This window comes from Microcaecilia unicolor, chromosome 2 (assembly GCF_901765095.1).
Source record: "Microcaecilia unicolor chromosome 2, aMicUni1.1, whole genome shotgun sequence".
NCBI lineage: Eukaryota > Metazoa > Chordata > Amphibia > Gymnophiona > Siphonopidae > Microcaecilia > Microcaecilia unicolor.
Genome location: NC_044032.1, coordinates 277,758,552 through 277,830,640, shown reverse-complemented (window position 1 = coordinate 277,830,640; position 72,089 = coordinate 277,758,552).

Genomic DNA, 72,089 nt, shown 5'->3' with positions numbered 1-72,089 from the left:
AGTTTTTAGTGATTTCCAGAAGTTTAGGTAGTTGTACATCGTCTGCAAGGCTTTAGGTAACGCGTTCCACAGTTGTGTGCTTATATAGGAAAAACTAGATGCGTAAGTTGATTTATATTTAAGTCCTTTGCAACTTGGGTTATGTAATTAGCAATTTTTAATAATGACTCGATACAATACAGACCCCTGTTTTGGTGACAGGGCCTGAGTCAGGAGTCTGTAAATGTGAGTAGACAAAAAACCTAGACAACAATAAGATCTATAACACCTGATACACAACTGGTGAATGGTGTTCTACATAAGTTTGTAAGAAACTGCAAATACTGCAGCACATCTGGAAATGCATCAATTTATACACCTGCCAAACACATCCTTTATTCTCTCGGCCATCTCCACTCTTATCCTGTTTTAATTTCTTTTCATTTGGGTGGAATTCATCAACCAGCTTTAGGGATTTAAGTCATATTATTTTCGTTAATGTGACTAAAACGGACCTAACACTGTCTGGCTTAAATTACTACAGAGATATATAAGTTGCTACAGGTTAAATAGTAATGAGATGCAAAACATGCAAATGCATATTTTATATCTCATTACTATGTATATACCCTAATGCGACTTGCGGTGATACATTGCAAGTTGCGTTAGGGCCAAAAAATGACAATAAAATAACCACAGCTTTTTACTGAGATTATTTCATTGTTTTGGAGCATTGGGTTGCAAAGTGGTGGTCCAATGATCCCAGGCTGACTAAGCAGTGGACCCCTACATCCAGGCACCCCTGCCTGATGTTCCCCCAGGTCAAGTCCCAAACCACAAAATCCAAGCCTCCTACTTCCCCCTCCCCCCACTTCCACTCCTAAGATAGATATTCCCCCCATCTAAGGGCTACCACTGGTGGTCAGGGGGGGGGGGGGGGAGGCTAATTGAACAGAAGCAAATCCCAGTTCCTCCTGCCCAATCTGGCACCAGCTGAAAAATTGTGCACCTAGTGGTAGTCTCACATGGCTACCACTCTGGGTAATATTTATGTATACACGTTTTAAAACATGCTGCAGTAAGTAACCTTTTGGTGTAGAGAATGGGCATAAATGTACTATCCAGCTAGCACATTGACAGTTGTGTACATTAACTAGTTAGTGTGTCCATAGTGCAGGAGCCTTACCATGTCAATTTTTCAGGTTACTCCCGCCAATGTGAACATTAGCGCACAACCTGGGTGTGCTGGAAATAGGCTTAGCCTGCAGGAAAGTCCCACATTAGCATATTCTAAGCCTATATCCTACCGCCCTTTAGTAGACTTACCCCTTTGTTCCTTTGTTTGTGTGTATTTTACATATTTTTGGTTTTAGATTTTACTCCAATGTAAATGCTAGCTAACAAGGCAATGCCAAGTTTCACTGTTTATTTTAATTTCTTAGGGGGTCTTTTACAAAAGCATGCTAAATGCTAAGATGCCCATAGGAATATAATGGGTATGTTAGCATTTAGCACATGATAATTTTTAGTATGCCTTTATAAAAAGAGCCTTTAATTAATTGACTTTATTTCTATATTTTGGGGTTGGTTTTAATTTTTCCTATGGGGGGGAGTGGTAGGTATATCTTTATGTAAATAAAGCATAGAAACAGGTCAGAGCATAACAAAGATCAAGTGGTATACAATTTTTGAGATATTTTTTTGGTGAAGAAAAAGAGGGAGCATTAGTTATTAGTGAGTCTCAGCAACAGCTATCTAGGATTTACCACCTATGTCCACAGCACTGAAAACCATTTACAGAGGGATGTTATCTGTATAAAAACAATTTTAGTCTTAGAAAGAATTAATTAGACACCATTCACAATCTCAACAGTTGCATGGGAAATAGCAATGCTCTTAACACATTTTCAATTCTTTTCACATTTCTGTGACAAAAATGATTAGTTTTAATACCCTGAAAGGTATGTTATGTTATATACTGAGAAAGAGGTAATAACATCAGTAAATATTTTAACTGAGATGATCTTTGAAATGGAAAAGTTAGGAACTTGACACACTTCCATTTCATTTCCATGCTACAACAAAAGCCATTTAGGTCAATCGATTTCTCCCTCTATATAAAATTATTACATACCTCCAAATTGGACTAAGAGGCAGACTGAACAAGAATCTTGCAGTGCTACATTATCTACTAGAACAGTGGTTCTCAAAACAGTGCTGAGAGACGTCCAGCCAGTCGGGTTTTCAGGAACTCCCTAATAAATATGCATGAGAGAAATGTGCAACTAATGGAGGCAATAGATACAAGTCTATTTCATGAATATTTATTGTGAATATTGCAAAATCCTGACTGAAGAACCATTAGGATAGGTTTGGGAACCACTACACTAGAATTCTAGTATATTGATAAAGAGAATTTGAATTTTTAAAAAGCAACTCCACTCATCCCTTTTACAAAGCCATGTTAGTGGCTACTGTGTGGTAATTTATTTTTGTTACATTTGTACTCTGTGCTTTCCTACTCATGGCAGGCTCAATGTGGCTTACATGGGGCAATGGAGGGTTAAGTGACTTGGCCAGAGTCACAAGGAGCTGCCTATGCTTGAGGTGGGAATTGAACTCAGTTTCTCAGGACCAAAGTCCACCACCCTAACCACTAAGCCACTGCTCCAATCCCATTCACTTTGAATGGGCTGTGTGGGTATTATAGCACTGGCAGCTGCTAGCATGGCTTTGTAAAAAGGGAAGGGAGTAAATTAACTAGTTTCCATAGTGTAAAACCCTTTCCCCCATAGTTTTAAACACAGACAAGAAAATAAGATGATACCTTTCTTAGTGGACTAATTTAATAATTTTTTTTTTCATATATGAGCTGATATCTGGAGTGAAGTCACTAAGGAAATCTACTGTAGTGGCTTTTAATTTTCAAAAGAGCAGCTATGACAAAATGAGGAAAATGGTTAAAAAGAAGCTGAAAGGTTCAGCCACAAAGGTTAGGACTCTGAATCAGGCTAGGATGTTGTTTAAAAATAACTGTGCAAGCCCAGACTAGATGTATTCCACGTATTAACAAAGGTGGAAAAAAGAGCAAACGACAGCCAGCGTGCTTAAAAGGTGAGGTGAAAGAGGCTATTAGAGCCAAAAGAACATCCTTTAAAAAATGGAAAAATGAACCAAATGAAGTCAATAAGAAGCAACATAAGCACTGCCAAGTCAGATGCAAAGCACTGATAAAGAAGGCTAAAAGAATATGAAGAAAAACTTGCCGAGATGATGAAAACTCATAGTAACACTTTTTTCAGGTATATTAGAAGCAGGAAGCCTGCATACATCTTTTTACCAAAATCTTCTATATACGCGATTACATTGTTTTAAAGATGTATGTGTTCTTATGTTTATTTCTATTTAATTATTATATTGTTTTATTATTTCTTAATGTTTTTATTCTCCCTGCTGTTCCATCCAGCCCATCCAGCCCGCCTAACCCAGCTTCTTCCTACTGCTCCAGTCCGCCTGATCCAGCCTCTCCCTGCTTGTTCCAACTACCTGCTCTAGCTTGTCCCAGTCCGTCGGATCCAGCTTCTCCCCGCTTGTTCCAGTCATCTGCTCCAGCTTGTTCCAGCCTGCCTGATCCAGCTCATCCAGCCTCTCCCTGCTTATTCCAGCTACCTGCTCCAGCTTGCCGCAGTCCGTCAGATCCAGTTTCTCCCTGCTTGTTCCAGCCATCTGCTCCAGCTTGTTCCAGCCCGCCTGATCCAGCTCGTCCAGCTCGTCCCAGTCCATCTGCAGTCCATCTGCACCAGCTTGTTCCAGTCCGCCTGATCCAGCTCCTCCCTGTCTGTGCCAGCCATCTGCTCCAGCTTCTTCCAGCCCGCCTGATCCAGCTTATTCCAACCCGCCTGCTCAGTTTCTCCGTTTGCTCCAGTCCTTCTGCTTCAGCTGTGCCAGCCCGCCTGATCCAGCTTGTTCCAGTCCACCCAATCCAGCCTCTACATGCCTGTTCCAGCTACCTGCTCCAGCATGTCCCAGTCCGTCAGATCCAGGTTATCCCTGCCTGTTCCAGTCATCTGCTCTAGCTTGTTCCAGCCCACCTGATCCAGCTCACCCAGCCTCTCCCTGCTTGTTCCAGCTACCTGCTCCAGCCTGCCGCAGTCCGTTGGATCCAGCTTCTCCCAGCTTCTCCCTGCTCGTTCCAGTCCATCTGCACTAGCTTGTTCCTGCCTGATCAGCTTCTCCCTGCTTGCTCCAATCCCTCCGCTCCAGCTGTTGCAGCCCGCCTGATCCAGCTTGTTCCAGCCCGCCTGATCCAGCTTCTCCCTGCTCGTTCCTGTCCATCTGCACCAGCTTGTTCCAGCCCACCTGCTAGCTTGTCAGCCATTGACTTACCTGCCTGCCTGCTAACCTCCATTCACAGGACAAATCCCTCCTCTCAGTACCCTTCTCCACCACCGCCAACTCCAGGCTCTGCTCATTCTGCCTCGCCTCACCCTATGCTTGGAACAACCTTCCTGAGCCCTTAAGCCAAGCCCCCTCCCTGCCCATCTTCAAGTTTTTGCTTAAAGCCCACCTCTTCAATGCTGCGTTTGGCACCTAACTCTTACCGCTCAGAAAATCCAGACTGCCCCAACTTGACTGCCCGTATCGGACTGACTGTTCACTTGTCTTTTAGATTGTTAGCTCTTTGAGCAGGGACTGTCCCTCTATGTTAAATTGTACAGCGCTGAGTAACACTAGTAGCGCTTTAGAAATGTCAAGTAGTAGTAGTAGTAATTTATGTGGATCACAAGTGAATCTGGTTTGTTTGGTTCCCTTATGTGAAAACCATACCATCTTTATGCATGCATTTTGTATATATATTTTGTATATATATTTTTTTGCCTTCTTCTATGCGATTATTTAATTATGTATGTGCTTCCTTATCAACTATATTTATGATTAAGCTACTTTCTTATATCTTGTGTTCTTTTAATATATATTTGTTACCTATATTTTTTACCTCTATTTCTATCATTTAATCTTGTATTTTTTTGTCATCTGTGTTAATTGTGATGTATGCATTTTATTAACAGACCCCTTAGGCAGGCGTTGTGTACGCCGAAACACGGCCCGTGTCAGGTCAATTACCAATAAAGGACTCCCGCTGTCCCAGTCTTGAAGGCCCAGTTGTGCTTTTTTCTGTTTGCTTATATATATATATATATATATATATATATATATATATATATATATATATATATATCCCTGGTGGTCCAGCGGTGGTCAATGGGGGGCAGGAGGTCATGGTAGCCATTTTACCAAGGTGCCACAAGGGGCAGGAGTGAGGAAGCTGTGCTTCTGCTCACAAAGACCCCACTAGACCACAGGGATGTAGGTAAACCCAGGGCTCTTTTACCATTGGAGAGAAGCGGGGGATGGGGGTTCTTGCAGGGGTGTGGAAGGAGGGAAAAAAGGGACATTGGAGTTGGAGGGGGCTCAGGGGCTTTTTTTAAAGTTATATTCAAACCCTGCACCCACATAGCTAAGCAGCCTTATTTAGGACAGCTCTTGAGCTGTCCTAAATAAAGCCGCTTAGCTATGCGGGTGTTGGCACTGAATATTGCCGGCACCCGCATAAACTGAGGCTTCTCCCCAGTGCTGCTCCCAGTGCCACCTTGACCTGCCCACTTTTTGGGAGGGCATTCTAAAAGAATATTCAATGGCATTGTCTGGTTAAGTGCGCTGAATATCACTGTTAGGTGCTGAGGAGCTATTTAAGTAGGCAGGAGAAGAGGCTCCTACCCGCTTAAATTGTTTTGAATTTCGGCCTCACAGTGCTTTTAAAATGGCTAACTTTGTGCCACAATTGGAGTGACAGCTGACATCATATCTCCTCAGAAATGTTAACTTCTAAGGAGCTTATTATACCAAATATATAGATATAAACTCTTGCTAAACTTTTGTAACAAAAGCATTTATTTGGAGCATTCTATTTACCATATAAACTACTATGCAAGATCATAACTGAATTACTTGGAATTGCATTACACACACAAAAAGAAAACAGAGTAGCCCTTCCCCCACCCCCACCCAGACCACCTTACAATTTCTTGTGGTCTAGGGGTATAGTCAGAGCAGGAGAGATCCCCAGTCACTGTTGCCTATGTCAGCTCTACTCTCAAAATGGCTGCCGTGACCTCTTGCAGCAGTCTCTTTTGAGAGCAGAACCAGCATGGGCCAGAGCACCTGGGAATCACTCCTGCACTGACTACACCCCTAGACTACCAGAGATTGTATGATAGGCCCGAGGAGGGCACCTACAAGTGGACAGGGGAAAGGCAGCTCCTATTCAGAGGGGGGTGGGGGAGGGAGAGAAACAAATTGGACAAAGCACACATTTTCAGCTTCCACTGAAAACACATGGTCAGTTTTGGCCAAAACTGAAACCATGGCCACAGCCTTTTGGCCAAAACCAAAACCAGGCAGAAAAAGGATTATGGGCCAATTTTGGCACCATAACCAAAACTGAAATTCAGTTGGCCTCTACATCAGAGTCTTTGGCCAGTAAAGCAAGCAAATTTACTGTTCAGTAGCGCAATGGCACATGAACTATGACCTTGTCTCACCAGATCCTGAATTCACCCCAACATCTCCAGTACTACCAGCCCTCTATAAATCCCCTTCCCAATCTGACTCATATTAATAAGAAGAATCAGAGGAGGCTGTGGAATCAGACTCTCACACCTGATATAGGTCAAGACCATTAACCCCCTCAACTTCTTCCCCAAATCTATCCTCTTCACCACCTTATGAAGGTTCTTAAAAAAAATAAAAAAAACATTTTGTTTCACAACCATTTGTGCCAGGTTAGATCTCTGTACTCACATTCACTCCTCACCCTTCTGTTACTCACATTGCATTTCATGCCCACAGCTATCTGTCCTACATTTTCTATCTCAGACTCACTCAGCCATAAAATATTTGCTGTCAGTAGCACCCGAAATGTCTTCAGACACTGATTGCTGTGGAAGCACTGCAGAACCCCGCAACTCCATGTCTTTGAGGCTGCTGCCCTTTACCACAATTGTTTTTTCCACAGAAGCCTTTCCACTTTCCATCTCAACTTGATTTCTTTGAGAGTCCTGGGAACTTGACCAGCCCTAGCCCTTAATAGAGACCCCAGCACACAAAGAACCAGGCAGAAGTTCTCAAACTGAGCTGGCTGTCCTAATGTCTATTTGTCCACCTCCCTAGTGTGCACCTCATCCATGCCCCTCCCCCCTTTGCCCCTTTCACTTCAATGCCATATCATTTCTCCCTACCCCCCCCCCCCAAAACCATCTTCATGAACAGAAAAATTAACTCTAAAACACTCCAAATAGTATGTACTCCCTGACAACAATACCCCTAAAATCCCTGTTACCTCAAAATAAGTAAATGCTACTGTATGTGCAGAACAGATCATACAGGTTCACACAACCACCATATGAAAAATGTCAGTACCAATAAAGATGTCACGCCTGTGGGGCAGCACTTTATAAAACCAGAACACTGTACCAGTGACTTCATGGTAAGAATCTTAAAAGAGAACTTTAAAACAATACAGGAACATAAGACCTTTGAAGTCAGAATGATTAAATATTTTGACACCCACCAGACAGGACTTAACAAAGACCTGAGTTTTCTAGCCCATTATAAACCATAAAATTGTACTGCTTTGTCACCCTCCTGTCTCCATGCATATCTCCCTGTCCCTCTTCCTGTCTCTCACCTATTCACCCCCATCCTGTTAGACTGTCACTGAAATGCTTTGATGTTTCACTTATATATACTGTCATCTACCAACATTTGCTTATTTCCAATCTGATGAAGAAGGGCAACTTTCGAAAGCTAATCAAGAAATGTATTATGTCCAATAAAAAAAGGTATCGTCTTATTTTCTTTTCCATGTTTTATTTTGTTTTATTTCTATTGATTACCTTTAAAAGTGGACTAACATGGCTACCACACCTCTCTACACAACCACCTGAAACCAGCTAGAATTAGGACCCTGGGACCACAAGAATGATCCAAACCTCATTCCAAAGAGAGCACTACCACTGACTGCCCTATGTGAGAAGTCCAGCTACAGATGTAGAACTGGCAAATCTCTCTGTCTCAAGCCAAACAGAAGAGCCCCGCCCTCCTCACAGCACTCAGCATCCCATTGCTTGAGAGCCCATAAAGAAAAGAAACCAAGTCAAAGCTGGCTCACTTCTGAGGATGCAGTTGAAGCTGATGCTTCCTATGGAAAAACAAACAAACAAACAAACCACCATAGCCAAGGCACAAAAAAATGGAGGGTCCATTTCAGCATTTCAGAGTTGTGTGGGTGCAGGACGGACCTTGCATCGCTCCCTTTTATGACTTATCCGGTATGCTGTTTTTTTGCACAACCCTTTGAAGATATATGCTTCCACACCTTCTAGACATTTTATACAGTGATATTAATCTTCCTCAACAGTAAAAGAATATTATATAGCCCCTGACGCAGCCCTGCTGGGCGAAACATGGCCTGTGTCGGGCTGATTCTGAATATTTTTGTTATTTAATAAATTGATATTTCTCTCGTATCGATCTGCTCTTTTGTGTTTACAAAAAAAATGGAGTACAGACCCGAAAAAATTCCAGAAAGGCCACGCCAAGGCAGGAGAAAATACCACACAGTCCTTCTAATTGCAATCGCCTCACAGCCCTGGATCCCGAATCAAACTCTCCAAGCCCACAACAATCTCTCTACAAGAACTCTTCACAACACAAACCCTGATTTGTGCATTGTCCACAGCCCACACACCAATAAGAACATAAGAATAGCCGTACTGGGTTCATCTAGCTCAGTATCTTACTTCACTTCCAACAGTGGCTAAGCCAGGTCACAAATTCCTGGCAGAAACCCAAATAGTATCAACATTCCATGCTACCAATCTCAGAACAAGCAGTGGCTTCCTCTATGTTTATCTCATCTACTGTCTATTCTCTGTCTCTGCCCAGCCCCTTCCACCCCTCACCTGCCTCATGAAATAAAAAATGGTAAAAAAAAAGAAAATAAAGGGGGGGGGGGGGGGAGACAATCAGCTATGCTGTGTTATAGCACTCTCTCATTATTGAGACGGCACCAACTATATTGCTTTATATGCATTTCTGATTACCTTACATTTTTATTAAGGACAGGGATCCTCAATGGTTAAAGAATCTATAGGAGACTTAAGATAGTATATTGACAATTTGTTTGATCATGATATATTATAATTCACATATATTGTGCACGTGGTATTCCAATCAATATAAAAGAGCATATGAAGCATTCTTGACATGTTTATAATTAATATAGTTTATTACAACTGAAAGCCTGATAATATGGCTCATCTTTAGTTTGAAATGTGTATTATATTCTCCACTGGCCTGTGTTAATTATTAAATTATATGACTGCAGTCTGCAAATTACAATGAATTTGAAGATTATTCTGCATCATTAGAGAAGCTCTGTTTCAGCTTTCCATTAAGTTTGAATTGTTTCATTATCACAGTGTCATTTTTTCTCTCTAAGTATAGCCCATATTACTTAGTGGCTTCAGTCAATACCATTTAAAAACATCAGGTTACTATTTATAAAATTAATATGAGTTTCTTGCTTTAGAAGTCTGAATGCAAAATATCTCAGACATTGTGGAGAACAAAATATGAAGAAAGACTCCATTAGTTGATTGTGTCACATCCATAATATAATTCTTATAAAGCAAAGACGAAAAAGATGGAAAAAGGTGGTTGATTAGTCAGTTCAACTCCCCCTCCCTGAATTAAACAACAGCAATACAATATTTTACAACAGCAATGCTATATTATTATTAAATATAATCATAGCTTACCAAGAAGCACCATTGCATAACACAGTTATTCTATATAGGAAAATTATCACAGTAAAAAGTACAGGTCCATCCCCTCCCCCTACCTGTTACACTTGTGGTGGTAAATGGGAGCCCTCCAAACCGCCCCCAAAACCCACTGTACCCATATGTAGGTGCCCCACTTCAGCCGTAAGGGCTATGGTAATGGTGTAGAGTTGTGGGCAGTGGGTTGGGGGGGGATTTGAGGGGTTCAGCACCCAAGGGATGGGAGCTATGGACTTGGGAGGTATTTAACTTTTTTTTTAAATTGTTACAAATGCCTCCTAGGGTGCCCGGTTGGTGTCCTGGCATGTGAGGGGGACCAGTGCACTACGAATCCTGGACCCTCCCACGACCCAATGCCTTGGATTTGTTCATTTTTGAGCTGGGTGCCTTCGGTTTCCATTATCACTGAAAAACGAAACCGCCCAGTCCAAATCCCCACAAATCCAATGCATTTGCCGGGCACAAACTGTATTATCGAAAAAAAAAGATGGGCGCCCATTTTTTTCGAAAATATGGTCTGCCCTTATATACGGTAAAATCCAGTTTCAGAAAGCCAGTATTTATTTATTTTTGTTACATTTGTACCCCGTGCTTTCCCACTCATGGCAGGCTCAATGCGGCTTACATGGGGCAATGGTTGGTTAAGTGACTTGCCCAGAGCCAGAAGGAGCTGCCTGTGCCTGAATCAAACTCAGTTCCTCATGACCAAAGTCCACCACCCTAACCACTAGGCCACTCCTAAATACTCAAACCCATCTAAAGAGGCATGGTTTGAGGTTCATAAATGTGCATGTGCATTTCCCACTTCATACAGGGGAGATTTACAGCTGTTCGCTTCCACATACAGATTTGTCTAAAGTGCTTCTTTGAGCAAGCCCTGTACAGGAGGGAATAAGGGGCCCTTTTACCAAACTGAAGTAAAAAGTAGCCTTAGGGAATCCTTACATGGGTCATTCCCGTGTGCTAAGGCCATGTTTTCCGCAGTGGTAAAATGGCTGATTTTAATATATTTCTTGTATTAATGGCCACGTGCTAATTTTCCCATTAGCACGTGGCCATTTGCGCTTGAGCCCCTACCACCATCTATTTTGTAGGCATTAAGGACTAATGCGCTAACCACATGCTAATCAGTTAGTGCACAATAGGGCTGCAAAGATGGGGGGGGGGGGGGCAAGATTCCCCAGGCCTGGCCTCTCAGGCAGGCCCGGTGCTAGGGTCTGTCTCTCTCCTGTTCTGCGTTGGGACCTAGCTGATTGCATTAACACCATAACCCAGGTCTCAGCCCACAGGAGCAGTGAGAGTGGAAGATTGAGGGTGGAGAAGACACAAAAAGGTAAGGGGCGTGGGGCGGCAGCTGCCCGAGCGGGGGTGGGGCAGCCCAAGTGGTGGGGTGGGGCAGGGCAGTGGCAGCAGCCCTGCCCTGCCCTGGGCCCAGCAACGTAGTTGTGCTAACCAATTAACACGGAGCATGCCCATTCTCAGCCACCAGACCCACTCCCAGTGATAAATAAATTTTATTTTATAATGCATGGGTAGCGCTCACCCCAATCATGAAATTTTCATGAGACACCTGAACGCACCCCATGGTAAGACACTTTTAGCTGATAGTCACCTTTCTATCACTTCGCTCAGCTCGCTGTTTTTTTCTCTTCTTTATGAAGTTGTTGTAACACCTGGTATGGCGATGCCATAACAGGTCTTTGTAAGCCACATTGAGCCTGCAAATAGGTGGGAAAATGTGGGATACAAATGCAATAAATAATAAAATAACATGTATTAGTGCTTATCAAGCTTAAAGGATCCCTAAAAGAGTATACTCCTTTAATCTGATGCTGCAAATGAAAAATTAATAAGGTCAATACAAGACAAATATTTAAGAGCTGGTTTATGCCTATATTAAAACCAAATTGGGCTTGTAAAATGGGGGCCTGAGAGCACGATTGCAGATATGTGATGATTTCTTTGTCTTGAGTATGCTTTTCTTTGTCAAGTACACTGCCTTCCTAGCTTTAGATTGACATTTTATTTAACAACATAAATGAATTTCTAGAATGCTACTGCGACTGCTCTACAATGTCCAAGAAAGTTCTATCTATAAACCTTTTTGTCTCCCTAATATGCTACAGATCAATCACTCTGGACTTGAAACAACATTTATTCTTTCAAAACCAAGAACCGCCTGTACCTCACATACAAATATATTATCTTCCCACAGAGTAAATCAGTGGTTTTCAATATTTCTTGACTATTGTACTCATGTAAAGAATTTAAAATGTCTGGTGTTGAGTACTCCTAGGTTTGAAAAAGTCAACCTCGCCATTATTTAAAACTATTTAACCGACCAGGAATGGCTCCTGGCCGATTAAATAGCCTTAATCCAGCTAAGCGCTAATATTCAAGGTGAAATAGCCAGCTATCTTGGCTGAATATTACTGCTTAACAGCTAGCCTAGTCACCAGCTATGTCGTGTGACATAGAGGGGCATAATCGAACGTCGCCGGCAATCTATTTTGACGGCGGCGCAACAGCTGGCCGGAACCGTATTATCAAAAAAGATGGCAGGCCATCTTTTTTTTCAATAATACGGTTTAGCCCGGCCAAATGCCAGAGTTTGACGGGTTTGAGATCGCTGGTTTTGTTTTTCAGCGATAATGGAAAAAAAGCCGGCAAAATCCAAGGCATTTGGTCGTGGGAGGAGCCAGCATTTGTAGTGCACAGGACACCAACCGGGCACCCTAGGGAGCACATCTAAAAATGTTCAAAAAATACACAAATAGCTCCCAGGTGCATAGCTCTCTTACCTTGGGTGCTGAGCCCCACAAATCCCCCCCAAACCCACTGCCCACAACTCTACACCATTACCATAGCCCTTATGGGTGAAGGGGGGCACCTACATGTAGATACAGTGGGTTTTGGGGGGGGTTTGGAGGGCTCAACACTTAGCACCACAAGTGTAACAGGTAGGGGGGGGGATGGACCTGGGTCTGCCTGCCTGACGTGCACTGCACCCATTAAAAACTGCTCCAGGGACTTGCATACTGCTGTCAGGGAGCTGGGTATGACATTTGAGGCTGGCATACAGGCTGGTAAAAAATGGTTTTTATTTTTATTTTTTTAGTGTGGGAGGGGGTTGGTGATACCTGGGGGACTATGGGGAGGTCATCCCCCATTCCCTCCGGTGGTCATCTGGTCAGTTGGGGCACCTTTTTGAGGCTTGGTCGTGAAAAAAAAAGGACCAAGTAAACCAGGCGAAATACTGCTTAACGATGCTTTTTTTTTCCATTATCCGCGAAAGCTGGCCATCTGGTAGCCATGCCCATGCCCGCCCATGTCCCGCCCTCGCTACGCCACCGACACGCCCCCTTGAACTTTCGCTGGCACGGCGACGGGAAAGCAGCGATGGTGTCAAAAAAGCCGCTTTCGATTATACCGATTTCGCCGCTTTTGAGAGATCGCCGGCCATCTCCTGATTTATGTTGGAAGATGGCCAGCGATCACTTTCAAAAATAAGCCTGATAGCTGGTTAGCACCAAGATTCATTAGCTGACCATCTACGTTTAGTGGCCAGATAGACCCATGTAAATAGCAGGTCTATCTTTGGCCACTATAACTTAGCCAGTTAGCCAATATCGGCATAATTGGCTATGTTTTTAGTGTCCAAAAGCCCCAGATATTTAATGCCAGTTGCCGGATACGGCCCTGGGCATTGAATTTCTGGGTTCGCCACTGACCGCAGAAGTTAATCGAGCTCCCTCCCACAGTCTCAATATCAGCCCCAACATTTATAGGAAGTACTATTCTTATGTTTATCTTTTTCTCTGCTTTGATTGGAAGGATATTTTTCTCTCAGTCTCTTCTCTGTTTTCTTTGTATCTGTTTTCTATATTTGTTTTCTGCTTTTCCTTCCCATTTCTCTTATATGTTTGATTCTTCTTTTCTTCATCAATTTCTTCCTCTCCCATTTCTGATATTGTTCTAAGGCCTCGCCATCATTTTTCTCAAAGCAATGCTTTCCATTTTTACCAGTGTTTTTACTTTCTTTCTCTTTTTTTCTTCTCTTTCCCATATTCTACCCTTCATCTTTCTATTTTCTACTCCTCTACTTCCATGTTTTTTTCCCTATTGACTCCTCTCATCCCTTCATCTGTTTGTTAGCTCCCACTGGCACTATTCTCATGTATTCCTTTCCTTCTCTGTATTCCTCTTCCAGAATGTTCCCAGTGCTTTCTAGCCCTCCATTTTCCTTCCTTTCTATACCTTCCAGCACACTGACCCCTAATTCCATAAATGTGCCCACAATTTAACACTATTAGCATACTAAAGTTTCATGTGCAGGTTATAGAATATTGTCAGTTGCATGTGTTACTTAATTGTGAAATTAGCAGCTAATTGGCATTTAGTAACCAATAGTCATCTATAATTAGTGTTACTTGGTGCTAATTAGCATTAATTTGCAGCTACACATGTAACTGTTCTTATGGTGTGGTTCTAGTCTGGATACCCAATATGAGTATCCTTGGCTCTTGTATCTTGGAGTCCGAGGTCTATATGAAGGAATAAGACACAACAATACCAAATGTACTTACAAATTAGCTAAGATCTTAGGGAGGTCAGTATCACAGCTGCAAAGCCTAGCAGTCTTGCTCTACTGACTTCTGACTTCCCTTTTAAGCTCTGGCTCTTTATTAGCAATAATCAAGCATGACTGCACATTGCATCCATGATTACAAATTTGGTGAACAATATACTACACTTCTCTGTTTCTCACACATTGCTTGCAACATTTACAGCCCATCTTATCTTCTTTGGCTAGACTACATCTATATTTCCTTGATTCTCAAGGTCCTATATAGCATATTCCAGTTCAGCAATTACAGATAACAGATAATATTCACAGTTTGTTCCCTCCAAGGTTACAGCTCTCATTAAAAGAAGAATTTAATACTTCTTCATATGACTGACACAAACTCTCCACTTCTCCTTTGTTTTCTACTGGACCCCACTGACACAAATTTTCTATTTTCCTTACCCCCCCCCCTACTGGACCTCTTCCATAATCCCACCTTTGATTCTGTCTAGAATCAAATATAGGAAGCCCATTACTGTAAGGAAGAGACCATGTAGTCATGCAATATTAGGCATCCAGCTAGCAAACCAATCAGAGATACTTAACAAAAAACAAAAACAAAACTATTCCCTGCTGTAAAGTGCTGAATGCTAGAAGACAAACTTTTAAGGTGTTTTATTTTCTGTTCAAAAAGGGTGCTATGATCAGTCAGATTAAAACAACATATTCCCTCAAGTTCCTCACACCTATGATTGGCTTTAAGGAGCAAATAATCAATGACCAGGCAGTATTGTATAACCACTTTCCCCAAATTATGGGTTTCCTGGATCAAGGTTGTAATGAGAGAAGATGTAAGGTTAATAGTCTTAGCTAAGGCACAATCAAGATTGGTTAATTCTATATGAACATGACATGCCAACCCAGGCACACCGACCAAGGAGATAGCCAATGCTTCAGCTTCAGAAAACAAATGCACTTCAAAGTGTCAGTTAGAGGAAAATTAGGTGGCGACTGATCTAGGGGGGTGGTTATGAGCATGTTCAGAAGAGGGCCTCCTCAAAAAGGCTCTAGTGTTAAGTCTTCCATTGGTGCATTAGCAGGAACATATGAGAAAGTCATTCTTTCACACAAAAGGAGCCAGCCAGTGAGTAAATACATAGGAGACTAAGCAAAAGACACTAAGAAGTTGTATTGCAGAGGAGACCAGGATAAATTATGAGTACTATACTTAGATGCATTTACAAAAAGAAAGCAATCAGCTGCAGTGGTAATAGTAATGTGAGATATGAAATGGCTGATTAGTGTAAATGGAGGGCATGTTTACAGTCCCTAAATTATAGAGTACTCTAGCGAATGTGACATTCGCACAATTAGAAAACCCATTAAGACTGGTAAATTCCTGAATAGTGCAGAAGAAAAATGATACCCCAATGAAACAAGTTGCCAGGGTTGCACTTGAAGTAAGCATGCTCCAAATACAAAAATCAGAGGTATTGGGTGTGGGGGTGGGGGGGGGGGGGGGGGTTCCCTTTGACATCTGATATCTCAATTTGTAACTCAGCATTGTTCTAGTTAATAATAACAGAGATAAACATTAATTACCTACTTAAGCAGTTTCTTGCAGTTCAAGGTTCAAGAATAGAAGTAAGTATAGTTCCTTATTTTCTTTAAGCTTGGGACACAATGTGCAAGATATATCCCTTGAAATACCAGTTAAACAATCTATAACACTCAGATAAGCATTTTTATACTTTTTGTTTTTATTAACCTTTAATATTCATGCTGGACTTCCAGTGCCAGGCTTTCATATAGTCTTTCTCCATCATCAGATCCCCCCCAGGAGGGCTCACTAATTTGTATCAAGCATGCCAATTCCACCTGAGAGGTAGTGAAGAAGACAACCCTGAGATGCCAGATTGCATTACAAAGATGAAACAATTTCTTATTCAAATATTTTATCCTCATAAAATGTTGCTCTTTCCAAAGTGTACATTCAAATGTACTTAAGGTTTCATCCTGTCTACAGCTTACTGTGCCTTAAGGAACACGTCAATAAACCCTTTACTCGCACACAAGAACTGCTATCTGCATGCTCTCCTAAAAAGGTTTTGACCAGTACAGACTGGGTTACTCTGGACATCTTTAGGCTCTGCCCACAAGTAGAGGTGTTAAAGTCAGGGTTACCATACTAGAATCTCTTATGCTCTCACATTCAGCATTCCACTCTCTAATCCGGAAACTTACATCTTTGAATGAAGAAAGTGGTTAAGATGCAGTAGCCATCATCCCCATCTCATATCAGCAGGTGGTATCGCCTCTTTTTTCACTGCACTTGTGCCAGGTCTACCGTCAGCTGGGCAGCAAGGAGAACAGAGAGAGAGAGAGAGAGTTTCTTCAAGTGAGTAAAAATAAGGAACAGAGATAAGATTCAAGACAGGATGAATATATACTGGGTTTTTTTCCCCAAAATTTACAATCGCTTTCTTTCAAGTTTTTTTTTTCACACTACTACTACTTAACATTTCTAGAGCGCTACTAGGGTTACGTAGTGCTGTACAAATTAACAAATAAGGACGGTCCCTGCTCAGAAGAGCTTACAATCTAAAGGACGAAATGTCAAGTTGGGGTAGTTGAGATTTCCTGAGAAGAGGTGTAGTGATTAGGTGCCGAAGGCGACATTGAAGAGGTGGGCTTTGAGCAATGATTTGAAGATGGGTAGAGAGGAGGCCCGGCGTATGGGCTCAGGGAGTTTGTTCCAAGCATGGGGTGAGGCGAGGCAGAAAGGGCGAAGCATAGAGTTGGCGATGGTGGAGAAGGGTACTGAAAGGAGGGATTTGTCTTGAGAGCGGAGGTTACGGGTAGGGACGTAAGGGGAGATGAGGGTAGAGAGATAAGGAGGGGCTGCAGATCCAGTGCATTTGTAGGTGAGTAGGAGAAGCTTGAACTGTATGTGGTATCTGATCGGAAGCCAGTGAAGTGACTCGAGGAGAGGGGTGATATGAGTATGTCGGTTAAGGCGGAAGATAAGACGTGCGGCAGAGTTCTGGATGGACTGAAGGGGGGATAGATGGCTAAGTGGGAGGCCGGTGAGGAGTAGGTTGCAGTAGTCAAGGCGAGAGGTAATGAGAGAGTGGATGAGAGTTCAGGTGGTGTGCTCGGAGAGGAAGGGGCGAATTTTGCTAATGTTATAGAGGAAGAAGCGACAGGTCTTGGCTATCTGCTGGATATGCGCAGAGAAGGAGAGGGAGGAGTCGAAGATGACACCGAGGTTGCGGGCAGATGAGACGGGGACGATGAGGGTGTTATCAACTGAGATAGAGAGTGAAGGGAGAGGAGAAGTGGGTTTGGGTGGGAAGACAATGAGTTCAGTCTTGGCCATGTTCAGTTTCAGGTAGCTTTCTTTCAAGTTTTATTTTTCACAAACTTAGTAATAATCTCAGTAATACACATGAGACAATACTTAATAGGTACTAAATGAAAATAAACTCCTAAAATGAAATGGGACCAATATTCAAAGTATGGGATTACCCGGGCTGACTCCTATGGTCAGTGTTGAGCCCTTATATATTCAATGCTAGGCCATTTCTGGTGACTGGCATTGAATATCTGGTTTATTTTGGCCAATTTAAACATAACCATCCAAGCCAATATTCAGCACTGACTGAGTTTAAACTGGCCAAAGATATACCTGCTATTTTGGCAGCCTAATTTGGCTGCCAAACGTAGCTGGTGATGTGCTGAATATTAGTGGACAGCTGGTTATATTGCGCAATATAACCGATTGTACGCTAAGCACTAACTGACAATATTCAGCGGGAGATAGCCGGCTATCTTCAGCTGAATATTGCTGGAAAGCCATTTAAGTGCTTTTTAACCAGCCAGGAGCTGTTCCTGGCTGGTTAAATGATTTTAAATATTTGGTGGAATGAAAATAAGTCTTTAGTTGCAAGAAAAACAAAAACAAGCTATGAAGCTATACTGTTTAGTCTCCTAAAAGTTTGTTGCAATTGTAAACAGTGAACCTGGTGACAGATGATCCCACAACAATTATTCAGTTCCCTGTGATAGCCAATGAGAAGTGTCACAGACTCAGGGAAAACATGAGCTCTTGGGCCTTTGCCGATGAACGGCAGAAGCAGGTGAACCCTCCAACCAGGACTGGACTGAACAGGCAGGACTGGAACAGACTAGAAGTGCAATAAGCACACAGGCAGAAACAGTCCAGAAGTGCAATAAGCACACAGGCAATACAAAGAAACAGCACTTGGCTAGGCAGGAACAGGGTCCACAGGAACAGAGCTTGGCTAGGCAAGAACAGGGTACACAGGAACAGAGCTGGGCTAGGCAGAACAGGGTACTCAGGAACAGAGCCAAGTAAAACTAGAGGAAAGACGCTCAAATGGGCTACAAGACCAAACTGGAACCTATGCAAAATGGCATAAGAGAAAAGAGAAGGCACGTACACACAAGCAGATGCAAGCACAAGAAGGCTGAACACACACAAGCAGCAAAGCTGCACTGAAGCCCACTAGAAAGCACAAGGCTAAGGGCAAGCCCACACTGACACAAGGACTGAAGGCTAGCTCAAGCTCACACAAGCATAAGCTCAAAACAAGGACCCAGGCAGAACTCAAGGCAGGACAAACAAAGCAGAACACAAGGCAAGGCAGACAAGGCAGAACTCAAGACAAGGCAAACAAGGCAGAAGAGCAAAACCAGCACACTAGCAAACAAAAGAAGAAACAAGGCAGAAGTGGCACACAGGTAAAGAGCAAAAATCAAGACAGAAGTGCAAACACTAGCACACAGGCAAGCAAGCCAAAATCAAGACAGAAGTGCTAAACCTAGCACACAGGCAAACGAGCAAGAAACAAGGCAGAAGTGCTAAACAGCACACAGGAAAACCTGGAGACCTTTGAAGTTGCAAAGGCCCTGATTGAATGTCTTTATCTTCTTTATGAGAGCTTTCACTGATGATGTCATGACTTCAGGAAAGAGGCTTGAAACACACTGAACACCAGAGTGAAGCTTGAAACACACAGAATACCAGAGTGAGGCTTGAAACACAGAAGTAGTAGCAGAGGCAACAATGCAAGGGAAAAAAACAGACTGGAGCCACCTCTGATGCTGACCACTGGAAGACAAGGTGATTCTGAAAGTGGGGTCACGATCACAGTCTTATAAAGGGGCCAGTGTCATCACTCTTGAACACTTCCCCCTTTATCATAGATACCACAGATTACTAAATCCTACCATAAATTTTCATGTGGTAAAACAGCATAACAATGTCTAATTTTACTACTATTTAGGGGTCCTTTTACCAAGCGGCGGTAAAAGGTGGCCTGCAGTGTGGCATCGGCGTGTGGGATTGCCGTGTGCTGTGGCCACATTTTACACAGTGCGTTAAAAGGGTTTTTTTTTTTAAGGAAGCAATAAATGGCTGTGCAGTACTTAAAAAAATTGTTGCATGGCCATTTACTGTTGGCTATTTAGGAGGCAGTGAGGGCTCCAGCAGTAATCTGGAAGCATGTGGTCTGCCCAATTACTGCCGGGCACACCCACATGCTAGCACTGAAAATGGCATGCAGTAGACCCAGAACCACTGCTATGCTCCTGGGTGAGCCCAGCGGTAGGGTCGATTTACCATGCATAAACCCAGCGATAGGCCGACTCTTCATAAAAGGGCCCCTTAGAAAATAAAGGCCTCAGATTCTAAAGCCCTTTGGAACAGGAAAATGTCTACTGCATCTGAATGTAACTCGCGTATGCTACACATAGAAAGGTGCAGGCTAAATTTAAAATAAATAAGCAATTGAAAAGATTATCATATACTTGTCTTTCCTTAGTAGTCAGAGAAGTGATAAGACACTAATAAAGACATTTCTTTTTAGTACTAATTATTCAGCTTTCTTGTTCTATGGGATTTTTCAGTGTAAACACTTGAGTTCCTCCAAAAATATTTATCAAGAAAACAAATATTAAATGCTTAGCTGAATCAGATTGGTCCAACCTGTGGCATACTGCCTGACACAAAACCACCAATCATCTGAGCTTCTGAACTGTTATTTTCTGAAGCAAAGAATAATAAAATGTTCAAATAGCTCAGCAATTTACAAGAGCAAATGGGATCCATAAATACATTCCTAGATTCAAAATAACTTTTCTGTGTGTGTTTGACAATTTTTTCTTGGAAAATAAATGAAGCTATCTTACTAAACAATTTTTGTTTTGATCACAGGAAATTCCAAAGAAGAAGTTGGGGGGGGAAACATTATTCTTCAATTTATCCTCAGTTTGCTGAAAGCAATGCTCTATGCGGGGTCAGATTTAAAATTACAGCACCCACAGGATGAGGGCTGGTGCAGAGAAGAGTCCTCTCCAAGGTAGGGACCCTTTTACTAAGGTGTACTGAAAAATGGGCTGCACTAGTGTAGGCGCGTGTTTTGGGTGCGCACAGATCCGTTTTTCAGCGCGCCTGCAAAAAAGGGCTTTTTAAAAATGTTGCCGAAAAATGGATGTGTGGCAAAATAAAAATTGACACGTGTCCATTTTGGGTCTGAGACCTTACCGCCAATCATTGACTTAGCGGTAATGTCTCATGCGGTAACCATGCGGTAATCATCTACGTGCATAGAATGATGATTACCGCCTGGTTTCTGCTACGTGGCAAAAAATAAAAAAAATTTTCAGAACGCGTAGCAGACGGGCGTCAAAAATGAAATTACCAATCGATTGGGACAGGCAGGTTCCCTGGAGTCTTGCAGAGCTTGCCTGTCTCTCACTATTGAATATGGGATAGTAAAACAGCACTACCCACTGCCAGGACTGTAGGTGGAGGACTCCTGCTCAGCTTAGTGGGAACAGTGAACACAGCATTATTTAGGTTACTCTACAGTACATAGCAATGAGATACAAAACATGCAAATGTATATAAAGCAACTAATTACTATGTACATTCTATAATGTGGCTTGTAGTGAACAGAGAAGCCCTAATACAGAAACATGACCCCTAGCAGTAGTAGTGAAAGACTACTGCTAGGTTTGCCAACACAATTTTGCTTCCCAGCACTGGTAAGGCAGGAGTAAATTGGGATTGCTCCTGCTTGGCCTACTAGACACTCGGGAATTTCAAAGGTAGGCCCTGACGATCCTTTAGGAGGGTAAGTGGGGTGCTTGGGGGGCTCAAGACTTAGAGGGGCTTTTGGTAGGAGAGGGGAGGGGGAACTTCCAAGAGGGGGTTTAGCAGCTGTGAAGGACCTTCAGGGAGCACTGTTGGGAACCTAGATTTTGAGTAGGGGTTGCAAAAGGGGATTTATGCTTGTGGGGGTGCTCTTGTGACCACTGTTTGGTAAGGTTTCCAGGCCCTTTACAATACAGCCTGGTGGCATTGGGACTGATGGAATAATGCTGCTTGTGAGGTGGCTCTCAAGCAGTGTTTTAATTTTCCTCTGGAATCAGCAGAGACTAGTGACACCCTTGTTAAATCAAAGTGCTTTAAAAGTCAGTCTTTTACCACACCTTGATAACTACTTCTCTAAGGAGTAGTTATTAAGGTTTTTAAAGCAAAAATTCATGTTGCCTCTTAACACCCATGGAATACATAATATTAAGATGCAAAGCATGCAAATTCATGTAAACACCTTATTATTCTGTAAATTGAATAGCATAGCTTGTGGTAAACACTGAAAGCTGCATTAGTGGAGGAGTGGCCTAGTGGTTAGCGTGGTGGATTTTGATCCTGTGGAAGTGGGTTCAATTCCCACTGCAGGCACAGGCAGCTCCTTGTGACTGTGGGCAAGTCACTTAACCCTCCATTGCCCCAGGTACAAATAAGTACCTGTATATAATATGTAAGCCGCATTGAACCTGCTATGAGTGGAAAAGCGTGGGGTACAAATATAATAAAATAGTCCAGGAAAAATAATGCCAGCTCAAAGCTGATATTATTTTTCCTTCCTGGAAGCATCAAGTCTCTAATATGTGGTCCAATCCTTCTGGGCGGTAGGTGAAAAAAGAACCAGTTTCCCTTTTAACCCAAAGACACCCCCAAATACAACCCATCCCAAAACATGGCCTTACAATCTCCCTCCTGAAAATACTCCCATGACATCTCCTTGAACACACCTTCCTCAAGATACCTTCCTTCCCCCCAATGACCCACCCACCTTCCCCTTGCTGTCTTCCTCCCCCAACCTACCTGTCTAAATCCCTGGTGTCTAGGGATTTCTGGGCAGGAATGATCCCTTTGTACCTTTATATGGCAGCTTGAGCCCTAGCAGTAGTTTACGAGGCTACTGCTAGGGGTCTCTGGTTCCATTTTGTACCTGGCACCTACAGGAGCAGGAGTGACTTGGGATCACGCCTGCCCTGGAGAACCCTAGACACTACGCATTTGGAGGCATAGGCATGGGTGCACTTACAGGAGGGTGTGGAGTCTTTTGGGTGAAAAAGGGATGTGCTTCGGGGAGTGGTTGTGATGGGAGCAGTCTTCAGGGGGTGTGTGTTTGAGGAGGAGGTTTATTCAGGGAAAAAAGAGGATGGATTCTTTTTTCATGTGCTGACCCCTTTAAGAAGCAGCCCAGGTTGTGGATTTGTGGCCCAGGCAGCATAAATAACACAACTTGCAAGGTTGATCACTAGTGAAATTATTAATGTACAGTGGAAGTCACTAACATGTGGAACTGAGATACCGCAAGTGATGACTCCTACAGTAAATTAAGATGCATAAAAGGCCAACTTTTAACACATCTTAGTAACTACCACTGTAAATAGCATACAACAAAAATACAGTCACTCCAATTTTTGTAACAAATATAACACCAGCCCTATTAAAAAAAAAAAAAAAAAAAAAAATATATATATATATATATATATATATATATATATATATATATATTGGGGCTCCAAACATGCTATTCAGTTAACCCGAAAGGTCCATTCAAAGCTCACAGATTTCTTTCAGTTCAAAAACGTTAGCACTATCATATTTCACTGGACTGAACCTTTGACAGAATGAGACTGATGGACTGAGCATGAGACTGATAGATTGAGCTTGAGTGTGTTCTGCTACAGTGAGGAAAGCTAATCTTGCTTAAATGTTTTCCCTTGTTATATTTTATCATACCCTAGAGTGCTGTCATTTTTGTATATATGTTAGAGGCCTATCTGTTGAAAGGTATGCAATTTCTATGTATTTATTTATTTATTTGTATGTATGCTATAAGAACATTAATATGAACACTTTGGTAGTGCCTTTATAAACATTCTCCATATGCAATGCTGGTTTATATGAATGCAACATTCTCTTGTGGCATTCTTTAGTTACTGGCAGGCTCTATCTGACTCTGAAAGTGTGTTGCCTTGTGCCACCATCTGAGGAAGAAGGGTGTTGTTGGGTAAGATTTCTCTCCCTCCTCCCCAGAAAAATCAAATGACAAGTGTGAGTGTGAACAAGGTTAGATGGCAGTATTTACAACATTTATCAACTTACCCCATTATATGTTCATAGCAAATGGCTTTTTAAAAAAGACGTCCAATTCAGAATATGGAGGTCTAAGTCAGTACATCACCTATGGGCATCCATTTCTTATGTATGTTAAGACAGAACGTGCTGACATACAGCCTGGTCTAAACTATAGCCTGAAATATCACCATTATGAATGGGACAAAACAAGGGACATGGACCTCTTTGTGGCAGCATAGGAACATCCATGCTATATGACGGCCCCATAGACTTCTATCAGGAGTAGTAGGGTAGCCTAATGGGCTGAGAACCAGGAAACCCAAGTTCAAAACCTACCTCATCTGTAATTGCTCATTTAAATTGTGAGCCCTCTAGGGCAATGTTTCCCAAGTCTGGTCCTGGAGTATCCCCTTGCCAGTCAGGTTCTCAAGATAACCACAATAAATATGTATGAACTTGATTTGCATACATTGCCTCCATTATATGCAAATCTCTTTCATGCATATTCATTGTGGATATCCTGAAAACCTGACTAGCAAGAGGATACTCCAGGACCGGACTTAGGAAACACAGCTTTAGGGGTCAGAAAAATATCTATTGTACTTGAATGTACACCACTTCAACAGCCTTCAGACTGGCAGGTTTCTATATATTCATGTACAATAGGTATTTTTCTGTCCCTGGAGGATTCACAATTAAAAAAAAAATCACAAAGAGTTGAAGTGGGATATTTGAATATGGGTCTCTTGGCTCTCAGCCCACTACGTTAACCGTTAGTCTACACCTTAACTCTGCATGGAGGATTATTAAGAAGTCAAGTTAAACCAGAATTTAGTACCATAAATGTCCATAGTTCCTGAAGCTGTCATACAGCCCTGTAATCCTTGCTAGTTTCCCATTTGGGGTGGGAGAGGGGCAGCAATCAGTGGGGGATTAAGGAGTTGACTTGCCTTAATCCCTCCAGGGGACAGCTGATCAATTAGAACACTTTCTATAATCTGAATATGCTAAGTATCAGGACGTACAATTAAGTACCCAACGTGTAATAAAACTCTGGAATTCATTGCCAGAGAACATGGTGAAGGCGGTTAGCTTGGCAGAGTTTAAAAAGGGATTAGACAGTTTCCTAAAGGACAAGCCCATAAGCCGCTACTAAATGGATTTAGGAAAAATCCAAAATTCCGGGAATAACATGTATAGAATGTTTGTACATTTGGGAAGCTTGCCAGGTACCCTTGGCCTGGATTGGCCGCTGTCGTGGACAGGATGCTGGGCTCGATGGACCCTTGGTCTTTTCCCAGTGTGGCATTACTTATGTACTTATATAATAATAACATCCCTCTTTTTAGACATAGACATCCCTTCCCTTTTGGAAATCAGAGTTGAATGTCTACATTTTGTCCTCTCCCTATTACCATCGAAAACAAACCCAACCCATGTGCCGTTGCCATAAGGACATATTACAATTTTGGATGTCCATATGCTGTCTTTATAAAATTGGATGTCTAAATGCCAATTTTCAGATTTCCAAAATACAAATAGAGCCGGCAAGTACCAACTGAAATATTTAAAATATTAAACTCCTTGAAGCATAATTAGTCAAAGATTAGGTAATCATGAGTAGAGGAGCAGCCTAATGGTTAGTACAACAACCTAAAAAGGAGAGCAAATTAGTTCAATTCCAAGTGCAGCTCCTTGTGGCTCTGGGCAAGTCACTTCTCCCTCCATTGCTCCAGGTACAAAATAAATACCTATATATAACATGTAAACCCTTTGATTGTAACCACAGATGGGTGGTATATCAAATCCCATTTCCTTTCCCTTTTGATAGCCTGAGGTACCAATCCCAATAAAAGATTGCCAGTGAGGTGGAACATTTTTTTATATCTCTCTCATGTCCTATTATGGGTTGTCTTTCTAATCTCCTTACCAACGTACTCCAAGTTTCACCCACAGGCAAGAGTGCAAATGGACTGGTGGCTGATGACAATACCAGGAGGATTTGTGGTGTCTGGTCTGGCCTGTCTCCTTTGCACTAATGGATGGTTCTAGAGCTCTATATGTGTGTGGCTAGCTCCATCCCTCCTAGGGCTATGACTCTACTGTTCCTCAGCCTCTGAACCTCCATCTGTCTCGAGGGGTCTTTTCTCTGCCACCTCTCAAATTCTGTACCTTCCTCTGCCTGAAGAGGGACACTATACCACTGCTGCATCCCTTCTCCCTGATGCTATGTGTGCTGGGAACCTCTCAGCAGCAGGACCCCACAGCTCCACTTGAGATGACTGGGACTATCCATCACTTATCTATCTCTTAGCTGCTCCTCCTGGGGGCTTTCTGCTTCAGGTGCCTCTTGGCCTCAGGACCCCACAGCTCTGCTTGAGCTGCATCGTGATGTCTATTCCAAAGCCATAGTGCCAGATCTGGCAGGATTGTTCTTCTTGGGAGGATTTTTTAATCAGGATGGGCTGTATCCCTACTAGGTCCAAGATTTATGGAAGTAGTTATTTAGGTGCAGTAAAAGTTGTGCTTTAACCATATCTTAGGTTAACCTGGTGATGGTAAGGACTCCCATGCTAATCCAGCTGTAACTGGGCAACATGTGATGCTACCTGATTACTGCCGGGTAAGCACTGGTGCTCCAAAAATAAAAAATATTTTTGGTACACTGGAAATGGCACACTCTGGGAGTGGGAACAACCACTTGGTTCCTGCGGTAGCCTGGCAGTAGTCCCAATTTGGAATGTGACAACTCCATGGTAGCTCTACCGCAGCATAATAAAAGGGCCTCTTAGTGTGTAACTAAAAAGGGGGCATGGCCAGGAGTATGGTAGGGGCATTCCAAAATTTTTAAAAAGAAGTTATAGAATGCCGCCATTCCCTTGCCTAAATGGCAGCTGCCCATAAATACTGGCACCTAAGTTTGGGTGTAGGAATGTGCTCTGAGCAGTATTCTATTAAGAGCACTCAACTTGGAGCACTCTTTATAGAACAGTGCTCTGTGCCAATTTTTTCCGGTACCCAAATTTGGGCACCACTTGGGCCAATATCATTTCTTGTGACATGCTAAAAAATTCCACACAGTCACAATGCTAAGGAACAGGAAGCCTCTGATGCCCGGTGAAAGACTCATTAATCATATTAATCTTTTTCTCACAATAATCTGCAAAGTTTTGAATGGTATGTCTGCCATTAGTCTGCTTAACTTTAGGATGTGCTAACAGCGGCTTTATTATAGAAAACAGCTTTTACAGCTGACTGCCTCACAAACTTTTTTTTTTTTTACTTTGGAAGGAGTTTTTTTTTTTTTGCATCATTAACCAACATTCTGTATACGTTCATTAGGTTAGCATAAGATGTTTTTGCCTCAGTAGTTGGAAATGTTCTCTTTATCTTAATATATCCTAACCTATTTTTAGTCTGTGCCATCTTAGAAGAAAGCCAGGAGGTAATTGAAGTCTATACCTGTTTCACAACCCAAATAGGGCAACATGTTTTAGGGGAATAGTTATCTACATGAGCTACTGTTAAGATGTGCTGTTTCACTACTGATTTGTGTTATTTGAGCATCAATGAGACTTGGTTACTAATAACTGTGGTTAACAGTAAAATAACACATCTTAACAGTAGCCCGTGTTGATAACTCCCCCCTTAAAGTCTAAGGGGTCCTTTATTAAGGTGTGCTAACAGATTTATTGTACTCTAATGAATTAGTGTGTGTTAAGTGTCATGCAGCCCATAGGAATACAATGAGCTGTTCAGCATTTAGTGTGCACTAATTGTTAGCATACACTAAATCCATTAGCACACCTTAGTAAAAGGACGCCTTAAACACAACACAAAACCAATTATTGACCAATGTTGAGAAGTTATTGCTCTCAAAAGTATCCAGTTGGGACAGCCCATTGATTTGCAACCCCCTGTGTATTTTTCTTATCTCTGTCTTAGCCTCAGTGCCAAGCTTAGAACTGATCAAATGGTGACCAGACTAAGGAAAGAATGGGCAACATTTTTTCACAGAGGGTCACATGAATGCCAGTACCACACACACACAAAAAAAATTAACAAATGTGCCACTGAGGAAGCAGGAAAAACCTCTACAGAAGTCCAAAGGCAATGTCCAAAAAAGTAGAGAATGACTCACGACTTTAATATGTGGTTGGAGAACAGAAGTACTGAATAAAAACACTTTTATAGAAAACAGAAGATCTTTATTGAAGCGCCAAATAAAGACTCAACACAGTGCCGTGTTTCGGCAGCTAGTCTGCCTGCATCTGGAGTCTGATACACACACTCTAGAGAATAATGCGCTTGACTACGATAGTGCAGCAGGGCACAGTGTACCTATACTGTCGGCTATGGCAGGCCTTTTTAGGTTATGTTTGTCTCCTTATGTGATACGTATCTTTCCAGCACCAGAATCAACACATTATTCTCTAGAGTGTGTGTCAGACCCCTGATGCAGGCGGACTGACCGCCGAAACACGACCCCATATCAGTCTATTCGTTGCTTCAGTAAAGATCTTCTGTTCTCCAACCACGTGTGAAAGTTGTGAGTCCGCTTCTACTTTTTTGGACATTCCCATATATTTCTCTGACAACAAAACTTAATGTGATGACTGAATAAATATACATTTTTACCAGAATGGTCTGTTATCATATACTTCCATCATTACTTTAAATGTTTAATGAACTCTCTGTAACTGTGCATAGTTCTTCACCAGTTTGCTGTAATCATGGATCATAGTGCTACATAGAAGGGCATTTTCAATATGACATCTAAGTCGGACTTTGGACATTTTGCGTAAACATCCCAAATCAGAATAGGAAATATGGCCATTTTTGAAATAGCAAAACATCTTTTTTTTTTTTTTTTCAAAAATGGCCACATACAAGATGTTTTGTTTGTGGCCATTTTTGAAAAATGTGTTTATCTTTTTGGGCCAAACACACAAAATCAAGGCATTGGGATGTAAGTGGAGCCAGTATTCTTAGTAGACTGACCATACAGACATCCCAGGAGAGCTATGAAACACCCTAGGGGGCCTGCAATGGATTTCATATAAAAGCTCCCAGGTATACATCTCACCATTACCCCCTTATACTTTATACTCATCCCTCCAAAACCCATCAAAAACCTACTGTTCCAAACTGTACACCTCTACAGTAGCCCTTATGGGTGAAGAGGTCACATGTGGGTACAGTATGTTTTGGGGAGTGTAGGAAGGCTCACTCTTTCCACCACAAGTGTAACAGGTAGAGTGGGATATAGGCTACCACAGCAACCCGGTGGTACTTCCTACCCCCAGCGCGCCATCATTGGGCAGTGCCATGCGCTGGTCGGTTATCACTGTGTTAACGTGGGAGCCCTTACCGTGATCTCAATGGGTGGTGGTAAGGGCTCCCTCCCAAAATGGCCACATGGCAAGTGCTTTATTTGCCGCATGGCCATTTCCTGAAGGATGGCAAGACTTGCCTTTTACCAGCTGTGGTAAAAGGGGGCCTCAGCGCACAAGTAAAGCATGTGCCTCTGCCAGCACCAGTCCCCTTTTGCTGCAGCTTGGTAAAAGGGGCTCTTAACCCTCCATTGCCCAAGGTATAAAAACTTAGATCGAGAGCCCTCTAGGGACAGGGGAATTACCTGCTTATAATGTGTACAGTTCTGTGTACATCTAGTAGTGCTATAGAAATGATTAGTAGTTATAGCAGTCATGTTTGTATTTTATTAACCACTGTACTGTATGCTGCTTTGGACCTATTGTTGGGGATAAAGCAGGTTACAAATGTCAAGATTAGATTGGATTAGATTACTGTGAATACCTGTGCCACTGTGTAGTAATTATAAAGCCTGAACACTAACATTTAGGGACATTCCCAGTATGTTCCTTTACAGTACTGTCAAAATAATTCTTTCAAAAAGGAAGAAGGGGGTAGTAGTTCCAAAACAAGTAGTTTATTGGCTAAAAATGACTGGATGCGGAAATGAGTTTTGGTAAGTCAAAACACAAACAGGAAAACCTCTACGCCAGAAAGACCAAACAGGAAAAAGTAGAGGCTGATCAAAGGACAAATCCACCCACTGGAGATGTTATGGAGACATACTTTATTGATGCAGATATTGAGGGACCCTCGCCGGAACTGAATTTCGGTGCCAAATGCACCTGCCTCAGGAGTCAACTGTACAGTCTCAGCCAAAGTTGGTAAATGCGGATTAATACGGCAAAGAATACATCCACTAATACAGCATCAAAAGCTCTGTAAAACTGAAATGCCAAAGAGCATGGTGGTGCAAACTGCTCAGGAGAAATAGCACCAAGATCATTTTTACCACAGCCATAGGACCTGCATTTTCTATTTTTTTTCCATTAATGGCCATGTACAAGTGTTCTCATTAATGCACATCTATTTTCAACAATTACTGCAGGAGCGCTAACTGACACCTATTTTGTAGGCAGCAAGGGCTCCTGCATTATCTGTATGCTAACCAGTTAGGACATGATAGTGTAGATGTGCTAACTGGTTAGCACAGGACTGCTCACTCTCCATCCCTGACATACAACACATGGTTAGTGTGTGCACATTTAAAAACTACCGTGTGACGCTGTAATGTGACTTGCAATAGTCTATTTCTTGTTGTGTTAGGCATGCATTAGTGTCTAATGCAACTTATTAAAAGGACCCCTAAGTGACCGTTCACTAACTTCAATATGTAGTGCAATGCCCATGGCTCACCCATAACCAGCCCATTTATTTCCCTTTTATGGGATATGCAGTTAGCACATTAATTACAGTTACAGTCCGCTAATTCATATTCTACTTAATACACTTTAGTAAAAGGGGCCCATAAGGGAATATATGCAGGTACTTTCTCTGTCCCATGTGGGCTCACAATATGAACTTTGAACCCGTTGCAATGGAGGGTTATGTGACTTTCCACTATCACAAGGAACTGCAGTGAGAACTTAACCCTGTTTCCCTGGTCCTCAGCCCATTCACTACCTACAGACCTGAAATCAATGGACGAAACAAATAACTTATTTCTTCAACAAGGCCTACAAAGATAACCCATAGATGTGCTATCTAAGATCATCATTCCACTCAGCTATGAAAGTCTAACATTTATATCTACCCCTTATCACTTCCCTCTTCCCCTTCACAAGTTCCACACATCACTAATTGTATCTGTTATCCTGTAATGTTACTGTCATAATAAAACTATGTAAACCACATTGAGCCTGCAAATAGGTGGGATAATGTGGGATACAAATGCAATAAATAAATAAAATAAATAAATTGTACTAACCAGCAGGCTACTCCTCCACTCCATAGAGGGCACATACACATTTGTGCTTTTTGAGCAAGCACAAGAGAATTTACTTCCTATGGAGATGATTCTGGAAGCCTATTTTATAACGCTACATAATCTTCTATGTTGTTGTTTTTTGTTTTTTTTAAAGAAATAGTCTTAAAATAGACATTTATTTGCTACGTAGACATTGATATCTCCTTATATTATTTCCAGACTTTTTTTTGGGGGGGGGGGGGGGCAGTTTGAAAAATATCCCAACTCTCTCGGTCCTAGAACATTGATTCACCATGGATGATTGCTACAGAAATATTAGAATATATAAGTGAATGATAAAATAATTCTAAAGGGAAAAATAGAATCATAATCAGAAGATAACATATCTGTAGAACTGTATGGTTCACGATGTGTTAGAAAACCATATCATTGTGAATTCCTTTGGGTAAGTTTCAAAGTATCTGATCATGTAACATCTGAAGTCTTATATTCCTGCTTGTTTTAAATTTCCTTTTTATTACCTTGATCGTAAAGTCATTGATGCAGCTCAGTGGTAAAGAAATAAGGAAAAGATGCAACATACAAACTTGTGTTACTCAATAAAGACAGAGGTTTAAGGTATCACTGTTTTAACTTGCCTGTGATTGCACCAAGCTTTTGGTACTGTGCAAGATGTCAATAAGCAGGATTTTTCTCTAATAAAATTCCTGAATAAACTGCTGTTTAAATTGTGCTAATACAGGAGACATTCATTCTGAATGCTTCAGCCTGACTGCTGTTTGAATTGCTCTAATATAGAAATGTTAGTCTGTGAGCTGCAATTGAACAGCTAATTTGAATTGTAGATGTTGTAAGTTTGCACGAAGATTTCAGAAAAAAAAAAGGAATTTTTAGCAGAGTTGAAATGGAGAGCAGAGATTGTAGTTGGTCCCTAGGGAGTTCCTGAGCAGACCAAAGAGGGCATCCTCTGGAACTGGAAGCTCAACACCAAGCGGGCCCCTCCGTAATCAAGTGTTGTCTGCCAGCGAACAGTTAAGTGACTGTAACTACCTTTGAGTAGACAAAAATTGAGTGTACAAACTGAAGCTAAGACTGACAAGAGACAGACACACATATACAAAGAGGAACAATAGAGAAAGACGTACAAAAGAAATGAGTACATAAATATAGAACCAATGAAAAAGAAAATCTAGGATATCCAGTTTTACTTGAGATGAGTTTTATACACAGTGCTGAGTAAAGTTTATGTGTACTAATAAGAGAATTGTTCTTGAAGCCCTTTGTTGATGGTTGTCATAGTATCAAAGCAAAGTGGTAATAAACTGCATTACACAATATAAAGTTGAACATCATACTTGATTTAACAGTTGATTGTTAAATCTTGTCAGCTTATATAAGCTCTGTTGAAGTTCTATATCTAATTACTGACAAAGCCAATAATAATATGCATGTAAAAGGCACCAGAGTAACCCTGTGCTATTCTGTAAGGACACATATAAGTTGCACAGCGTATAAATGCAAGAGGGTGTTCATATGGGTGGATCATGGGAGGGGCATTTGCGGAGCTTCCCTTTGCATGTGTAACTGGCAGAATGCTATCCATTATGCAGATCCCTGCTGCATTTAGGCAAGCATGGTGTAATTGTGGGCATAGAAATGTAAGGCATGCCAATGCTGAGTTATGCAAGTATCCTTTAATATCTTCTGGGTGCTAGAGCTGTTATAGAATAGGCTCTCATTGCATGGCATTGGGGGTGTGTGTGCTAAAAGGAGGTTCCACTTACAGAATTGCCCACTAAGAGTCCTTGATAAGGATGTTATAGTAAACTTGCAATATTAAGACAGTAGTCATTTTTTCCCTGATATATCTGGAACAAGCTTCTGCAGAGTGAATATATTTGAGAGGAAGTGACAGCTGTTAAACTGAGCTGCATCTTAGTAGAGAAATCATAACCCAGAAAGATCCAGAAAGAAACAGCCTTGGCAGTGACACTACAGTAGGTGAAAGACTTGGAAACTGCCCTCAGGTTGCATGACTTTCAATAAATCAATAACATAATTTTCTGTGCTTTTTTTCTAATGGTAATTACACTATTTCCAAACAACTCTTCTATTAAATAATGTGAAATGTATGTGATTTAGGCCTCAGGCATCCCAGATTTAAGATAATCTACCTCTGTTCCCTCTCACAACAGTCTCTTTCCATTTACTCTTCATGATAATGATCTCATTTAAATCACATCATTAATATTATTATTATCTCGAACACGAGTAGAAGCTTTGACAATATAAATATAATAATAGATCCAGCATTTCATATCCACTGTCAGATAATGAAAGATGATGATAATCTCCCTCCTGCTCCCTGCAGAACAGTCTAATAAAGTTATCAGAGTAAACACATTGAATAAAAATTTCATTGCATGTGCATACCAGAAAGAAAGGATATGTAAGATGAGATTAACAATAGTTCAATTCTGGAATTCAAGTCAACGGCAGGTGAAAGGACACTGTTTATGATAATAAGGCACAAAGAATTTCCATGTTGACATTCTGCTGTAACAAGCTAAGAAATGGAATCTAGATTTGATTAGATATATCCCTAGATTTACTAGTCCCTGTTTTAGAGGACATAAATTCTATTCATATGGAAACATAGGCAATAAGGTTTAGCATTTAGCATATACTGTCATCAGAAAGCAAAAGTGTTGCATTTGCAATTTTTGCATGAAATGAGATAGACATATATTTCAGTACACTGTTGTAAGATATTCTCGAATGCCAAACTGTTTTGATATTTTACTGCGTTACTGTTAAAACATTAACTTTTGATATACTATTGGTAATTTATCATAAGCACATTAAATGTTTTCTTATTTTCTCTGTTTCACATCAAGCGTACATGCGGTGCTTTTGCTTTCAGGCACTATGTTAAAATTATTTTGCATGCATTAAAAGTAAGCTACTTAAGAAGGCTTTAACATGCATATTAATGTTTGTCTGTGTGTTTGGGGAGGGTGGGCATAGTAATGTGCATACATTAAAATTAACATGTGCCCGAATGTAAATGAGAGTGCCATATGTAAATAAGGATAGGGTTTATTGGGCATATAATAAATGGATGGTATGCTGGCTTTGGATCTGGTGTTGATTAATTAGCAGGACTATTGCTACAAAATACCACATGTTTAATCAGCTTGAAGTAAAAGTGCTAGTTAGTAGGAGAGGAATCATCTTCCAAATCTCAATAAAGACCATGCTGACCACTTTCAGGAAGAATTACATAAACCACTCTAGAGCGCTTGCTTCTCAATTTCTCCCTTTTAGTAAAAGTGAAGTAATAATAATATACTTCATATTCCTTATAGTTTTACTAGATATATGCAGCACTATATAATGGTGAAAGTATGGTAAGCTGTGGCCACAAAGATCACAAGGAGTGGGAGAAGCTAGAGTTAAGCTCTGGTGGGTCAATATTCAAAAGCACTTATCAAGAAACAGTATCTATGAATAAGTACTTCAGGATATTCAGAGGCAATATCCAGATTGTGCCTCAGAATATTCTTACAGATTGCAAATGCACTAATGGGCAGATGATCAAAAGTCCCGCGCTGTTCCAAACAGTGCTCTAAAAATAGCGATGGAACAGCGCAGGGCTTTACCACCCCTATGATCAGAGATAATAGTATGCAAATTGAAGCACGTTATTCTCTCTGATCATAGAGTAAAAGAGTAGGATTGTCCTCCTGCACTTGTTTGACAGGTCTAGGCTGTCAAAAGCCCAGACCTGTCAAACACAGGGGCTGGAGGTCCATGGGAACATCAGACCCCAAGTACCCCCACCCCAAGCCAAGCGACACGGGGGACTGGAGATCCGGCATACCTCCAGTCCCCCTGAACCCCCCCTACACAATTTTGGGAGGCTAGAGATCCAGTGGGTCTTCAGTACCCCTTACCCCCCCCTAGCGTCCCCCCTAGTGTTTGCCTCTGATCATCGGCCCATAAGTGAATAGTGCTGGGGCAGAGTGAAGGTGGAGCTAACCAGGTCCCAGAATTTATCCAGATGGTGACAATATTCAGCTATCTGGATAACATTTCCAGATAACCTAGGACAGATAGAACACTGCCTTATGTTATCTAGATAGCAGACTGAATGTTGCCTCTGTCTGTAAAAGTTTCAGAGCTGACCACCTTCTCCAGATATTTAGCACCAGCCACTATCCAGATAGTGATGCTGAATTTGACCACCATAACAAGTGATTAAAAAAAAGTTAACTTTGGTGGTTGAGTATTGACCCATGCATGCCCTAATTCCAAGCCTTGTGCCATTATCACTAGGTCATTCTTATCTACCAAGTGAATTATTTTCCGATATCACCATGCTATAGCTAAACAATATCTCCAAACGTCCATCTACCTAGCCAGAGAAGCCACTTACTATTCCATAAGGGTATTTTTCTTTACTGGCAACAGGAACTTCTTAGTGAAGTGCCACTAGGCAGCACCATTCTGAGTTAGTAACCTTTCCAGCATGAGACATCTACAGTCTCTTCTGTCAGCAAAGAAAGAAAGACCTCTAGAAGGCTATCAATAAACGTCTATTCTTAAACATGAATGATCTGCCTCATAGTTTGTAGTGACAAAAGCTGTTTCTGAGATATACTTGTCAGTATTATTTAATATTATTAGCATTTGTATAGCGCTACCAGACGCACGCAGCGCTGAACACCTGATACAAAGAGAGACAGTCCCTGCTCAAAAGAGCTTACAATCTAAATAATGGAAAGATATATAGAAAATGAGGCAACAAGTAGTGTAGCAGAAGTCTCCAGATGACTATCACCTCTAAAATAGATGTGACTGAACAAAACACAGAAATTGTTTTTGTGTTTATTTATTTTTTAAATTCTATTCCACATGATCCTACAATTTTTGGTGGATCACAGCATAGCATTCATCATATAATTTTAAAAGAAGACAAACACACACATGCAGTAAAATATTCATGACTAAGGGCCCTTTTACTAAGCTTCGTAGACATCTATCCAGCTCATTTTCGAAAGAGAAGGGCGCCCATCTTTTGACACAAATCAGGCGATGGGCGCCCTTCTCTCAGGGGCGCCAGAATCGGCATAATCGAAAGCCGCTTTTGGGTGTCCCCAACTGCTTTCCGTCGCTGGGACGGCCGAAGTTCCCGGGGGGGGCGTGTCAAAAGGGTAGCGAAGGCGGGACAGGGGTGTGCTGGGGCGTGGTTAAGAGATGGCCAGCTGTGGCCGATAATGGCAAAAAATGGGTGTCCCTTGCAAGAATTTGGTCCGCTTTTTTTGGTCTCTTTTTTTTAGGTCCAAGTCACAAAAAAGTGCCCGAACTGCCCAGATGGCCACTGGAGGGAATTGAGAATGACCTCCCCTGACTCCCCCAGTGGTCACTAACCCCCTCCCACCCTCAAAAAAATAACTAAGAACTTTTTTGCCAGCCCCTATGCCAGCCTCAAATGTCATACTCCAGTCCATTACAGCAGTATGCAGGTCTCTGGAACAGGTTTAGTAGGTGCTGTATACCTCAGGCAGGCAGACCCAGGCCCAACCCCCCCTACCTGTTACACTTGTGGTGGAAAATGGGAGCCCTTCAAAACCCACCAGAAACCCACTGTACCCACATGTGGGTGCCCCCCTTCACCCCTTAGGGCTATGGTAGTGGTGTATAGTTGTGGGGAGTGGGTTTTGAGGGGGTTGGGGGGCTCAGCACCCAAGGTAAGGGAGCTATGCACCTGGGACCAATTTGCCAAGTCCATTGTAGTGCCCCCTAGGGTGGCCGGTTGGTACCCTGGCATGTGAGGGGAACCAGTGCACTTCGAATCCTGGCCCCTCCCATGACCAAATGCCTTGGTTTGGTTCGTTTTTGAGATGGTCGCCATCGGTTTCCATTATGGGGGAAAACCAAGGACGCCCATCTCTAAATCTGGTGATCTCAGCATTTAGGTTGAGATTTGGGCGCCCCCAACCGTACTTTCGAAATGAAAGATGGACGCCCATCTCGTTCGAAAATATAGTTGGCCCCGCCCCTTCACTGCGCTGTTGTCGGAGATGGGCGCCCTTAATGATGGGCGTCCCCGTTCAAAAATGCCCCTCCATGCGTGCCCAATGCATGTCAATTTTGAGTTACCACCTGGCTACCGTGTGACCTTTGTAGTAATTTCATTTTTTATGCACATCTCGAGGCGTGCCGGAAAATATTGTGCGGGCAGTAATCGGGCAGCAATTGTCATTCTACATGCGTAGACCATTACCACCCGGTTATCGCACGAGACCTTACCGCTAGGCCAATAGCTTGCACTAAGGTCTCAGACCCAAAATGGAAACTACTACTACTACTTAACATTTATAAAGCGCTACCAGGGTTACGCAGCTCTGTACAATTTAACACAGTGGACAGTCCCTGCTCGAAGGAGCTTACAATCTAAAGGACAAAAAAGTGCAGTCAATCAAATTGGGGCAGTCTAGATTTCCTGAATAGATGAATAATGGTTAGGTGCCGAAAGCGACATTGAAGAGGTGGGCTTTGAGCAAGGATTTGAAGATGGGCAGGGAGGGGGCTTGGCGTATGGGCTCAGGGAGTTTATTCCAAGCATAGGGTGAGGCGAGGTAGAAAGGGTGGAGCCTGGAGTTGGCGGTGATGGAGAAGGGTACTGAGAGGAGGGATTTGTCCTGTGAGCGGAGGTTACGGGTAGGAGCGTAAGGAGAGATGAGGGTAGAGAGGTAATGAGGGGCTGCAGATTGAGTGATTTTGTAAGTTAATAAGAGAAGCTTGAACAGTGGCATAGCCAGACTGCCAATTTTGGGTGGGCCTGAACCCAAAGTGGGTGGGCACAAACTTTTCTCTCTACCCCCTCCCCCAGCAAAATGTAGTCACACTCAGATACATTTGTCACACAGGGTAAAGTGCTGCTTTTCAGTGCATCAGATTTCAGACAATTTATTTAATAGCCTAACATCCTTTTCAGTGAGCTTTCAGAGGCCAAAACCTCCTGCCTCAGGTCAGTATAATGCTGTTACGGTATCCTCTCCTGACCTAAGGAAGGAAGTATTGGTCTCTGAAACTTTATTAACACCATATTACTTTATCCTAAATTAAAAATACAATTATTTTCTTTACCTTTGTTGTATGGCCATTTACTTTTTCTCATTGTGTTGCTCCCAGTCTCTAGATTCAGCTTTCCTTCGTTTTCGCTTAACTCTTCTGCCAGGGTTTCCTGGCCATTTGTCATTTTTCTCTCCTTTTTCTTTGCTTTCTTCAATATTTTTCTGCCTCTCTCTGTGTCCAGATTTAATTCATTCTTACTATCCATTCTTTAATTTCCTTCATCTACTTATGGTTTTTCATCTTTTTCTCACCCTTGTTCTCCCCATGCCCCTTCCTCTTATTCTCCAGTCTTTCACTACTCTCCTTTTCCATCCAGCAGCTCTCTTCTTTCTCTCCCCATCCTTCCACCCATCTACCCTCTCTCCTGATCCTTCCATCTAATGTCTCTCTCTCCCTCCTTCTAACCAGTGTCTATCTCTCTACCCTTTTCTGTTCAGTCTCCCTTCTCTCTCCACATCCTTCCAGTCTCTCCCCTTTCTCTCTGCATCCTTTCATCCATCTCCCCTCTTTTTCTGCCATCCTTCCATCTGTTTTCCCTCTTTCTCTGCCATCCTTCCGTCTGTTTTCCTTCTTTCTCTCCCCATCCTTCCGTCTGTTTTCCCTCTTTCTCTGCCATCATTCCGTCTGTTTTCCCTCTTTCTCTCCCCATCCTTCCGTTTTCCCTCTTTCTCTGCCATCCTCCTATCTGTTTTCCCTCTTTCTCTCCCCATCCTTCCGTTTTCCCTCTTTCTCCCCAGTCCCCATCCTGCCATCCGTTTTCCCTCTTCCGATTCAGGCCCACCCGATTCAGGCCCGCCAGCCCCAGCTACAAAAAGAAGAAGCGCTCAGCTGATTGAGCTGAGCGCCGCCACCAACGCTAAAGATGAGAAAAAATGTTTAAAAAAAAAAGCGCGGCACCGCAGGCAGTCTCGAAGCATTGGCTGCTGGCTCTGCAGGCTCCTCCCATCTCTTACGTCACTGCCCCTGCTTCGCTCCTGCAGAGCCAGCAGCCAATGCTTCGAGGCTGCCTAAGGTGCCGCGCTTTTTTTTTTTTTTAACATTTTTTCTCATTGTTAACGTTGGCGGCGGCGCTCAGCTCAGTCAGCTGAGCGCTTCTTCTTTTTGTAGCGCCGGCCCTGCTGCTCAACAGGAAAAGCAGCAGTGGCCGGCAATGGGAGCAATGGGAGTGGGTGGGCCAGAGCTGAAATTGTATGCGGTACCTGATCGGAAGCCAGTGAAGTGACTTGAGGAGAGGGGTGATATGAACATATCGGTCTAGGAGGAAGATAAGATGCGCAGCAGAGTTCTGAACAGATTGAAGGGGGGATAGATGGTTAAGTGGGAGGCCAGTGAGGAGTAGGTTGCAGTAGTCAAGGCGAGAGGTAGTGAGAGAGTGAATGAGAGTACGGGTGGTGTGCTCAGAGAGGAAAGGGCGAATTTTGCTGATGTTATAGTCACACAGCAGTTTTCAATTTGACGCACACCCATTTTTGGCAACAAAATTTAAAAAGCATTTTTTACAGATGTGCTGAGAAATGATTCTGTGTGCGCCCAAAACATGCGTCTACACTACCGCAGGCCATTTTTCAGCGTGCCTTTGTAAAATGGCCCCTAAAATAAACCTATCACTAAAACAATAAGGAACACCCAGTTTTAAACCACTGTAAGAGCTTGAACAAAAAGGAAAGCCTTCAAATGTTTACAGAACTGTAGAAGTTAAGACATACCTCTTAAATTAAAGGACAACAAATTGCACTTCCTCTCACCCTCAATATAAAAAATAGTCACTCAGGTAGATTGAAGAATGCAGTGCATGAGCAGGCCAATAGAACTTCAAAGAGCTAGCCACTGAAACTGGCACATCATTGGTTAAAGACTTAAAAATTAGCAACAAGATTTTAAACCTGATTCTCCACTGGATGGGTAACCAGTGCAGCTTCTTAATATGAGCCAAGAAGGAGGTATCTGTGAGCAAACGAGCAGCAGCATTTTGATCAATTTGTAAAGGATGGATCTTACCTAGAGGTAAACTAAGATATGATGCAAACAGTAATCAAGCAAGGGAGTGACACTGTAGTACAGACCTAAAGTTAGTGGGTGACAACAACTGTGTCAGTTGCCTAATCAGATATAATTTGGGGAAAAAAAATAACTTTCTGAACAGATGCACATATCTGAGTTGAAAATGACAAATTAGAATCCAAGCAAACCTCAAGATACTTTAAGCTCCGCAAAATGGAAAATTTCAAAGAATCGAATACAAAGGTTTCTGGAACCAAAGAAGGGGAAGACTTACCAGACAAAAATAAAATCTGTGATTTAGAAATATTCAACTGAACACGATTACCATCCATCCAAGCCTTCACGGACTGTAAACAAGTAGCTAAAAACTGAAAGATTTTCTCAACAGTATCGGACATAGGGCAGAAACACTGAATATCATCTGTATAAAGCCTAAATTGAACATCTAGACATTGAAGGACCTGACAAATAGGTCTTATATAAATATTGAACAAAATAGCTGGTAATGCTGAGCCTTGGGGTACTCTCTCCCCTTCTGACACCACTTCCTGCTTTCTGAAGGTGAGACAGTTCAGAGAGAAAGGCTGCATGCAGCCTGTATTGGGACAATTATTGCTGCCCTGGTAAAGACTGGAGGTGATTTTAAGGCACAGTGTGGAAGGAGTTGTGGGAGATTTGCGGGAACAGGAAGGAAAGGGAAGGGAGAGATGCAGCGGGAGGGAGAAGGAAGGGAAATACAGCATGAGACGTACCCCCCGTTGAAAATTCCTGGCTACACCACTGGCGAAGATTGAATCTGAAAGCCCCTTTCTTGATATCTCCCCATCCTTCCCACCACCTCACATCTTCCACTTACATGTAACCTTAACATGTTTTGTCAGAGGTCTCCATCACACCCCTATATTCCTTTTTCTGTCAAAGTTAAAATGGAGTGCCACCAATCCTCCTGAGTCTTCCTTTCAATATTCCCAAAGTCAAAGTAGTAGTTTCCACAAATCTGTCACCCAAAGTTTCCTCCCATACTTTTTTGCTCTCATCCAAAATATACCTAAATCTGGACAGAAGCCCAAATGCAGATATTTCTTTGGTCAGACATCCAGCTAGGCGATAATTCTGCTAAATTTTGGCCATCACCCTTGCCTTGAAATTGGCCTAAATATGTCTCACTAGAGATCTTTGAAGCATGGTTATTAAATATTTTTTAATTTATGCATTTGGAAATTGATTGATATATTTATTTTATTTTATTACAGCTGTTGCTTTGCGATTCATCAATAAAAAGTAATGTGAATCAATTATTAAGGAAATCTAGGTAAATGTACTTTATATATAAAAAACAGAGAAGGACAGCACTGGATACTATACAAGCCCAGCAGCATAAAATACATTTCTCTTAAAATGCAATTAAATTGTGGTTTTCCTTCCCCCTCCCCATTTCATTTCCCTCTTTTTCTGGCTCAACACCTTGGTGTTATCTGTTTCCAAGCCTGCTAAAAAGTGGAAGATAAATGCTGAACTCATGGACAGCACGGGTTACCTTGGCAACGGCAGCTAAAATGAAAGCTCTGAGAAATTTCTCTCTTGCCTCATTTGACTTTTCAGTATTTAAAATAATGTTAGTAGCATTGATGGAAACTTCTTTGGAAGTCATCATTCCCAATTTTGTCTTAAGACTGAGTAAATATCATATCAGTTTTAGAATGCAGTAGCAGAATGTCCACTTTGCCGGGCAACTGAGTTTCTGAAAAATAATGTTTGGGGTTCGGTAGGTGTTTCAACCACACTGCAAAGCATCTATCTAGGTCTGAATCAGTAAGCTGCATATTACGTTTGAGAAATGGTGAATGAAAAAATAGGCTTGGTATTTTTATCCAAGGGTAGCAAATACCATTAATTAAATGTCCATATTTTTTTTTACTTCAAACTTGTAAATATGAATACAAACAAATGCATTGTAAAGGCTTGAAAGCTCATTGCAGAGGACAAAGTTGATGTCTTTGGGTTACTTTACCAAATCATATGCAGTGTTCTTAGCTCTGTCTTCTAAGTACATAACTTTGACACTGGTGAGAATGCACTGTGAATGTCAGACTGCCCCTGTCTCTTTTCATGATATTTTCTCAGGTTGCGTTGCCATGCTCCTAAGTACATCATGTTATATTTCTGCTTCAGAAGAATAGTCTTGGGGGTCTTTTACTAAGGTGTGCAAACAAATTTAGCACACTCTAAATGCCGCACAGCCCATTGTATACCTATTGGCTGCATGGCACTTAACGCACACAAATTCATATTAGCATGTGATAAATCTGTTAGCACACCTTAGTAAAAGGACCCCTTAGAGACTTGGGGAACCCTTTTACAAAGCTACAGTAAGCACTAATACATGGTTACCAGAGCAAAATATGGCGTACTGTGGGGCATGCTGGGGCATCCCATGGAAATTTTGCCATGTGTGCACACTACATATGTGCGAAAAACTAACATTTATTTTTAGGTGCAAGGGGTGTGTCTGGAGGGGGAGGGCAGAGACTAGACGTGTTTTGTGCTAATCAGTTAGTGTAGCTATATTGCCATGCACTAAGGGGCCATTTTTCTAAACCGCATAGGCGCCTACGCGCAGTCAATGCACGCCAATTCAGAACTACCGCCCTGATACCACGTGCCCCAGGCAGCAATTTCATTTTTTATGTGTGCCCACTACGTATGCCAGAAAATATATTTTATTTTCCGGCACACGGTGCTAACTGGGCAGAATCAGAATTGTACGCACACTGACGATTACTGCCCAGTTAATATATGAGACCTTACCGCTAAGTGAATGGGTGGTGGTAAGGTCTCAGGCCCAAAATGGACACGTGACAATTTTCATTTTGCCCCACGTCCACTTTCAGCCAAAAAAATGCCTTTTTTGCAGTAATGCTGAAAAATGAACCTGTGTGCATCCAATACACGTGCCTACAACAGTGCAGGCCATTTTTCAGCGCACCTTAGTAATAGGACCCCTAACTGATTAGTGTGTGCCACATGAGCCCTTAGTCGATGCATAATGAGTGGTAGAAAGGGCTCATGCGTTAATCTGTTTTAATGTCCACACGCTAATGGCAAAATTAGCACGTGGCTACTTATACCAAAAACAGGAATTTCAGCCATTTTACCCTAATGGCAAAAATGGCCTTAATGTGCAGGAATGACCCAATTAAGGGGACACTACAGCTATTTTTTACCACTGTTTGGTAACAGGGCCCCTTGATGTACTAATCTTTATTCTGCTGCAAAAGAAAGCAGATCCCAAATGAAGTCACCCAAAGACAATTCTCGTTTCACCCACTCAAGGCTTCCTCAGGAGTATGAACTAGAAACCAATAATCAAATCATACAAGATATGATATATATATATATATATAACAAAACATAAAATGTGAGAGATCCAAGCAAAAAATAGTGTGCACCAACAACAAAGAAAGATAATATATAATATTTGTGCTCAGACTAGTGCCTAAATTACCACATGTGAAGAGGGGTCACCATCTTTCCCATCATCGCACAAGCCCTCTGTTCCAGACGTAAATAATACAGTTTCTTAAACTAAATAACTTATCTTGAATGAAGGGCTTGTGTCCATAAACCTGGAACAATGACTGGCTGCAATTCTGACACCACAGAGATGGTTTTTGAAGGGAATTGGTGATCCTCAGCACCCACACTCAGTGGCATCGAAATTGCAGACAGTCTTTGTTCCAGGTCGTGCCAAGGCCCCCTTTTACCACAGTGGGTAAAAAGTAGGTCTTGCTTTTCTGCAGGAGATGGCCACATGGCAAGTAAAGCACTTGCCGTGTGGCCATTTCGGGGGAAGCACTTACCGCCACCCATTGAGGCACTGCCCGATTGCAGCCTGGTACACACCAGTGCTACAAAAATAAATATATTTTAGTAGCACCGGATATGATGGCATGCTGAGGTTGGGAAGTACCACCTGGTTGCTGCGGTAGCCCGACGGTGCTTCCTTTTTAGGTAGCGGTAAGCCCAACCTGGACTTACCACCGCTTTCTAAAAATGGACCTGAATGCACCATAATGGACAATCCCTATTCTTTGAAGTTTACAGTCTGTTCAAGGTAGACAAGCAGAACATACAACGAGTTATTCAGAAAACAGTGTGGTTCTATGGAGAATTATGATTGTCATAACGTGCAATATTAAGATGGTAAATATTTAAGGAGATCTCAAATTATGGGTACTGTATCTATCTGAGTCCAAAAATCAAGTGGCAAACATGGCCATTTTTGTACCAGAAAAAGTCTTTGTTTTGAAAATGGCCATTTCCTAGATGTTTTGTGCTCAGTGTGTCTTTCTTTTATGAACGTTAAAAAAAAGTCCAAGGGAAAAGCATACACAAAACAAACAAACCATTGGGACAAGGGGGGCAGCATTCCTAGTAGACTGCCACACAGACATTACAAACGAGCAGTGGGGCACTCTAGGGGGCACTGAAGTGGGCTTCAAATAAAAGGTCTCAGGTAAAAATCTCACTACTACCCCCTTATATTGCATGGGGAGCCCTCCAAAACCCACCAAAAACCTACTGTACCCAACTCTACACCACTATAGTAGCCCTTATGGCTGCAGGTATCACCTATATTTATTTATTTATTAGGATTTATTTACCACCTTTTTAAAGGAATCCACTCAAGGGAGTGTACATATGGGTACAATAGGTTTTTGGTGAATTTTGGATTATTCACACTTTCCACCACAAGAAAAAGAGTTAGAGTGAGATATGGGCCTGGGTCCCCTTCTCTACAGTGCACTGCACCAACCAATGGCTACTCCAGAGACCTGCTTGCAGCTCTAATAGGACTGGCCATACCATCTGCCACAGTCATAGAGGCTGGTATGTACTGTTTCTTTCTCATCTTTGGGGGGTAGGAGGGGTCAGTGGCCACCTGGGGAGTAAGGGGGCATGTCTTAATCCCTTATGTGGTTATCTGGTCATTTAGGGCACTTTTTTGTGACTTAGTCGTGATTGAAATAGGTCTACACCAATGCATCAATTTTTTAGCCCTTGGACATTTTTACTTTGTTACATTATGGCTGAAAGAAGCCAATGGGGAATGCCCAAATCCCATCCCCAACATGCCCTTGACATGCTCCCTTGTGATTTGGATGCATTGCAGATGAACTGCATAGAAATATGTCTTAAAATGGGTTTCAAGAATTGCAATTTGGACAAAATGGCAAAAAAAAACACACCATCTGCCGCTTTGTGCTCCTTTTTGGATGTTTTTCTGTTTCAAAAATGAGGCCCAACATCTCCTTATAAGAAGCTGAAAGCTAGATTGAAAATTAATTATAAAAATAGGTCATTGTTAAATGTTGGTCCCAGTTCCCATGAATAATTGAGTAGATACTAGCCATTTTGAGGGTGTGAGCTATATAATATGACCACTATCCCTGACTTAGAAATATATTGTCACAGAATTTTAAAAGTACATTTGACATTTACATTTTCTTAGGGATCTTATAGTCCTCTACAACCAACGAGTTCAGAGTGGATAACATACAAAAAGAGAAGTAGCATTCTCCAAATGACTATACAATAAATAATCACAAAAATGTAAAAAAAAAAAAAAAAGAACAAAGTTTATAGATCAAGAGAAGTAGTTCCGGAAAAAGAAAAGTCTTTAATGACATCCTAAATAAGAAATAATGTCCCATTTGCCTGAGGCAGGAAGGTAGAGAATTCCAACTAGAGGTAGCTTGATATGTTAAAGAAGATTGTAAAGGTTGCAACACTTTTACTTTACAAACAGTGGGAAAACCTACCATATAAAGATTCCTAGTAGATCTATTATGATTTCTATTAAATAAAACAAAATGTTCAGTTAGATAATCTGGGGAGTCACCATGAAAAACTTTGTAAATTAAGACCAATATTTTAAAACTGCACTCTAGCCTCTACTGGCAACCAATGCAACTGATAAGAGGAGAAAAAGAATCATATTTATTTGTTGCATATATTACTCTGCAGCATTTTGTACTCTCTGTAGCTTTAAAGATTTTGAACAAGCTATATAGATAGAGTTAAATCCCAATAAATAAATAAATAAGCTGTAAACCACCTTGGGTGAATCTTTTCATAAAGGCGATTAATAAATTACTACTACTACTACTACTTATCATTTCTATAGCGCTACCGGACGTACGCAGCGCTTCACACTTGAACATGGAGAGACAGTCCCTGCTCAATACAGCTTACAATCTAATTATGACAGACAAACAGGACAAGTAAGGGGTAAGGGTTAGGACAGACAGGACATATCAGGGATAGGGGACAGTTGAAGGTTTAGGTTTAGGAGTTAAAAGCAACATCGAAGAGGTGGGTTTTTAGCCTAGATTTGAAGATGGCCAGAGATGAGGCTTGGCGTACCGGCTCAGGAAGTTTATTCCAGGCATACGGAATAAATAAATACAATAATCTAGAGATGAGAGTATTAAGGACAAAAAATTGCTAAGTCAAGATACTTGTGAATGACTCCGTTTTTTTAAGCAAGAAAAAAAAAAGATTTACTGACCACTTTATTAACCTGAACACTTTTAGCTCACACTACAAATCAGCTGGCACTAAATGCTGAGATGCCCCTTATATTCCTATGGGTATCTCGGCATTTAGTGCCAGCTGATTTTTAGAATCAGCTAAAAACGCTAGTGTACCTTAGTAAAAGACCTATAAAGAGAAAGTTGATTATCTAGTTCTACACCTAATATTCTTGAATCATAAGTACATAAGTATTGCCATACTGGGAAAGACCAAAGGTCCATCAAGTCCAGCATCCTGTTTCCAACAGTGGCCAATCCAGATCACAAATACCTGGCAAGATCACAAAAAGTACAAAACATGTTATACTGCTTATCCCAGAAATAATGGATTTTCCCCATGTCCTTTTAATAACAGTCTATGGACTTTTCCTTTAGGAAGCTGTCCAAACAATCAAGTTTTAGATTGAAATTGTCAATCTTGATAATGGTTCCAGTTTTTAAAACTATTGTTAGAAAATTGAGTTGTATAACATACAGGTAAAAGACTTTTCAGGTGGGCCCATCCAGGGGAGGGGGAGTAGGAGAGGTGAAGGGATAGTAAATAGAAGAATAGGCAAGCTAGGAACGTTTAGGGGTGTAATTATCAATATGGGTTACCATTAAGATGGCTTATTTTACTTTTTATCATAGTTATTATTAACTAGGAGGTTCTTTTACTAAGGTGCACTGAAAAATGGCCTGTGTTGTTGTAGACGCTTGTACTGGACGGGCACAGGTCCATTTTTCAGCGCACCTGCAAAAAAGGCCTGTTTTTTTTTGGGGGGGGGGGGAGGCGAAAATGGACTTGCAGCTAATTAAAAATTGGTGCGCATCCATTTTGGGCCTGAGACCTTACAGCCACCCATTGACGTAGCGGTAAGGTCTCACGCGTTAACCAAGTGGTAATCGTTTGCGTGCGTACAATGTCGATTACCGCCCAGTTAGTGCCATGTGCCTGAAAATTTTCCAGCATACGTAGTGGACATGCGTAAAAAATGAAATTACTGCCCAGGCCATGCGGTAGCCGGGTGGTAGTTCCGAATTGGGGCCTACGCAGCTTAGTAAAAGGCCCCCTCAGTCTCATTATATAAAATGGACCTGTACCAAAATAGCACAAGCTAATGATAAAACAACAAAACTCAATGGTAGCCCTCATTGATATTTATATCCCTCAAAGGAGTAGCTACAGACACAAGAAGCACAGATGGAATAGCAATGTAGCTGTTTAGACTGGAGCGCTCTCAAGACAGAAGCCTGGTACCTGCTACCCAGTGTGCAGCAGAGTGGGACGTATACAGCTTCTTTTATTCAAGGCCTCAGCAAGAGGAAAGCAGGGAGAAGTCAGGCAAAGATTAAGCAGGGAACAACTCTTTCCAGTTCAGAGTAATACTGCTGAGCCATTACAATGTTGCATTGATTATACAGACAGGTTAATATTTGTCCTTTATTAATTTAAATTGGCAATTTGGAAGCAGGGTTTAAGAAGAAGATTAGGGCAATTTGGTAGGTAATGAAAGCGGAGGCACATTCTCTTGTAATTGTTAAATGTTAAATAGGCACAGTCTATTAAATAGTATTAAGCATGCAAAAACATGAAAGGAAGTCAATCAAGGAGTAGTTGGGGACAAAAACATCTTGACTGACTTAATTTTGCCAAAAAGTTATAGAGCAAGACCCCCCCCCCTTCTTCTTCCACTCTTAGCTTATCATGGTTTGGGGATTCTAAATGGAAAGCTGCAGGCACCATAGAGTTATTGCTGGGTTTTATTCGTATTTTCTGTTTTCAAGCACATGCTGGAGAGCCAAGAAATGCCACCAAGATAACAATACTCACCAGGCCCAGTCAGCGATTATTAGGGGCATTATCCAGGTCATGAAAGTGCTGCTTAAAATTTTGTTTGACCTCCTTGGCACTATCCCCCTCATGCTATATAGTGCTCCAAAAAGTTGGGCACCAATTTGATGTGTAACTTCCATGCTACAATGGCATTTATGTGCCAAAGTGGAGGTGAAATGACAGATATGTGCATAAGTGGCCTTTTACAATGCCACAGAGCTACTGCAACGTTGTCGCCCGCCAATTGGCACTACCTGTACTGTCTGAGAAGCCTGAACCAACTAGTAAGGCCTTGACATAAGTAGGCCTTGAAATTAACTAAAAGAAAAACTGGGCTGTGAGACAAGAGTGCAGAAAGGGCTTATGTTAAACCATATAAGGACATAATAATACACCTGAAGCAACATGTTATCAGCTGACATGGCTGAATAAGTGGCCAGATAGTAGAACCAGTTTTAACCAGTAGAACCATCTATAAGAAAAAGGGAAGTGAAACGAGGACCACACCCAGCCATTACAACAGAAAAAAACTGTAAAGTAGTTCTCCTTTGGAGCCCTAATGCCAAGTATGGAGATGTTTTAGTTTTTTTTGAAAGTTTCTTGTGTGATGACCTGTGTCACATGACCAGTTGTTTATACATTGGTGTAAAAAGTAAAGAATAATGTAACTAAGCTGGGAGTCTACCTTCCCTGGCTGAGGAATTAGCTAGGAGAGGCTCTCCCTATAACTTGTGCTATGTATTATAAGCAGCTTCTGCTTTTGTATGAGCAGTGGCGTACCAAGGGGGGGGGGGCGGTTGGGGCGGTCCGCCCGGGTACATGCCGCTGGGGGGGTGCCGCGGTGCGCGCCTGGCTCCAAGTTCGCTATCTTCGCTTGTTCGCTGCAGCTCCCTCTGCCCCGGAACAGGTCCTGTTCCGGGGCAGAGGGAGCTGCAGCGAACGAGAAAAGTTAGCGAACTTTTCGGAGCCCACAGGCGCGCGCCACGACACCCCCCCAAGCGGCGTGCACCCGGGGGGGGTGTCATTTTGCCGGGGGGGGGGGGGGGTGTCATTTCATCGGGGGGGGGGGGGGGGGCACCGGCGATTCGCCCCGGGTGCCATTCAGGCTAGGAACGCCACTGTGTATGAGAACAATAAATGAACAGAGTTGGTGACAACATTATTTAGTGTAAGTTAGTATTCCACCAGTAAGTTATCCTCCACAAGGAAGAAGGTTTTCCCTCACAAGGGTGTGTGTATTTGTGAGTATAAAGGAGGGTCACAGGCCCATTTCCCCCTTCCTCATACATACCTCTGAGTGGAGTGGAACAGGTAGATGTGAATCGTTTGTTTACTCTTTCCAAAAATACTAGGACTAGGGGGCATGCGATGAAGCTAAAAAGTAGTAAATTTAATATGAATCAGAGAAAATGTTTCTTCACTCAACGTATAATTAAACTCTGGAATTTGTTGCTGGAGAATGTGGTAAAGGTGGTTATTTTAGCAGGGTTTAAAAAGGGTCTGGCCGGCTTCCTAAAGGAAAAGTCCATAGACCATTATTAAATTGACGGGCAAAATCCATTGCTTATTTCTGGGATAAGCAGCATACAATGTATTGAGCTTTTTTGGGATCTTGCCAGGTATTTGTGACCTTGATTGGCCACTGTTGGAAACAGGTTGCTGGGCTTTGATGGACTTTTGGCCTGTCCCAGTGTGGCAATACTTATGTACTTCCGCAAGAGCCGGAAGTAGTGCTGCCCCCAATACATGCCATTTCCAGTGCAACAAATATGTTTTTTTTTTTTAACCCCAGGTTAGCGCGGGAGCCCTTATCACCTCCTAAGTAGGTAGTGGTAAGGGTTCCCCCCTTGAAATGGCCACGTGGCAATTGTGCACTTACCACACAAACATTTCCTTTTTTTTAACCTTTTACTCACTGTGGTAAAAGGGACCCTGTTCTAGCACGTAACTGCAACGGGGCATTCATATGGGAGGGCATGGACTGGCTATGGTTGTGTCTCCAAGTGATGCACTCATCTTATAGAATACTGTCAGTTGTGCATACAGAATGCCATATTTAGGCACATGCATATATGCCTGCTTTGACATGGTGTAAGTGGGTATGCCGATTTGCACTAGCATTCAATAACAGATTTGGCACACAAATTCGTCATTATGGAATACTAGCCTAGCACGCAGATTTTTGGTGCCTAACTTTTAACATCCTTTGTAAAATTGTACGCTATCCCCCCCTCGTTCTATAATCTTGCGTGCACATTTTTGCGCTTAGCAATCAAAATTGCGTACACAGGTTAAGGAATGCTGGCAGTTACACACACACTTTAATTGCCTTAATTAGGCACAGATTGACACTAACAACCAGTTTCCGTTATAGAATTTGCACTTTGTGCACACACTTTAGGAGACCTGTACAGAGTGGCCTAGTGGTTAGGGTGGTGAACTTTGGTCCTGGGGAACTGAGGAACTGAGTTTGATTCCCACTTCAGGCATAGGCAGCTCCCTGTGACTCTGGGCAAGTCACTTAACCCTCCATTGCCCCAGGTACAAATAAGTACCTGTATACAATATGTAAGCCGCATTGAGCCTGCCATGAGTGAGAAAGCGTGGGGTACATAAGTAACAAAACAAATTACTCCCTATGGGCTAGATTCTGTATATGATGCAGGAAAATAGTTGCAGAAAAGAATTAGCACTAAGCACTATTCTATAAATGGTGCTCAGAGTTGGGCACCATTTATAGAGTAGCGTATGGCAACAGGATCCATGCCCAATTACAATGTGAGGATTCAGATCAACTAACCCTGGTATAAATTCTTATACCTAAGTTAGGTGCAGATCACCCTTATTCTGTAACACCGCACAAATTCTAGAAATGCCCCTGACCTGCCTATGCTCATTCCAAACAGCACAAAACAGAGCAGCAAGACTTATCTTCAGGAAAAAAAACAGATTCAAAAGTGCAAGACTGTTACTCCAAAACCTACATTGGTTACCCATAAAAGCATGTATATCCTTCAAGATATGCTCACTGGCCTACAGAATATTTTTCAGACTTGCTCCAGAATACATGACAAACTTAATAGATCTATGTATATGCAAACCAACCAGGGGTGCAAGAACCTACCTATCTCACGCTACACTTTCCCAGATGTCAAGGGCTGAAATATACATTTTCATACGCAACCAACTTCACATACATTTGCCCCAAGATAAGGAACACTATACCAAAAGCCATAAAATGCAAAACAAACTACTTAACATCCCCAAAGCACCTAAAAGCCCACTTCTTTAGAAAATTCATCCTTGCCTTGGTGAAACTGAACAAGGCAATGTTAACTTCTAAATGGCTATGTAACATGTCCAACCGGAGTACATTGTAAGCCACATTGAACCTAAAGAAACAGAAGAGAGGGTTCAAGAACACATAAACACAAGGAATAAAAGAAAAAAAAGCACAGTTGGGCCTTCAAGTCGGTGACAAACGGGAGTCCTTTATTCTTCAAGACCCGACACGGGCCGTGTTTCGGCGCAACAGCGCCTACCTCAGGGGTCCAAATTAAAAGACGTTCTTGAAGATAAAAACTAAACAGACAAAATATCCTTATACAGTATTGAAAAACTTTACCTGCACATCAAACCACCGTCGTGAACACTGTCAGTTAGTATAACCTGAGGCAGGGGCTATTGTGCTGAAACACGGCCCGTGTCGGGTTTTCAAGAATAAAGGACTCCTGTTTGTCACTGTCTTGAAGGCCTAGCTGTGCTTTTTTCTTTTATTTTTTAAGCCACATTAAACCAACATGTTGATTGGAAAATGTGGGGTACAAATGCAGAAATATATATATATATATATATATATATATATATGCACCATTCCACCCTGGATTCTATATGTGGCGCTCAGATTTGGTGGTCATGCTTCTGAGATGCGCATGTAATTCAATTGACTAATGAGCTTTTAAGCATCAAAACGTTTATGCTAACAACCAATTATTGACATTAAATTATCACCATGCTCATCTGGCTGTGTGCTATTCTATAAGGCCGGGCACCTAAATCCCACAGCACAAACCCCAAAAGGGGCATGGCTATTGCAGGGGCATGAGCGGGTCATGGTTATTCCAAGAAGTTGCATGCAGTGTTATAGAATGTGGAGGGCCCTTTTACTAAGCCACATAAGTGTCTACATGTGCCCAGCATGCACCAAATTGGAGTTACTGCCCACCTACCGAATGACTCTTGTGGTAATTTCATTTTTGATGCGCATCCGATATGCACGTCCAAAAAATAATGCGTAGGTCATTATCGCCCGGTTACTGTGTGAGACTTTACTGCTAGGACAATGGCTGGTGGTAAGGTCCCAGACCCTAAATAGACGCGAGGAAATTTTCATTTTGCCGCACGTCTATTTTCTGCAAAAATTTTTAAAAGGCATTTTTTTACAGGAACACTGAATAATGATTCTGCACGTGCCCAAAACATGCGTCTACACTACCACAGGCAATTTTTCAGCACGCCTTTGTAAAAGGGCCCCTGGGTTTTCACACCTAACATGTGGGCACCAGGATTTACACCAGATTTCAGCAATTGTAAGTCTGGAGCTCAAAGTTGGGTGCAAAAACTGGCACAAAACATTAAGGTCATGGCCTTTAAACATGCCCTTTATACTATAGCAGTTAGCACTGATAAGTACATAAGTATTGCAATACTGGGACAGACCAAAGGTCCATCAAGCCCAGCATCCTGTTTCCAACAGTGGCCAATCCAGGTCACAAATACCTGGCAAGATTCCCAAAAAGTACAAAACATTTTATACTGCTTATCCCAGAAATAGTGGATTTTCCCCAAGTCCATTTAATAATTGTCTATGGACTTTTTCTTTAGGAAGCCGTCCAAACCTTTTTTAAACTCCAATAAACAAACCGCCTTTACCACATTTTCAGGCAACGCATTCCAGAGTTTAATTACACATCGAATGAACAAACATTGTCTCTGATTCATTTTAAATTTACTACATTGTAGCTTCATCGCATGCCCCCTAGTCCTAGTATTTTGGGAAAGCGTAAACAGACGCTTCACATCTACCCGTTCAACTCCACTCATTATTTTATAGACTTCTATCATATGTCCCCTCAGCCGTCTTTTCTCCAAGCTGAAGAGCCCTAGCCAATTTAGCCTTTCCTCATAGGGAAGTCGTCCCATTCCCTTTATCATTTTTGTCGCCCTTCTCAGCAGCTTTTCTAATTCCACTATATCTTTTCTGGTGCCCATTTTTGAGTGCCCTTTATAGAATTTTCCCCATAAACCTGTTTACAGAATAGCGCTAAGGTGTCTTGATACCACTTATGTGCACACTTGCCTGCAAAAGTGACAGTATTCTGTACACTTACATGCTCAAGAATTGCAACATATAGAATTGCCCCATCTAATATTAAATTTGCACAACTTTCTAGATTGCTGTTTCAAACAAAAAATCATATTAAAGTGGTTTACACATCAGATTTCCCAGTCTAGACAAAAACAACAAAACAGAATATTAACATGCAAAACAGTAATAAGGTATAGAAATGAGCTCATAAGGGCATTTCACCAGCTACCCCCCCCCCCCAATACACACACACACACACACACAAAGAAAGCTTGCTGAAACAGGCAGGAGTGCTATTCTAATTTATTTTTTGACATATCTATGAAAAGAGACAAATGAAGTAGATTCATAAGATGGGAGATAAAAGTTCAAAAACTTCAACTGTTTGATTTGATACTGTATTATTTTTTATTTCTAATCTAAACAGCATTGATGGACATTCTTTGCTTGAAGGGTGGTCTAGCAAATTTTGGCAACAAAATAAATTTCAATCTCAGTACAGAAAGGTGGAGTTACAAGTAACTGCTGAGAAGATCAGAATGTGCAAGCAGATGAATAAAAAGTCAATCTGCAAGATAGTTAGGCTGGTTGGCAAGATATTTTTGGAAGGTCAAAAGAAGAATTTTTGAACTGAATCCTGGAAGCCATTGAATAGAAGCCAAAAGAGCTGAGGCATGTAGATCTGGAAACCTATTATAATAATCAGACTGACATATTCTGAAGAAGCTGGAGGCCTACGGGTAGGCCAAAATAAAGCAAGTAACGGTAATATATGGGAAAATTACTAAAGAATGACTGCATCAGTTTTATGCAAAGCATGCAATGCATTCTTACCACAGAGGTAATCTGGCCCTTGAAAGAACGGCAAGCATCCAGCAAAACTCCAAGTATATTTCTACATACTATAGAGTACTTTTATTAAAAAAAAAAAAAAACAAAAACAACGTTATTTTCGGGAAAACAGGGTTTATCTGTAAGAATATATATATATATATATATATATATATATATATATATATATATATATATCATTTTGTGGGTAATTTTTGATTTACCCAATATCTGCATACATTAAAAAAATTCATACCATGAAAACCTTATAATGGGAGCAATTCTATGACAGACGCTAAAAGGAAGCAAAATATTTGAGTGCTAAGTTAGTATTCTATACCTGTAAATTTGAGTGCACCTAAATTTAGGCACACCCACTTATACAATGTCTATAGCACCAATGTAGGCAACTTACAGTATCCTATAAGCTATTTGTACATAAGGGTGTGACCCAGCATGCTCTGCCCATGCCCCACCCATGCCCTGCCCATTCCCATGCCCCACCCATGCCCTAACAATGCCCTGCTCTTGCCTCCACCTATATCCTGCCTGTGCCCCACCTATGCCGTGCCCATGCCCCACCCATGTCCCGCCCATGTGCACACCCCCTTGTAGTTACATGCTAATGCACTTAGGTACTACCTTGCAGAATAGTGCCTTACTGCAGTTATGCATTAACTTCCATTTATTTCAGTCTGACACATAACTTATTTATTTATTTATGGACATTTATACCCCACTTTTTTCCACATAAAGCAGACTCAAAGTGGCTTACAATGTACAAATGATTCAATTACAATTACATTAGATAGGGTAGAAGGAACAGGGTAAGAGGTAAAAGGGAAAGGGAAGAGAGTCTAAAATGGACTGTGGGAATCCAGATGCTGAGATGGATCAGAGTGGCTTGAACAGCTCTCGGCAAGGCAAACCATAATTGGGAACTGTTGTAAAACCCTGTAAGCGCAGACGAAGTGCAGAAGAAGCAGCAGTATGCGGCCTGGAGAGTGGAAGAGGTCACCGGAGGCAGACAACAGCAGCCGGAGGCGGTCAATGCCGGCGGGGCCCGGGGTGCCAACGGGTCCGGCAATAACACCGCAGAGGAATGGGGACAGCGGTTTTAGCCTTAACTTTTGACACACTATATAGAATTAGGGGTCTTGTATGGAGATGTTCTCAGGGGCAGAGAAGGGTAATAAGATGTAAATAGGCACAGCCAGCATTAAGGGTGGGAAACCAAGGCAGTTGCCTGGGCCCCTGTGTTACAGGGGGGCCCCAAGCCTGTCTGAAGTTGCAGGAGACACTGCCTACAGGGAGGCCCTGGGTTCCTTCCCCAGTGTCTGCCCTGGGCACCATCATGTCTAATACTGGCTCTGCTTGAATGATTTGCACTTTCAAAAGAATCCCTCTCATTCTATAACAGGTTGCCTAAACTTAAGCACTATTTACATGCTTGAATTTATAGAATGTTGCCATATGTTTAGCGCTATTTTATAATCTTAGCGAGAAAATAGCTTAGGGCCCTGTTTACAAAGGCATGCTAGCGTTTTTAGTGTGTGCTAAAACATTAGCATGCACTAACTGTGTAGATACCTGTAGGAATATTATGGGCATCTACACAGTTAGCACATGCTAATTTTTAGAATGTGCTAAAAACAGTAGCGCTCCTTTGTAAACATGGCCCTAAACATGTAAATTCATGTGGGGCATTCACAAGAGAGGCTCATTGGTGAGGCATAGGTGGGGACCAGCATTTATGCACTTAGGGGCCCTTTTACAAAGGCGCATAGGCACCTATGTGTGTCCAACATGCATGAAATTGGCACGCAAGGCCCTTACCTATCAGTAATTGGCAGTTGGCGCATGATGCACGCTTGCCGCCTAGTTAGCGCGTGAGATCTTACCACTAAATCAATGGGTGGTGTTAAGGTCTCAGGCCAAAAATGGATGCATGATGGTTTTCATTTTGCCGCATGCCCATTTTCCGGCACATTAAAGAATCCCCTTTTTTCCAGGTGTGCTCAGGAAATGGACCAGCATGCATCCAAAACATGCTTCTACACCAGCGAAGGCCACTTTTGGGTGAGCCTTAGTAAAAGGGCTCCTTAGTTTATGGAATACTGCAATTTAAGCTCATAAATTTCACATTTAGGAATTTACATTTAGGCCAGCGTGGTGTAAGTACACGTGCTTGAATATAGATGCGCTAATGCTGACTTACACTAATGTTCAATAAGAGTACTTACGCGTGTAAGTGTTCTTATAGAATCAGCTCAAAGTCAGCCTAAACCCCCTAATTTTATAAAAGTCACCAAAAATTGTGACTCAAATTTAGGTGCATGCACAATTTGCATGCACAATTTAATTAAATAGTATGCTTACTAGCACTAATAATTGACTGTTTAATAAGCAATTATTGGCACTAATTAGATTTAATTAGAATTTATGCATGTAAATATAGGCATGGGATGAGTGCCTAAATTTTACTCATGAGTAGAAAAGGGGTGTTTGCAGAAATGGGAGGGTTATGGGCGGAACAGGGGCATTCCTAGCATTTACGCGGGGATATGTACACCTGCACCACATTTCAGTTGGTGCAAATGGCCACGCCTAAAGTTAGGCTCAATTCCTGGGTGTAAATGCTATTTTATAAACCACGCCTAACTTCTAAGCACAGCTTATAGAATAGCACTTTGTTCCGTGCCATGTATAGAATTCACCCCAAAGTAGGCATTCTGGTTGTGCATAGTTTTGTGTAGAAAAACCACCTGGAAAACAAACAAAAAATGTGTTCAAATTAATACATCGATTTTCAATTAGCTCAATTTGGTGCAGTCTGCAGTTAAAAGTATTCATGGACTTTTCACAAATGTGAGTAGCTTTTGATAGTTGCACTTTTTATATTATACTTATAAATGCTTTCTATTAAAATTGATTTGTAAGCTTGTACTCTGTGAATGCAAATTCCAAGCAGAAGGAGCCCTATCTTAAAGGAGCTTCATCAACTCCCCAAAACATTGTTGCATATTAATTCAAAAATACATTTAAACTATTAGGGCCTTATTTATTAAGGTGCACTAGCATTTTTAGCATATGCTAAAATTAACGTGCAGTAAGTGCTAGAGTTGCCCATATATTCCTGTGGGTGAAGTGGCGTTTAGCGTGTGCTAAAAATGCTAGCCTGCCCTTAGTGTGGCCTTTAGCTCACACTTTTAGAGTCACCTGGTACATTGTAATCCCACGTGTATTTTAAGAACAAACAGCTAAATTGCATTTTGGTACTTCCCCTCTAGTAGTAATTGATTGAAACCTAGAAGAGAGCTCTCTCATGTACTAACCCCCATCTTATGAAATCACTTTCTCTAAATTTAATTTGAGCATATAATTGGTTTTAGGAGATTAAGAGTTTCAATTATATGCATGCATTTTCAAATGTATAGTTGACCTTCAGAAATAGATGCCTTTGTAGTCAATTTTTAAATTGAAACAATCATGCCAGGAAGTTTTCCTTTGAAAATGAACTGCCATAGACGGTACATTGGCATTAATGATTGCCTCCAATATAGACAGCCATTTAATTAAAACAAAACATCACTATTTGAATAAAGTAACCCTTGAAGTTATCAAGAGTTGTACCTATTGTAGTAAAATACGATACCTACTTTCTCGTTCTATGTAAATCACAGAAATTTGACCTCAGTGAGAGACAAGGACATTTACCCAACTTCTCTTGAATTGTTCGGAATGTTATGAACCATTTATAAAGCAAACATATGCCAGATTTAAGTAGCACACAAAATATCTTTAATTCTTTAGCGAATTTTAGAATACTGTATTTAATTTTTAAGTTATTTTGTTTTATTAATTTATTAACACATTGCTATACCACCTTCTTGATCAAAGAATACTTGTTGTGATTTATAGTGATTTAGAAAGATATAAGAATAAGACAAACACGCTGCAAAAGCCGTACTCTGTGTGTATGTTTGTTTGTTAAGGGGTAACATAACATGGTAACATAGTAGATGATGGCAGATAAAAGATCTGTACAGTCCATCCAGTCTGCCTAATGAGATAAACTCATTACATATGGTATTTGGCAGAACTGCAAACACTGAGACCACATAAAGATAAGCACATAGATCACCTGTAGAAAGAAAAGTGTGTGTCAAAATTTACAAGCTAAATCACATCTATTTGTCTTTGTGTGGTATCTTACAGGTCTGTAAAATGGAGAAGAAAGCAATGTGGTGTTAAACCCAATTCCTTTCTCCCGATAGCTCCAGGGTAGGGATTTTTAGAGCAGTGTTTCCCAAGTGGCCTTAGAGTACCCCCTTGCCAGTCAGGTTTTCAGGACATTTATAAAGAATATGCATGAACTTGATTTGCATATGCTACCTCCATTATATGCAAATTGTTTTCATGCATATTTGTTATGGATATCCTGAAAACCTGACTGGCCAGGGGGTACTCCAGGACCAACTTGGGAAACAATGCTTTAGAGAATTCATATGCTTTCATTTCCATTGTACCTCTTGCAAAGGGTAAAGGGAATGAGACGTGATATACTGCCTTTCTGTGGTTACAATAAACGTGGTTTATATATTTTATACAGATACTTAATTTCTACCTGGGGCAACAGAGCATTGAGTGGCTTGCCCAGAGTTACAAGGAACTGCAGTGGGAATCAAGCCCAGTTCTCAGGTTACTCAAGCTACTCCTCCACTCAAACAGTAGGAATGCCCTTATAAAGAAGGATGTCTTCTAGTGGTAATACTGTGAGATTACTGTTAGGAGTCACCACCACCATTTTGAATCTAGAGCCAGATAGGGCAGGAGCAGAGGGGTGACACTCGTCTAATTTTACTACACTACCATAGATATCCTGGGAGTGGGGAGGGAGGAGGAATGAATACAGTGGGGGGTAAGTTCTTGCCCCACTCATGGTGGTTTGGTCTGTTGGTACAGAGTCTGATATTTGGGTAATTATTAACAATATATATAACTAAGCCTTTTATAAACCACTAAATTATAAATGACTGAGAGGTAAAATAAAATTTGTGAAAATATAGGAGGGAATATTCAGTACACGTGATTGCTTTGTTTTATAGACTTGGGAGCTCAGTCTCGAAATTGACCGTTATCCAATGGCTTTCAATAAACGCTCATTATACTTCTGTAGGAATAGAGCCTGCTTGCCACATTTGCTGGGCCACATCAAATTGATTGGCTCGTGGAATTTTGGTGCTCTATCATTGATGTTGTCAGGAGAATTACTTTTGGTCCTGAAGAAAGATTCTCCAAAACAGAGTGCTCTGTAGGACACATTTGATGCCTAGAAAGTTTCAGATAAGTACTGTTGTCATTCAGTGATGAATTAATATGCCTTATACCATTGGACATTTAAGTGGCCTTTAAGTTCTTCATTTGAGAGAGAAAGAGAGACTCACATTATTGGAAGACATTGATAATATACATTACAAAATTGTTAGTTTCATTTCACCAATAAGGGAATAAATGATGTATATGAGCATTTATGGAAAGACATCATATGACAGTTGATTTCAAAATTGATCTCCAAGAAACAAAGGAGGATAAGTTCCCATGGGAAACAAAGACAAAAACAGACAAAACAGTGGAACGACACTCTTGAAGAACCAACCTGCATCTGTGGCACATACAACAGGACCCCACATGGCCATGTTTCAGCAAACAATGCCTGTGCCAGGGGTCAAGAAACATCTGAATGAATTGTCACTGATCTGATGAAGTGCTGGCATGAAAAACTAGTGGCCCCTTTTACTAAGTTGCGAAGGCACCTACGTGCACCCAACGTGCGCCAAAATGGACTTACCGCTTGACTACTGCGTGGCTCTTACAGTAATTTCATTTTTGGCATGCACCGCTACACACGTCTGAAAATAATTTTTATTTTTGGTCGTGTGTAACAGACGTGTGTAGGTCCTTACCGCCAAATTCTTTACTGCTAGGTCTATGGCAGGCAGTAAGGTCAGAGACCCAAAATGGACACACGGAAATGTTGATGTTACCACACGTCCATTTTTGGAGAAAAATGGGGCCTTTTTTACAGGCGCGCTGGAAAATGATTCTGTGTATGCCCAAAATCCGCCCCTACACTACCGCAAGCCACTTTTCAGTGTGCCTTTGAGTGTCTGGCAAACTGGTATATTGCATGCAAATACACAAAATTAGCTGCGAGACAATCTCTGCGAGGAGCATTTATTTAAAAAAATTGAGGGGCCTTTTTACTAAGCCATGTAGACATTTACGCACACCCAATGTGTGTCATTTTGGAGTTACCACCTGGTTACCACATGGCCCAGGTGGTAATTTCGATTTTACACACGTCAGCTACCTGCGCCGGAAAATAATTTTTATTTTCTGATGTGTGGTGGAAACCGGGCAGTAATTGTCATCCTACATGTGTAGACCATTACCTCCTGGTTAACGCGTGAGAACTTACCGCTAACTCAATGGGTGGCAGTAAGGTCTCCGATCCAAAATGAATGCACACCAATTTTTATTTTGCTGCACATCCATTTTTGGCCAAAAAATAAAGGCCTTTTTTGCAGCTGCCCTGAAAAATGGACCTGCACGCATCCAATACATGTGTCTACACCAGTGCAGGCCATTTTTCAGTGCACCTTAGTAAAAGGACCCCTGAGCTCCCAAGGGGACAAAAGAAAGCAACTTGGTATACTGAATATTCCCTCCTATATTTTTACAAACTTTATTTTACCTCTCAACCTCTTATAAGTAGTGATTTATAAAAGGATTCATTATTTATATTATTGATTGATTATTACCTTCCCTGGAGTGGGTTCTATTTGATTGGGGTAATAATTGTGGCACCAGGGAACAATCATATAGAGTGCTAATTGTGCTGGGGCAGATCAGAAAGGGACTGGAGGATCAGGAGGAGGCAGGATAAGGGCATTTCTATAACTGGGAGACCACATTTAAATGCTGTAATCATCTTTGACTCCTCTCTCTCTTTCTGCTAAAATCTGTAATTTCTTTCTTTATAATAATCATCAAAATTGTCCTTTCCATTCAGAGCATACTACCAAAACCCGTATCCACACTCTTATCACCTGTCGCTTAGACTGTTGCAACTTGGTTCTCACAGGGCTCCCACTAAACCATCTCTCTCCCCTTCAATCTGTTCAAAATTCTGCTGCATGACATATTCTGCCTGTGTCACTATGTTCATATTAGCCCTCTCCTTAAGTCACTTTATTGGCTCCCTATCCATTTCCGCATACAGTTCAAACTCCTCTTATTGACTTACAAGTGCATCCACTCTGCAGTTCCACAGGTACCTCTCCACTCTTATCTCTCCATATATTCCTCCCTGGGAACTCTATTCATTAGGTAAATCTCTCTTATGTGTACCCTTTTCCTTCATTGCTAACTCCAGACTCCACTCCATTTATCTTGCTGCACCATACACCTGGAATAGACTTCATGAGCCAGTATTTCAAGCTCCATCTCTGGCTGTCTTCAAATCTATGCTAAAAGCCCACCTTTTTGATGTTGCTTTTAACTCCTAACCCTTATTCATTTGTTCAGTACCCATGTCTATGTTATCATTCCCACCTTAGTAATTCCTCATCCCTTATTTGTCATTCCCCATCCCTTATTTGTCCTGTTTGTCTGTCCTGACTAGATTGTAAACCCTGTCAAGCAGGGACTGTCTCTTCATGTTCAAGTGTACAGTGCCGCGTACGTCTAGTAATGCTATAGAAATGATAAGTAGTAGTAGTAGTAAGTGATTATAATGTCTTCCACGGTGCTGTTAAACAATGAATTTGAGGCTTGAAATACCTAAAAGTATATGGAGCAAGCAATCCTCTTGATACATGAAGGAAAGAATGGTAATTATTAAATTCACAAGTTTTCAGAGCTAAAAAGCACCAGTGAAACATCAGACTGTGAAGGAGGTTTTACTTCAGAGGTTATGAGTGAAAAAAAGTTTGATGAAAAATCTCCAGTCCAAGTCTTCTAGTGTCTTGATTGATAAGAATGAAGTGAACTACTCATGTCTGATAAAATCATTTCTTTCTTAATTGAAAGTTATCAGGCTAACAAGACTGATAAATTCTAATGACCTCTTTTCTTAACACAAATTCTTTCCTTTTCTTCTCTAAAATAACAATCAGGAGTTACCATAGGAGACTTGTCAGAAGCATGATTAGAAAACTCCATCTCTCTTACTAAAGCAATATTATTCATTAAACTAAGGCAAACGAAAATAAGCTTCAAAGCTTAAAGTTTGAGTCACTTAATTTTCACTATGGCTTTAACTCGGGCCACTTTTATTATTGATGACAATATTATTGAAGAATGACAATTTTGGAATTACTAACATGTCAGAGAATGTCATCCTATAAAGAGAAGCCCCAGATTAGGCTGGGGATGAATTACAGGGACTGATGGAACCTCTTCCAAACTCTTCATTGGCAGGTTCAGGTATAAAAGGGAACAGGGGTAGCCAATGAGGAAGGGGATGCTTTGGATGGGAAGAGTCAGTTTGGGCTCTGTCCTGCTTGACTGTGGTTGTTGCTTTTGGCTGTGGAGAGTTTTTAAAAAATTATTTGTTTGAGGGGTCCTTTTACTAAGCTGCGTAGGCACCTATGCACGCCCAACGTTCATCAATTTTGAGTTACCGCCAGGCTACCATATAGCCCTTGTGGTAATTTCATTTTTGACGCGTGTCTGCTACGCGTGCCGGAAAATACTTTTTATTTTCTGGTGCACAGCAAAAACCAGGTGGTAATCGTCATTCTACATGCATAGACAGTTACCGCGTAAGACCTTACCGCTAAGTCAATGGCTGGCGGTAAGGTCTCAGACCCAAATGGACATGCACCAATTTTATTTTGCTGCACTTTCATTTTCGGCAAAAATAAAAAAAGGCCTTTTTTTCAGGTGTGCTGAAAAATGGATCTGCGCATGCCCAAAACACACGTCTAAACTAGCACAGCCCATTTTTTGGCATACCTTGGTAAAACAGCCCCTGAGTTTGTTCTTGGGGGGGAAAGTTCACATACTGGTATTTTGAGGTAGCTTTGGATGAAACTGTAGGGTAGTTTTCTTTCTAGGTAGCTGTTGTGTTTTGTGTTTTGTGAGTTGGCAGGTAAGAGCCTCACTGCGGTCATGGCTTCTAGGAGGTTTGTTTTCCGGAAGCTATTGTGGCCTAGCTCTGGGGTGCCCTCTCCCTTTTATTTTCGTTTTATAGTGTTGGAAGTTTGGGCAGGAATCAGTTTGGCTGCCTCCGAGTCCTAGTGCAAGTCTTAGAAAACTGCAGTTTGCTGTTTTTATGCTTTGTGACAATTATTTTTTTTTAGTAGAAGGTGAGGAAATTTTTTGATGTGGGTTTGCAGGCTGCTTCGGTCTTGAGAGGTGAGTAGGGTTTCTATGCTAGCTCTGGAATGAAGAAGGGCACTTAGTGTAGAAGAGCATGTTTAGGGGACAGCTGAGTTTGTTCTGCCCTACTATCTTTGCTCCCTATCTTTCCATTCTGTTGGGAGCTCCTCTGTGATTCTCTGTTGCCCGGGGGAATTGCTGGCTCCACCCCTGAGTGACATCACTCAGTCACATGGGGTGAAGAAGGACAAAGGGGCACCATATGTAGATGAGCTTGTTTTGGAGACTGCTGAGCTGTTTGTGCTGTCCCATCATCTTTGCTAGCCTGCCTTCCTGCCTTTCCATTCTGTTGGCAGCTCCTCAGTGTTTCTCTCTGTTGTCCTGGTATGCTGCTGGCTCCACCCCTGAGCGATGTCACTCAGTTACACAGGAGTGCCAGACTGTAGGAGTGCCAGAGGTGTGACGCCAGAGAAGCAAGCACCTCCTTCTTCGCACCAATAAAGGAGTGTGAGTAAGAAGCTGCTTAGGGTCTCTTTTGGGTAGACTTTAGGGATGTATGAGGTTGTTTGGGTGGTGTTTTTTTTTTTATACTGAATAGGTACGATAGATTTTGATTTATGTTAGTTATGTACAATACTGAGGTGGTATTGGGGTGGGGGCAGAATGAGTCTTTAGCATCGTTTTTGGGTTGCAGACAGGATGTTTCAGGAGAAACAACTGCATTATCTCAAGTTAGGGTTTTGTTGAAGAAAGACATAAGATATTGTTTGGTGAAGGTTGCCCTTGTGACTGCATGTCTGTGAGAAATACGTGTGTGGTGATCCATAATTTGATTGTGAATGAGCAGTATGATGTTTTAGCAGTGTCAGAGTCCTGGTTCTTGTATTCCGATGTAGTAGTGATGAAGCAATTTTACCCTAGGGGGTATAAGTGAGAATGGATATGTCAGTAACATAAGGGGATAAAATTGTTTTTTTTTCAGGGAGGGGTTGGATATTTTAGGAAGAAGGAGAGGGAAGTTATGGAAAGAGGGATAGACACTTTAGTTTTAAGGAGTAAGAGTTTATCTTTTTGTTTATGTTTTTTTTGTCCACCAAGGGCATTAGAGGCTGAATGTTCTCCCCTGTTCAATTGTTTTGATGATGCTGCTGTCATTGGATTTAGACAGAGTGGACTAGATTCTATATATCATGCCTTAAAAATTGGCAATGAAATGAAATACACCTAGGCATATTCTATAAAGTATACCTAAATTTAGGCTCAATTTATTGAATAAGCCTAAACTTCGACATGGTTTATAGAATATGCTGAGCACCTGTCTACATGACTAAATTTAGTCATGGGCAGTTATGCCAAGTAGAACTTGGTGTAAATGCCCACGCCTAAATTATGCACAGACTGAGTGTATTCTATAACAATGTGCACAGATTTTGGAAATACCCATGACCTGCACAATTCTTGAAACAGATCCCACAAATATAGTGGAAGCAGTAGAACTGGCATCAACAAAAGGGTTTTGTTATCCACAAAAGACAAAGATTTTTCTAATAGTTAAATATCCCATTATCTCAACCATTTACACTTTGCCAAAGATTCACAAATCAATCACTAGCCTTCCAGGAAGACCAATTGTCTCCTGCAAAAGTTTGATCTTGAACCATTATCCATCTTTGTTGACCAACTTTTACATCCCTAGGTTCCAAAGATTAGATCATATTTACGAGACTCAGGCCATGTGATCAATCTCCTTGAAGATTTCAATGCAAATTTAGAAGATGTGAGTATGGTTACCCTTGACACTTTCTCTTTATACAAACATCCCTTAATTGCAAGCACTCAACATTATTGAAAGAGCCCTTCAAGGCCATAATACTCACCGTAGGATACCGACATGATTCATTCTTATTATGGCTACCATAGCATTAACCAAAAACTATTTATGCTTCCAAAAAAGTTTTTTTTCTTCAAACACATGGCACAGCCATGGAAGCTACCATGGCTTCAGATGTTGCAAACCTTTATGTTGCAAATTTTGAAGATATTCACTTACAAGTATCAGGTCATCTTCTATACATAGATGATATTTTATTCTATAGAGGGGTTTGTCAATACACTACAATATTTTTTTTATCATAGTTAAACTAATGTGACCAGCACCTCACATTCAAGATGCATTATAAAAAATGTGAAATTAATTTTTTGGACCTGTTAATTCAGAAAAAAGACAATGGTTTTGAAACAAGATTGTACAGAAAACCTATAGACAAAAATGCCTTTCTAGCCAACATCAGCTTTCAGAATTCATCTTTGAAAAGGAGTATCCCATTTTGTCAGTTATTAAGGTTGAAGAACATATGTACATAAGTATATAAGTATTGCCATACTGGGACAGACCGAACGTCCATCAAGACCAACAGTGGCCAATCTAGGTCACAAGTACCTGGCAAGATTCCAAAACAATACAATACATTTTATGCTGCTTATTCTACAGATAGGTAGTGGATTTTCCCTAAGTCCATTTTAATAATGGCTTATAAACTTTTCCTTTAGGAAGCTATCCAAACCCTTTTTAAACCCCGCTAAGCTAACTGCTTTTACTACATTCTCTGGTGACGAATTCCAGAGTTCAATTACACATTGAGTGAAGAAATATTTTCTCTGATTTGTTTTAAATTTACTACTTTGTAGCTTCATTGCGAGCCCCCTAGTCCTAGTATTTTTGGAAAGAGTTCAAGCAATTCCCGTCTACCCATTCCACTCCACTCATTATTTTATAGACCTCTATTATATTGCCCCTCAGCCATCTCTTCTCCAAGCTGAAGAGCACTAGCCACTTTAGCATTGGGAAGATGTCCCAATCTCTTTATCATTTTTTGTTGCCCTTCTCTGTACCTTTTCTAATTCCATGATATCTTTTTTGAGATGCAGTGACAAGAACTGAACACAATATTCAAGGTGTGGTTGCACCATAGAGTGATACAAAGGCATTATAACATCCTCATTTTTGTTTTCCATTCCTTTCCTAATAACACCTAACATTCTATTTGCTTTCTTAGCCGCCGCCACACACTGAGCAGAGGGTTTCAACGTATCATCAACAATGGTGCCTAGATCCTTTTCCTGGTCAGTGACTCCTAATGTGGAACCTTGGATTATGTAGCTATATTTCAGGTTCCTCTTTCTCACATGCATCACTTTGCACTTGCTCACATTAAACATCATCTGAGATTTAGATGCCCAGTCTACCAGTCTTGTAAGGTCCTCTTGTAATTTTTCACAATCCTCTTGCAATTTAAAAATTTTGAATAACTTTGTTTTGTCAGCAAATTTTATTTCCTCACTAGTTACTCCCATCTCTAGATCATTTATAAAATGTTAAAAAGCAACAGACCCAGCACAGACCCCTGGGGAATCCCACTATCTACCCTTCTCCATTGAGAATATTGACCATTGAATCCTAATCTCTGTTTTTTAATTAGGACACTACCTCCTATCCCATGACTCTCCAATTTCCTCTGGAGTCTTTCATGAGGTACTTTGTCAAATGACTTTTGAAAATCCAGATACACAATATCAACTGGCTCACCTTTATCCACGTATTTGTTCACCTCTTCAAAGAAATGTAATTGATTGGTGAGGCAAAATTTCCCTTCACTAGATCCATGTTGGCTTTGTCTCATTCATCCATGCTTTTGAATATGCTCTGTAATTTTGTTCTTTATAATAGTGTCTACCATTTTGCCCGGTACTGACGTCAGGCTCACCAGTCTATAATTTCCCAGAACACCTGTGGAAAATTTTATTTAAATGGTGTTATATTGGCCACCCTCCAATCTTCTAGTACCATGCTTTTACTAACGTGGAGGGGCATAATCGAACGGCGCCAGCCAAATAGCCAACCGTATTTTTGAAAAAGATGGCCGGCCATCTATTTTTTCGCTAATACGGTTGGGCCCGGCCAAATGTCAGAGTTCGCCGGGTTTGAGATGGCCGGCATCGGTTTTCGGCCATAATGGAAAATAATGTCAGTGATCTCAAACCCGGCCAAATCCAAGGCATTTGGTCATGGGAGGAGCCAGCATTTGTAGTGTATGGGTCACATAAAAGTATGCATCTTCTTGTCACCATACAGATCTCTACATGCTTAGGGGACCTTTTACAAAAATGTGCTAAGATTTGGGCTTAACATGCTGTAAAATGGGATTTTACCATGCACAAAGTCCAGATGTAATGCAGCACTTAAAAGGGGATTCCCCACTAGTTTTTATTGCAGACTGTGTGTTAACATTTAGTAAGTGGTAAGTGGTCTTGCTGTAACTCTGTGTTATGCAGTGAGTGGTAAGTTCAGCGCATTGACTGTCAAACACCTTTCATTCCCACTCTCTACCCATGCTTCACCCTAACACAAAAAGTACTTACTGTTTGGTTTACTGCACACTAAGGGGGTCTTTTACTTAGATGCGCTGGCGTTTTTAGTGTGCATTAAAAACAGGTGCACGCTACAGACGCCCATAGGAATACATGGGCATATTTAGCGTTTAGTGCGCGCCCATTTTTAATGCATGCTAAAAATGCCAGCTCGCCTAAGTAAAAGACCCCTTAAGGGACTTATTCTATAACGGTTATGCTCCTAAATTTATGCTCCTAAAATGTATGCTCTTAATTTATGAGCATAATTTACGCTCCTAAATTACAAGCACAATCTATTTTGGAGTATAGAGTATGCTCGTAATTTAGGAGCATTAATTTAGGAGCGCACATTTTAGGAGAGTAAATTTAGCAGCATAACCTTTATAGAATAAGCCCCTAAATGCAAGAATGCCACAATGTTCCTTAATATGGCTCTGCGTTAGTAGTTAACACAATGTAAAATTGGACATTAACCCCCTAATTCTATAAAAGTTATTAAAAATTGCACAAAAATTGGCTTAGATTGTGAGTCCATTAGAGGTAGTGCAAAGTACTGTAATAGAAATTGTAAACCATGTGGAGGGGCATAATCGAACGTCGCCGGCCAAATAGGTCGCCGGCGATCTATTGTGACGCGGCGCTACAGCTGGCCGGAACCGTATTATCAAAAAATATGGCTGGCCATTTTTTTTTTTATAATACGGTTTAGCCCGGTCAAATGGCTTGGAGTTCGCCGGGTTTGAGATGGCCGGGTTTGGTCAGTTGGGGCACCTTTTTGAGGCTTGGTCGTGAAAATAAAAGGACCAAGTAAACCCAGGCGAAATACTGCTTATCACCGGGTTTTTTTTCCATTATCGGCGAAAGCCGGCCATCGGGTAGCCACACCCTCGCCCACCCATATCCCGCCTTCGCTTAGCCGGCGACATGCCCCTTTGAACTTTCACCGGTGAGGCAATGGGAAAGCGGCGATGCTGTCAAAAATGCAGCTTTCGATTATACCGATTTTGCCACTTTTCTGAGATCGCTGGCCATCTCCCGATTTATGTCGGGAAATGGCCGATGATCACTTTTGATTATAAGCTGGATAGTCGCTTCAGGGATCACTTGCGGAATATGAAGTGCCAACAATAAATAAATAAATTAATTAATTAACAAGCTAATTAGCATCAATAATTAGCTTGTTAATTAACATTTATTGGTAAATTAGATTTAATTGAACATACAAGTGTAAATTTAGGCGTGGGATCCATGCCTAAATTTTACGTGAAAGTTCAAAAAGGGGCGCATAAATGGGAAGGTCATAGGCAGAATGGGGGCATTCCTAACATTTACATGCATTATCATAGAAAGAGGGGGGATATGCACCTTATTTAGGTGCATACATTTACACCACTTTTCAGTTGGTTGCTCAACCTAAGCGTGATTCACGGACATCAGCGCTATTCTATAAACTGTGCTTAGCTTTAAGGTGGTAATTTTCTTCAGCTTGCTTAAGGTAGGGTGCCAGGATGATATGCGCTGAGTGCAAATTCTATATCAGCAATTTGATGTGCATTTACCATTATGGGATACTAACATAAATCCACAGTTACACACCTAACTTTACATGCGAGCGTTTGTGCTAGGTAAGTGGCTGCTGTAAATACTTGCAACTAATTGTTGGCAGTTAGGCACGTAACTGCAAGTATTCTATAAGATGTGCGGATAAGTGCCAGGCATGCCGTCAACCTGACCATGCCCCTTCCAGGTTCACACCCACTTTTCAGTTGTGCGCTATGAAATTTTGTGCACCCGTTGACCACGTTTATTACCAATAATTGGTTGTTAAAAGTCAATTAGCATCTAATTATTCAACTGTTACATGTGTAACTGACCATATTCTATAACGTGGGTGCAAAACTTTGTGTGCTAATCATCAAGTTGGGTGCAAGTTTATAGAATTACGGGAAAGTGCTTAACACACTTTAGTACAAGGGCCACCTAAAGGGTTATTCTAAAAGGAGTTGCCTACATGTAAGCAGCACGAAGGCACACAGGGGCCCTTTTACAAAGGAGTGGGAGGGCTAATGCATGGGTAGTGTGCGCCCAATCGGCAGTACCGCTGGGTTAGCATGTGCGCCCGACAGTAATTCTGATTTTGGAATGCACCAAATCCTGCGGTAGAAAATAATTTTCTTTTTTCTATTGTAAGGGGCATTCCCAGTGGTAACCAGCAAGGCCAGATTAACACTAGATTGGGCCCTTGGAAAACATATATTTATGGACCCCCCCCCCCCCTACCAGGGACCCCATCCCCCACCATCATTTCACCTCTCCAGAAGTAGCAGGGAAAAGTACAGAGCCTAGCTGTGGGTATAATAGCAGTAATAGTTTGTGAGTGAACACTGGGACTATGAAAGCACATGCTTTGAATGGAGAGGCTTAATGGGTAGAAAAGGGGAGCTGCAAGTTACCCAGTTTCAGGAGGGAAATTCTGAGCCAGTCCTAGATTTCTTCAACCCTATCCTGGTATATTATGGGACCCCGAAGTGCTGATTTCAATTGATTTTAGAGACTACAAAAAGAACACTGAATTGGGATATAAGTTCAAAAACAGGACTGGCCAAAAAGCCTCTCTCCTGGATTGCAGCTGGGTAACTTGGCAGCTCTGCAGCAGTGGACTGAGAACTAGGAAAGGTGGGCAAGTCATATTGACTCTCTATTGCCTCTGATACAAACCAGAGATTCCAAGGATGGACTGCCCGAAAGATTGAGATTTTAGAGCAGTGTTCAAAGTTTTACATGTGAAAAAAGGTTCACAAATGGAAAAAGCATAATAAAATATTTTAGTTTTTTTTTTTTTTTTTTTAAATGCTTCTGGAAGAATATAGGCATAGTGCAGGCAGCATTAGGACAGTTTTCAAAGGAATTTGCTTGAGTAATTTAATAGTAAACAGGGTAAATTCCCTGGGCTGAAAACTTTCCTTCACTTAACATGTCAATGTCACTGGTACATTTGTACCAGTGAACTTCCCCATTCCAGCCCAGATTTTCAAAGGGAAGCTTCATTTCTATGTGACTATCCTCACCAGATACAAACATTAAGTACATGACCTCTACTTTCTAGCTCTCTTTTCTACTGCTGTCTGTCCTGCAGCTCATGTGCTCATTCAGGCAGTGCCCCCACCTCCCACCAGGCAGTGGCGTAGCCACAGGGGGGCCTGGGTGGGCCGGGGCCCATCCACTTAGGCCTCAGGCCTACTCAACGGCAGCACATATTTAGTGCTAGCTAGTGGGGATCCCAAGCTCCGCCAGCTGAAGACCTCCCCCTGATGGTGCTGAAC